Here is a 51572-nt window from a genome sequence, read left to right as displayed (position 1 = left end):
GGAGTCCGGCTCCCTGCAGTGTGTTTGGTCCGGGAAATACTGCCAACATACGGTCCGTATATCAGACCGAACACGCTCGTGTAAATCTGGCCTAAAGGTGGCAGTACACCTTAGATAGCTGTATTATAGGCATGCATGTGTTCTTAATGGGGAGAAGGGAATAAGCTCCAAGACACCTGTGGCAGCAACTTATCTCCTATGAATTCTTTCTCCCAAAAACATCTGCTGCGGTCAGTACCAACCCCCCCCCTACACATTAGATGATCATTCCCCCCAGAGTTCATCTAATGTCTATATTGGGGCACCTTAGCTATATGTTCATATGTGCGATATGGCTACCATTGATGATTGATTGATATGACAATAGACATTCTGCAGACTTTCAAATCTGCAGAAGAAAATCAGCTATGTCTGAATGGGGTTTTGAAAACCCTGATCCAATGTATTGTACTGAAAATTCCTAACAAATCCACTATATCTGAACGCGACCACAGGACCGGTGTAGAATTGTTATTCAAAGGTCTCCATGACAACTGTGCACCAGACAGAAATGAGAACCGGAAACGTGATCTCGAGAATTCCTCAGTGATGCAGCTTCAGTCTTCGGGCCTGTATCTTCAAGCATAGATGTAGGACATGTCTTTTGTACCCTTCTTTTGGTAGGTTTGCTTCAAAGTTAAAAAAAAATAAAAAAATAGATCTGACGTTTTCAAATTATGTAACTTAAATAAAACATTATCACTCTAAATAGGTCATTCCAGTACAGACTACACAATATTTGATTCAACGACTTACAGAAGGAGAAAATCAGAGACCGTGAATAACGTTAGAAATTGAAGCATGGTCGAACATCCCCATACACTGTAACTATAGGTTCCTAGAAAGTGTGACTGCTGAAGGGAGTAGCGAAGGCCTAATACCCTTAGTCATTGGAGACATACTGGCAGTCAACATGATTCATGATTATCCACCGAAAGCAACCAAGAACTGCAGATGACTTCATTTTAAAAAAAATATATGACTTGTTCCAAAGACAAATTTACATATGGTGAAAAAAAATAAAGTGCTCCAGTACCCTGAAAATTGGTGGAGGTTATAGCAAAAGACTGTTCGTGAGCAACACAGTGTCCCACCAAATTGATTATATATATATATATATATAAAATGCAGATCGTCATACAGTTAAGGTCCTGGACAAAGTAATTAGAACTAACATATATATTTTTTAAATTTTATAGTCAAATTTCCACTACCAATGCTATAGAATATCGCCATCTAGTGGTGGGAATATAAGACACAATAGCTGCTGCTGACCTAATTCTGCACACAAACAAGATAACGTTTTGTATGCCGGTATAGATCAGCACATATGTTTGGCAGGTAAAGAGTTACCAACCAGTTCAAGCTCCGGCGGACTAGTGCTAATAAGGTAAGGCACATGGGTGACAACCACTTCTCCAGGGATGTTGGTTTTGGCGGCAGCAGAGATGAGCTGACGGAAAAGGCCCAGACATGGTAATGGTGTGTTTATTACTAGATCCAAGGTGGGGTTGATGAAGCGCTGGGAAATCTTATGACAAGGCATGAGCTCCTGGCTGACAGGTCTAATAAAGGAATGAGGAGAGGTTCATGATTTACCGAAAACTGGAAACCTTCTTAGTTGGGGCTTTTTCTTGAAAAGCTACGTCTGAAATGCACTTCTGCCCGTGCAATGAATATATTTCTATGTCCTTTCGAGAATTAGACGATCAGGCTTGTTGGATTAAATAGAAAGTTCTGGTATAGCGGATCAGGACATGGTGGCGGCGCAGACATGCCGTCTAGAAGTCCAGCAGCTGGAAGGACAGAGATATGATGACAAACTGGTAAAAAAACAACAACAACCTGCTAAGCGTCACACAAGGGTCCGTGACTTCTTACCAACTGAGGCAGGATCTTCTCTACATGTTCTATGTTCACAATGGGCACATCCTCAGACAGGGCCTGACGTGCTGCTCGGGAAGCTGCCTCTAGAAAACCAATGCAGAGCCGGGCATGTCATTCATTGCAGAGAGGCTAGACTCTTCACATAGGCAGATAGCCCTTCTTAATCCGGCATCTGAGCGGATAGCAGCACTTGTGGGGGCACTGTGGCGTTACACGCTCTTATGTTGTGAGCATGGCAGCGCTTATTTCATAACACGGGGCAAGGGAACATATCAACACCCGGTACACGGCGACTGCCAAGACCTGAGGAGGAGGGTGTATATTGGAAAGTTGCATTCTGGCCACAGCACAGCCTCTGTACCCCATTTTCAAGTAGTATGGGACCCCTTCAATTTCAGTACAACTACAGCACATGAAAAGGAGAACGCCTGCGAGTTCAAGTCATGATATTTTCCTCAAGACACTGTAGCCTACAATCAGATGAACGTCCTATACATGCAGTTGTTAAAGACATTACAAAAGAGGGGTCTGCTTTTTTTCCACCCCCCAAGAAACAGCGCCACTCTTATCCATGGGTTGTGTCTGGAACTACAGCTCAGCCGTATACAAGTGAATGGTCCTACTTTAGAGCAACTATCTAGTCAGACAGTTAGACCCTGTTCACACAGAAGAATGTTTGCAGCGGAACCCGCCACAAAATTCAGCCTCCCATTCATTTCAACGGGCGCTCTTTCCCCGCTAGATGAAAAAGCGGTCTTCTCGGTCTTCGGGGGATTCTGGCCGAATCTCCTATTGAACTCAATGGGAGGAAGAATAATTCTGCAGCAGATTTTGTGGCGGGACCCACCAAGCAAAATCTGCCGTGTGAACCGTTCCTTACTTAGCATTGGATGTCAGGGCTGGATGTAATCCAGACTTTACTTCCTTCTCTCAATAGGATTGTGGGAGTGAATTTTAGCTACTACCAATATTCCAACAGGGTGATGTCATCGAGACTTCAGCTGATGTAACGTGGGGGAATCGGTAGTCTGAGATGTGACCTGTAATCGGACTTCAGAACAGTGAAAGTGAATGAACCAGGCGCGCACACCTGGTAATGATAGCCCGTCCGCTCCCGTCTGAAACCTGGACCGGGAAGAGGCGCATGGATGGAATGGAGGAAAGTATTTATTTGTTATTTTTATGCTTCCACCACAAATTAAAGGGGTTGTTTAGTCCCTAAAACTTCCTCAGGATAGAGCATCAATGTGTGATCGCTCGGGGTCAGACTGCCGGGACCCCCGCTGAGCAGCTGTTTTGAAGGGAACTCAGCGCTCATACGAGTGCTGCTCTCCCTTCATTCCGGTCACTGCACACAATGAATTGCCGACACAGCAGTTTTACAACCTTCTCCTATTGAAGGGAATGGGAGAAGGCTGTAATACTGTGAACTGCCGCTACTGCTGTGTCGGCGATTCACAGCGCGATTGGTACAACTTTCTAAATTTTTATAAAAAATTATTTTGACTTTTTGAGATACAGCTGCTTTGTGTCCTGTATACAGAGCAGCTGTATCTAGCGAGGAGACCTGAATCCGTCAGGTCAGTGGGACTGATCACATCTAAGTTATGAACTCAGATGTGATCGGTAACCGCTCAATCCTGCGGATCTGGCGGATACAGGTTTCAGCGCTAGATACAGCTGCTCTATATACAGGATACAAAGCAGCTCTATCTCAAAAAGTAAAAATCATTTTAATAAAAAGTATTTAGAAAGTTGCACCAGACATTTTTATGTGTCCCTCTACAACCCCCTGGATGGAAGTCCCAGGAGCCATTCAGTGGGTGTAGAATCACAGTACCTTCGTTTTATTACGGTATCTAATAAAAAGAGGTCTGTCTCCATGATAGATTGTCTTTATCAAAGGCCACATGCTGCCCCCTGCTGGAGGGTGAATATTATTAATGCCACATTCACAATTATGTTGGTTTCCAATGTTCTTTTCTGACATGGTCACTCAGCTATGACCATTTGGTAATAAGATTGGTGTCTGGAGTGAAGACCAGTCCATGATACAGGAGACGCTCCAGCTCCATAAGAAGAAACGGTCGTAGTACTTACCATAGACAAACACTTTAAGTAGCTCGGCTAGAAGTAGTAAGGAGTCACCAGAGACTGAAACACAAGAAAGACAATCCATTATGTAACGCATATTATCAATCTGATGTGCCCACATAATGCCCAACTAGACCCTACAGTGGAAGAAGGAGCTCAGACAGTAAGACCGAGTCCACACGTAGCGGAAACACTGCCGATTTTATTCAACAGATTTAATTGCGGGAAATTCGCAGCATAAGGGTATGTGCACACAACTTAGGGCTTATTCTGAGGAACGTATAATACGTGCGTGATTTTCACGCGCCTCGCACGGACCTATGCTAGTCTATGGGGCCGTGCAGACTGTCAGTGATTTTCCCTCAGCGTGTGTCCGCTGCGTAAAACTCACGACATGTCCGATATTTGGCCGTGTTTCGCACTGCACGCACCCATTGAAGTCAATGGGTGCGTGAAAACCGCGGACGGCACACGGACGCACTTCCGGGTGCCGCGCGTGATGCGCGCTACAGGAGTCAAAACTATGAATGAAAACAGAAAAGCACCACGTGCAACAAACATACAAACAGAGTGTCATAATGATGGCGGCTGCGCGAAAATCAGGCATCATACGCTGCTGTCACATGGTGCTGTTATGGATCTTTTGCGCGCGCAAAACGGCGCGTTTTTTGCTCGTGTGAATCCGGCCTTACTAAAAAACGTCTGAAAATACGGAGCTGTTTTCAAGAGAAAACAGCTCCTGATTTTCAGCAGTTTTCTTTAGCAACTCGCGTTTTTTGCGGCTTTTTTTACGGTTGTTTTTTTTATAGAGTCAATGAAAAATGGCTCGAAAAACGGCTCAAGAAGTGACGTGCACTTTTTCGCGGGCGCTTTTTTTTTACGCGGCTGTTTTGAAAAACGGCCGCATAAAAAAAATTCCCCCGAAAAACGGACGAAAATAAGCCGTGTAAACATACCCTCGCACAGCAGCAGCAGAGTGGGTGAGATTTGCACAAATCTCATCCACACGCTGCGTAAATAAGTGGAAAAACGCTTAGAAATTGACCTGCGGTCTGGTTTTTAATCCGCAGCATGTCAATTGTATTTGCGTAATCGCTTTTTTGTGGCAGGTTTTCCGCACTGAATTCAGTGGGGAGGTAAAACCCACAACAAATAGCAGATCTTGCGATTTTTGCAGCAGTCCGGCTGCGATTCCACTGCAAAAATCGCAACTCAGAGAAAAAAAATAATAATAATAATCTTATACTTACCCAGAATTCTGTGTTTCTTCGTCCAGGCCGGACACCTGGGATGACGTTTCATCCCATGTGTCCGCTGCAGCCAATCACAGGCTGCAGCAGTCACATGGGATGAAACGTCATCCCGGGACGTGTCACCATGGCTACGTAATTATAACATTTTTATTTTTTTGTATGTGTCGTTTTTCGAAGCAGACAATCCGGCCAAAAAAACTGCACCACAATTCGGTGCGGTTTATCGGCTGGAATTCCCTGCGACCGCCAGGACGGATACGCGGTGTATTTTTACGCAGTGTATCCCCCCTGTGTGAACGTAGTGTATGACGTCTGGTATACATGGAATAACTGGCCCGCACCTTTGGTTTTGTCGGCTTCCAGGTGCATATTCAGCAGTTTAGCGACCAAGTTCTGTAAGAAAAAAAGTGAAGAAAGAAATGGAAATGATTCGTTTTTAGGGGGAGTTCACACAGAGTTTTTTTACGCGAAAACTGCACCGCAAAATGCGACAAAAAACGGCCGAAGATTTTTTTTTATTTTTTTTTACCCGCAAGTGTATAAAAGCCGCTGCGGAAAAACACCTCCACCTCCCATTGAAATCAACGGGAAGCAGTTCCTACATTAAAAAAATCAGTGTAAACAGGGCCTTATTAGGCTCTATTACATCATAAGGGGAAGCCACAACAGGGATGTGACGTCACGATGATGTGCTGAATCGGTCACACGACGGACCCCCCACTGACTCAGGGAGGAGGGGTCCAGTGTTTTGATATTCCAGGGAAGACGGGAAGGTAAAAGCATTTCTACACCTGACGCAAACGGCCCAAAAGTCCAGTTCCAGGTGATTAATATGCAGGGCACGATTTATAGACTGGGCACCATGGCAGTCGTTATTACGGATGACTGTCACTACGAGGGGCTGGCACGGTTATGGCGGCTGTGTCTGCCACAATTAGGAGTAGATGTCACTGCTCCAGGAGGCATTGTAAAGATCACTGTTCTAAGTGTCTGTGGCCTTCAATGTCATGGGGGCACTGTGACTGTCATCATCGTGAGGGGCTGTCATATGGGGGCACTGTGACTCATCATCGTGAGGGGCTGTCACTGTCATATGGGGGCACTGTGACTGTCATCATCATGAGGGGCTGTCACTGTCATATGGGGGCACTGCGACTGTCATCATGAGGGGCTGTCACTGTCATATGGGGGCACTGCGACTGTCATCATCATGAGGGGCTGTCACTGTCATATGGGGACACTGTGACATTCATCATTGTGAGGGGCTGTCACTGTCATATGGGGGCACTGTGACTCATCATTGTGAGGGGCTGTCACTGTCATATGGGGGCACTGTGACTGTCATCATCATGAGCGGCTGTCACTGTCATATGGGGGCACTGTGACTGTCATCATAATGAGGGGCTGTCACTGTCATATGGGGGCACTGTGACTCATCATTGTGAGGGGCTGTCACTGTCATATGGGGGCACTGTGACTCATCATTGTGAGGGGCTGTCACTGTCATATGGGGGCACTGTGGCTCATCATTGTGAGGGGCTGTCACTGTCATATGGGGGCACTGTGACTCATCATTGTGAGGGGCTGTCACTGTCATTGTGAGGGGCTGCCACTGTTGTATGGGGGCACTGTGACAGTGATTGTGAGGGGCTGTCACTGTTGTATGGGGGCACTGTGACAGTGATTGTGAGGGGCTGTCACTGTTGTATGGGGGCACTGTGACTGTGATTGTGAGGGGCTGTCACTGTTGTATGGGGGCACTGTGAGGGGCTGTCACTGTTGTATGGGGGCACTGTGACTCATCATTGTGAGGGGCTGCCACTGTTGTATAGGAGCACTGTGACAGTGATTGCGAGGGGCTGTCACTGTTGTATGGGGGCACTGTAACAGTCATTGTGAGGGGCTGCCACTGTTGTATGGGGGCACTGTAACAGTCATTGTGAGGGGCTGCCACTGTTGTATGGGGGGCACTGTGACGGTCATTGTGAGGGGCTGCCACTGCTTTATGGGGGCTGTCACAGTTACATGGGGGCACTGTGACTGCCATTATTGTGAGGGGCTGCCACTGTTGTATGGGGGCATTGTGACGGTCATTGTGAGGGGCTGCCACTGTTGTATGGGGGCACTGTGACAGTGATTGTGAGGGGCTGCCACTGTCGTATGGGGGCACTGTGACTGCCATTATTGTGGGGGCTGTGGCTGTTATACGGGGGCACTGTGACTGCCATTATTGTGGGGGCTGTGGCTGTTATACGGGGGCACTGTGACTGCCATTATTGTGGGAGCTGTGGCTGTCGTTACTCCATGAGTAAATGTTCTAAACTCAAAGCAAATTTGGTTGACATATACAGTGTTCAGACGTGCACCCCTCCAGTTTCATAATACATGAAGACACGCATAATCCCCGCCATGCACTCCACCTCTCCAGAGAACTTCATATCCAGTAATCACATCCCCGAGGAATAAAGCCGGAGGACACTCGCCTTAGAAAACTCCACCGCCTCCTCTTCCCGCTCCATCCTTCCTATCTGCCGCTCACCACTACTCCCGCCTATAATCTATAAACGGCGCGGAGCAGACAGCTGATTGGTGGATAGAACTGTCAATCACCGAATTCTCTGACACGCAAAGGCCTGTTGTGCATTCTAAACACAAGAGGATAAAGTCAAACCCTGTAGTTTGTCTCTAGTGACATCACTGAGGGCGGCCATGTTTTTGGCGATAAACGGCTTGTCAGTTTCATGATGCGGCGTTGCCAAAATGGCGCCTCTAATAAGCTTGTAGTTTTTCAGTGACATTCCTTGGGGTATTGCAGGTTCTTCCTGGTTACATGTTGTGTGTACATGGAGAGACTGAGAGTTGGTAGAGGTAAGTGGCTGCAGGGACTGACTAGTGGTTTATATCCCCTCATTGTATAACTCAGGCTCTCTGTGCAGTGCATTATTACTTCTCTGTAGTGTTATTTCTGTCTTTTCTAAGGTCAGGGCTCGGTGACCACTCTTGACGTACGTGGTCGCGACGTGAAAGGCGAAGCAGCGTCCAAGTTATGCGATGCCCATAGGCGCGTTGTGATGCCCGTCAGGCGTAAATTCCAATAGTAGTTAATGGGGACCAAGGCAGTCCGGTAAAAGTGGCTCCGCTGGAACCGGTCCCTGTCGCGTCATGTGATCTGAGCCCGGCAATCACGTAAATGGTGTCGCAGTGTAGCCCTGGCCTTACATAATATTCCTATTTTGGCCATGACGAAGCTTTCTACAAACTGGAAGGATTTCTTTAGTCGACACCAACAAAAATCCTGGCAGTGCAGAATATAATTTCAGAAGAGAGCGACCCCAAGACTTTGGGTATTGGGGCTGTAATGAATAACGGCAAAAATATGCATCTTTTTGTTTAAAGACCACGTCTATCTATGTTACGGGTCCCTCAAGAATGAGATTATTGCCGCCAGGCCCCCTGCAAAAGGCTTTTATTACCAGGGGGAGCGCCCGGCGAGTTTTACACCACGCAGCGCCCTTTGATATTAATAGACTCCCCTCTATGTCATCAACTTGCCTCAACGGGGCAGAAGGAAGGGGATTTATCAGTGGTAATGGAAAGCCCCATCTTATATATAAGGAAATAATAATAATCCCCCTATAAAATATCGTTCTCATAATCTATCCGTTTAGCCATGGATTTGCACTGAATGTATTCTACAGGGTTGGTAAATTCAGACATGACAGAATTCAGTGCAGATTTTTGCACTGAAAATGTAATTTAAGTTAAAGAAGACCTCCAGCGGACACACAACCTTCCATGTCTGCACCCCACACCTGACTGTATACCACGCTACACTTCTTTTATGTATACCGTACTTACTTTTTGAACTGTCCGTGCTTTAAAAAAGCCTCCATCTTGATTCTTAGATTTCCCCAGCTTTCTCTTCTTCTCTGCTTTGCTATCAATCCCATGATGCTTCAGCACAGCATCACATGACCAGCTAAAGACCATACCATTTCAGCATGCTGGGGGACACTGTCATTATCCTTCTCTCTATATTCTCCTAAAGAAGCTGAGAAACCATAAACCATATCAAAGGGGAAGTGAGGAATATTATTTGCCTATCCCGGGTACCATCCTGGTTCTTATCGTTGCTCTAGTACCAATGACGCAGGGCGACTTAACATATCGGTACTAAAGCGACAGAAGGACCAGGGTGATGCCCAGGAAATATATGTAACTTTGCCATGAGGAACCGCAGATGTGACCTACGGGTAACAACACTGGCTCTACGTGCTCTTGAGAAGCTCCATTGTTGTTACTCACATAGACATTACGTTCTGGAGGTTTATATTTCTAGTTCAAGTTGTGGTCCAGGCATCCTGGGAAAGATGGCGGCCAGGGCCAAGGAGCGCTGTGTACCCCGGCCGCAGCATGTCAGGTTCCGTTCTCATAAGTCATTTTCTTTAAATATTGGTATCTCTTTGGAGGAGCTGTCTGAGGTGGTTAAGAGCCTTCTGAGTGGCAAATCTCCAGGATCCGACCGGCTTCCTTATTTTGAATACAAAATTTATGACATTTTAGTCCCAGACATATTACCTTTGTTTCGTTTTTTCCCTAAAGGTGAACCGCTACCATCCCGAAGCCAGGGTAAGACCCCATGGATTGCTCCAACTACAGACCGTTTACGATCCTAAACTCGACATAGTTACGTTTCAAGCCCCGCCCCTTTTCCGCTAAGCCCTTCCCCTATCAAATAAAATATGCCAAAATGCTCCAGATTGTGGTGCATTTTTCGACACATTCTAGGCACATTGGTAAATCTGCCCTGATTAGCCTGGTAGCTGAAGCTTCGCCTTTTGTATCGAACCATTGGCCATGGAGATTAGTTTGTCCCCTGGTGTGGAGGTTTGGGATAGATAATTTGGGATCACTTTGTATTCCGATGACTTCTCACAATCCCCCAAACTTTGATCTCTCCCCCCTAACCTCCAGACCCAAATTCACTAAATTGCTAGATTGTCATGGCATAAAATGAACTCTACCCGTCAATTTGCCCACTCCACTTTTGAATACTCTAACGAAACTTCCATTACACTTGACAACCTATGTATATTATATATATTTTTTGGGTTCACCTCTCTGACTCATGTACTAGTCACTTGATCGGCTAAATTTTCCTCCCAGATTTCCGCCTCCCCTTCATTCCAATGGGAGTTGGACGCTTCTTTTCCCGCTGTCTGATTTGGGACGGAAGGACGCTTATCCAGGCTTATCATAGGTTCTTACTTTCCGAGTTAACTGCTCATATTGATTGTAATGTATACACTTACCTTGAAGTCTACCCTTTCCCCCCTATATACCTCTTTACATTACTAACTATTCTCCTTTGGTGAAAAACCTAATACAAATGACAATTTTCTTTAAAAAAAACAAACCATTTTCGGGGTGACCCCTTTAATAATAATCTATCTTTTTCAGGTTCCACTGACCTCTGCTGGGTTTTTCCGTGGGAGGTAGCACCGGAAGTTTTCCATTAACGCTCAAATGATGGATGAGCTGAAACGGTTATATATCAGGTTGTGTCAAGAGAAGGGATCAGACCCCCAGGATGGAGTGTTAAAGGAGCTGCAGGGAATGAGAGAGTCGTCCGGAAAAGAGAAACTGGATTTATCCACCCAAAATATTTCCATCGAGTCCTGTCAGGTCCTGGGTCTTCTCTTGCAGAACGATGTTACTTTCTCCCACGTGGTCCTGAGTGACTGCATGCTCAGTGAGGACGGTACGTGCCACGTAGTGCCACTAATGTATGCCCTTATATCTCTGAAGTGATAGGTTGGTGATTACGGATCGTCCTTTTCTATGTTCACAGGTTTAAAACATATTTTGCACGGCCTCCGCGGTAATGCTGTAACAAAGTACTTGGACTTGAAGGTCAGTGTGGACTTTGTAGGATGTCCTCGGGTTGTTGGCGGACTCTTGAAGTAAGACGGTCTTTATTCTTGTAGGGTAATAATCTGCGTGGTGAAGGTGCAGAAGCGTTGGGGAAGCTCTTAAGACACAACACTTCTGTAATCAGGTCTGTGATGTCCCCCCTACTATCATCAAGTGGACGTGTCATTGTGGTCCTAACGTTATATCAAAATATATGATGTCATTCTCATTGTATATTACATGTGGTGTAGTCAAAAATGTTGCAGTCCTTTTTTCTTTCCTCTACTAGTTTCTGCAAATTCTCATTTTCTTTCTCCATGCTTGATGAATGGGCGGGCTCAGAACTGTAAGAACTGGGGGTAAAACTGCAGCTGCATCCCCCTCCCCTCCTCTCTGACTTCTATTTTATTTCATTTCTCTAGATGGCTTTTTTTGGGGACTGAGGTGGTTTGTGAACTTTTACAGAGAAAGGGGGAACTACAGACATCTGGAAAGTGAAGACGATGCCCCTTTCCTGTAAATTAAAAAAATTACAGTTTTCATATTTTTATATTTACTACTGATTTATGGGGGAAGAAAAATGTCAAGCTAGTTATTCTTTACAGAGTTGGTGTGCCGAACTGGGGGCAAGGACTGTTAGAAAATTATTTACACAATGCTGCAGATTATATCATGATATGTAAAAACTAGATGTACCGCAGGAATGTTTAATCCATGCCGTTTTTTGTTTTCCGCGTGGCAGTCTGACTTTGGAGTGGAACAACCTGGGCATGTGGGAAGATGGATTCTCCCTGCTCTGCGATGGCCTTAGCTGTAATCAGACTCTTCAAAGATTGGATCTCCGCAATAACCAGATCAACCATAAAGGGGCAGAAGAACTTTCCACATCCCTGAAACAGAACCTCACACTACGAGAATTAGGTATGGATTTTAATATGGTTTAAAGGGTAAATAAACTTTCCACAAACTTCTGACATGTCAGAAGTTTTGATTGGTGGGGGTCCGAGCACTGAGACCCCCACCAATCGCTAAAACGAAGCGGCAGAAGCGCTCGTGTGAGCGCTAAGATGCTTCGTTTCTGTTCGTTTTTTTCCGGAAAGCCAATGTATCGGAGTACGGGCTCTTAGACTTTCTATTGAGTCTGTACACTGCTACATTGATTTCCGGAAAAAGCCGAACAGAAACTAAGCAGCTGAGCGCTCACACGAGCACTTCTGCCGCTTCGTTTTAGCAATCGGTGGGCGTCTCAGTGCTCGGACCCCCACCAATCAAAACTTCTGACATGTCAGAAGTTTATTGAACGTTTAGTTACACTTTAAAGAGACTCTGTCACCACATTCTAAGTGCCCGATCTCCTATATAAGGAGATCGGCGCTGTAATGTAGGTGACAGTAATGCTTTTTATTTTTTAAAAACGATCTATTTTCACCACTTTATTCGCGATTTTAGATTTATGCTAATGAGTTGCTGAATGCCCAAGTGGGCGTGTTTTTACTTTAGACCAAGTGGGCGTTGTACAGAGGAGTGTATGACGCTGACCAATCAGCATCATGCACTCCTCTCCATTCATTTACTCCTGCTAGATCCTTATGTGCTGTCTTATACTAACACATTAACAATACTGAAGTGTTTAGACAGTGAATAGACATTCCACAGGATGTCTATTCACAATCTCTGGAATTCGTTACTCTGTCTGTGGTAGTTACAGCAGAGGAAGCGTACTCTCGCGAGATCTCGCTGTAAATGACAGGTTACAAGATCCTAACGTATATGTTAAATGTAGGCTGTGACGGATGCCTAGCAGTGACATCTATCACCATAGAGTTTAAAGGTATAGGTTAAACGTATATGTCCTGAACTCTCATGACCCTGTTTATGACATATACGTTAAGTGGATACTATTATGGTCTATGAGTTACGGATGTCACTGTCCATACAGTGGCTCCTATGTTTCGAAGACATATAATGTGCAGTATACACCTTTAGGCTGGATCCCTCGGGATGGAAAAGCTTAGTATACTAAGATATTCCATGCTCAAACAAAATATATATTCACATATACCAGCCCCATGGAACGGAGCTAAAGGAGCCCTATGGACATGGTTAACGTGTATGTCGGGAGCTTTTCCGATTTACACGCTAAACAGGGCTAAAATGTAGTGTGCACAGAATCTTAGAAATTCATGGTGGTGCTATATGATCCCATAATGTAGATCAATATTGCCGGTGTGTGGAGGTGACCGATACATATATACAAAAACACAAGTTTCTTCTTAGTCCTGTTATTCACTCATTGTGCAGCCAAGTTCTAAGGGACAACTATTGGTATCGCTTTCCACAGACCTGCGATGGAATAACATTGGTCTACTAGGAGGTCGAGCACTTCATGATTGTCTTCAGAGCAATAAGACCATAATGAAGATGGAGCTGTCAGGAAACAACATCCCTAGTGACATCTTAAAGGCTATTGGTAAGTAAAGAGCGTCATGTCATATGTTTGGGAATAAATAAAGTCTTCACAGCAATAAGAAATTGATCAACACTATATTAATAAAGTCTATCCGCTTATCAGACTCCTCATCCTCTTCACTGATCACACACTCTGAATTTACTTCTAAAATCTGTACACGGGTGTCTGCAAACTATGTTACGGCTGCTGCCCATTGAAGTGTATGGAGAGGGGAGGGGGAGTAGTTCGTGTGTGTTTACATACATGTGTGTTCTTTGGGTTTTTCTATCTCAACCCTGCTGCTAATGAGCTTAATTCTGGTTATAACCGTATATGAGAATATTGATCTTTGTGTATTTTATTAATATTTTCTCCAAAGTGGCCTCAAAGGTGGAGGTACACTTTACAAACCTTGTAAATCTTAAATGGTTCTTGAGTGATGACATGATGAGGCTGCCTTACATAGCGTTTGTCCCCAGAGTCTCAGGGGTTTGTCACATGATACTATATGTAGTATGTTTCATCGTCTACCAATGTCGCATACGTTTTGGAGTCTGTAGAAGATCCCTTGAGCATTCAGGCAAAGAGATCCCACAGGTGACACTTGTCTCTGAAGCAAATGGGAGAAAATTGTATTTTTAGTATATATATGTAAAATATATGTGTCCATTTTACCATGTCATTAACATTGCATTACGTGGTATTTCTATTTGTTTAAGCCTTTTCTCTCCACTTGTGCATGCCCTAAACACCTTGTTAAGGAGAACTAGAAGAAGAAATGTATAACAACTTTTTACTGTATATTAAAATATCAGTTATTTTTTGTTTTTAGTCTTTTTTGCCGATATATATAATTGAATTGAAATTACAGGCCCAAAGCCTGAGACTGCACTACTGAGAGACTGTCTGATAACATGTCCCCTTTTGATTTGTCAGGTGCAGTGTTGTCATAAAGACCTCGTGTGGATACAAATCACCATCTACAGCAAGGGTCAGCAACCTTCGGCATTTCTCATCATGCCCTGACCGTTTTGCATCATAAAGCCTTTGGCTGTCAGGGCATGATGGGAATTGTAGTTTCACAACAGCTAGAGTGCCAAAGGTTGCTGACCCCTGATCTATATCAATATCTACATCTTAGGCTTCGTTCACATCTGCGTCAGGTCTCCGTCGTGTGTTCCGTCTGAGCTTTCCATCAGGGGAACCCATGAACGGAGCCCTGACTGAAACCAACGCAAACCATAGGTTACTATTTGCATCACCATTGATTTCAATGGTGACGGATCCGGTGCAAATGGTTTCCGTTTGTCACCGTTGTGCAAGGGTTCCGTCGTTTTAACGGAATCAATAGCGTAGTTCATTCCTTCAAAACGCCAGAACCCTTACACAACAAAGACAAACGGAAACCATTTGCACCGGATCCGTCGCCATAGAAATCAATGGTGATGCAAACGAAAACCTATGGATTCCGTTTATTTCATTCAGGGTCCCGTTCATGGGTTCCCCTGATGGAAAGCTCAGACGGAACACATGACGGAGCCCTGACGCAGATGTGAACGAAGCCTTACCTGTTGGCAGTTCTGTCTGAATGTATGTAGACGCTGATGTGTTTTGTGATTTGGATCAACACAATGGGAGGCACTTGTGACAAATTTTTTTCAACTTTTTCAAAGTTAAGAACTTGGTCTCAAAATGCAAATGTGAATAGACCGCAATCTCATGTAGAGTTATTCCAGACAGGGGCAATTATTATGTATCAGATGTCATCTCTAAAGACCTCATTGCACATAAACGTCTTAATTGGTGAAAGACATCACATGGTCTTGCTTACTTTTTTTTTTTTTTGCTTTATATTGAAACCAGTTGGACAGATGATGACAGTTTGCATCAATTTTCGATGCATTTGGGAAAAAAAAAATATTAGAACATCAACTATCTGTCATATTAAAATGGGGGACGGGGGGGACACCGATAAGAGTTGGGACCATATACCTGTTCTAGTGATATAACCTGAGTATTAGTATCTCTGTATTACAGAACAGGCCATAGATTATAACCTTGAGAGACAGACGGTAAAGAAGGACACCGTGAATCAGAGGCAGGTTCTGACCAAGGAAGTCCATCATTTGAAGCAGGAGAAGAACAAGCAGGTGGGTGACGTGCTCTTCTCCAGCCTTTTTCCTGTTGATCTTCCAGGTTCTTGTAAACTTTGTGTTTTCTCCTATAGTTCCTGGACTTGATGGGAACCATTGATAAACAGAGGGAGGAGATGAGCCGCACCACAAGGTTGGTCTTCCCACAGGATGTCTTCATCTAGAAAATAGATTTTTCTGTTCTATTTCTTATTTTTTTTCTTCTGTTCCTTCTTCAGGACTACGACTTTGCAAGTCAGCAAACTTCAAGAGACGCTGGACGACAGGAAATCAGTAGTTAATTCAATGACGGCCAAGTAAGGACTACTGTGAGTCATTTTATTCTAGGGCAAATCAGAGCTAAGTCACTCTTCGGCTATGACTCATTTTTACTATGTGCGGTGCAGATAGAAAAATTTGTGTTGCTGTTTGGACACCGTCAACAAGCTGCTGTTGACAGACCTGTCGCTCTTAGTATGTGTCTCTGTTTAATTATTTTAGTTTAATTTGCTCATTAACCACTTGCTACGACTATATACAGTGCCACAGCAAGAGCTGGAGAGAGGAGAGCGCGTGCGCGCACGCTCTCACTCACTCTTCAGCTCTCGGCAACAGAGGACTCCAAGACTGTGTGATCTCTCACGAGAGATCACACAGTCTTGTCCTTGTCTGCCGAGAGCTGAAGAGTATATATATATATATATATATATAATATATATATATATATATACACACCCTAAAAGGACATATAGACAGAGGTTGTCCTGATGGAACTTCAAGTAGGTGGCTGGCACTTTTTACACAGATGTCTAGACCCCCTTTACTTAGACATATGTTGTTGTATAGCCAATCTTCTAAAATGTGTCCTCTCTCTCTGCAGGTTACACATGAATGATGCAGCCTTGGCTTTATCACAGCAGAAAGTGCAAGACCTTGGGGTGATCCTGACTCAAACAAAGCGGGATAGCTCCAGCATGAGAGAACTACATGCCAAGGAACTGAGGAAGGAGAAGGAGGTCAGGAGAGGTGTGAGGGGAGGGGAGGGGTGCAGGGGATTAGATGCATTTAACACTTGGGCTATGATACATGGTCGATTCTTAGTAGTTTATTCACACACTACAGATATTTTTACATTATAATGCTCACAATCCCTAACCGCAACCAAAATTGATCAGTAGAGTAGATCTTCTGACATGGCAGTGCGTGCCTGTGAGCATCGAACGCCACAAATTGATAAAAAGAAGGGGCTACTCTTTGTGTCCCAAGACTCGATTTTGCTATTTTTGTAAATGCTTCTTACCCACTGTAGTTTTCTAGCCATCAGCTCATGCATGTCCACAGATAACATGGGGCTAAGTGGTTGCAATTTGTAGCCCAGATTTTTTTAGCACATGGCTACGTGAATTATTGGATATAGAAACCGGATAAATTATTAAACTCCGAAAGCGGGTTCCGCATGTCTCTGACACAAGGGATCCACCTGTTGTCGATCACATCTAAGTTATGATGTGATCGATAACTGCTCGATCATGAGGATCCGCTATCAGTCCTGCTGACCTGATGGATTAAGGTCTTCGCACACGATATAGCTGCTCAGTATACAGGATACAAAGCAGCTGTATCTCATAAAGTAAAAATCATTTTTAATAAAAAGTAATTAGAAAGTTGCATCAATCATAGTGATAACTTTTTTTTTATAAAAATGTCTTTCAAAGGTGTACCTTTAAGTCCGATTACAATGAGGAGGAAGGCCGGCTTTGTGTGTGATTAGACCCATAGGATTCATGTTGTGTAATAATACTGGTAGCAGGAAACCGCTTAGCTGATTTCCTTTATTGCCTAATCTAATGGTGCAATGTCTTTTGTCTTTAGGAATCTGCAATGCGGGAAGCAAAACTCAGACAAGAACTGGCCGCTAATAATGAGAAAGCTCTGCTCTACCGGAATAAGGTATTACTATGTCCGTACTCAGGACTACTAGTATATTACGGCTCAGACATTACCATTACACAGTAAAACTGGACCGTCCTGTACTGTATTTAAATTGCTTGGCATTCAAAGTAGTGTACTCCCTGTACAAAAAAAATTTAATGTCAGTGGCAGTTGCCACTCCTGCTGGCGATCCCCGCTGCCAAGTCTGATACCTGCCTTGCCGGCAGCCTGGTCCTGCTGCCTTGCGTGGCTGCTGGCGTCTTCTACCTGCCTCTCCCCCTGCTCTCCTGCTTGCTGGCCCTTTAAGAGGCAGCCAGAGAGTGCGCAATTCAAAATCCTCTATCCCTGTTTCTCCTGGACTATATAATGCACCTCCTCAGATCACCTGGTGCCTGAGCAACTTTGGTGCAACCTAGTTGTGTCCTGAAATGGTTGCTGTTTGCATCCTGATTCCAGTCCACGCCAGCTCTCTGTTATCAGCCTGTATCCAGCTATCCGCTTTCAGTCTGTATCCAGCTATCCGCTTCCAGTCTGTATCCAGCTATCCCCTACCAGTCTGTATCCAGCTATCCGCTTCCAGTCTGTATCCAGCTATCCGCTTCCAGTCTGTATCCAGCTACCCGCTACCAGCCTGTATCCAGCTACCCGCCTGTATCCAGCTATCCGCTACCCGCCTGTATCCAGCTACCCGCTACCATCCTGTATCCAGCTACCCGCTACCAGCCTGTATCCAGCTACCCGCTACCAGCCTGTATCCAGCTACCCGCTACCAGCCTGTATCCAGCTACCCGCTACCAGCCTGTATCCAGCTACCCGCTACCAGCCTGTATCCAGCTACCCGCTACCAGCCTGTATCCAGCTACCTGCTACCAGCCTGTATCCAGCTACCCGCTACCAGCCTGTATCCAGCTACCAGCCTGTATCCAGCTACCCGCTACCAGCCTGTCTCCAGCTATCCGCTACCAGCCTGTCTCCAGCTATCCGCTACCAGCCTGTCTCCAGCTATCCGCTACCAGCCTGTCTCCAGCTATCCGCTACCAGCCTGTCTCCAGCTATCCGCTACCAGCCTGTCTCCAGCTATCCGCTACCAGCCTGTCTCCAGCTATCCGCTACCAGCCTGTCTCCAGCTATCCGCTACCAGCCTGTCTCCAGCTATCCGCTACCAGCCTGTCTCCAGCTATCCGCTACCAGCCTGTGTCCAGCTATCCGCTACCAGCCTGTGTCCAGCTATCCGCTACCAGCCTGTCTCCAGCTACCCGCTACCAGCCTGTATCCAGCTACCCGCTACCAGCCTGTGTCCAGCTACCCGCTACCAGCCTGTGTCCAGCTACCCGCTACCAGCCTGTGTCCAGCTACCCGCTACCAGCCTGTCTCCAGCTACCCGCTACCAGCCTGTCTCCAGCTACCCGCTACCAGCCTGTGTCCAGCTACCCGCTACCAGCCTGTGTCCAGCTACCCGCTACCAGCCTGTGTCCAGCTACCCGCTACCAGCCTGTGTCCAGCTACCCGCTACCAGCCTGTGTCCAGCTACCCGCTACCAGCCTGTGTCCAGCTACCCGCTACCAGCCTGTGTCCAGCTACCCGCTACCAGCCTGTCTCCAGCTATCCGCTACCAGCCTGTCTCCAGCTATCCGCTACCAGCCTGTCTCCAGCTATCCGCTACCAGCCTGTGTCCAGCTATCCGCTACCAGCCTGTCTCCAGCTATCCGCTACCAGCCTGTCTCCAGCTACCCGCTACCAGCCTGTGTCCAGCTACCCGCTACCAGCCTGTGTCCAGCTACCCGCTACCAGCCTGTGTCCAGCTACCCGCTACCAGCCTGTGTCCAGCTACCCGCTACCAGCCTGTGTCCAGCTACCCGCTACCAGCCTGTGTCCAGCTACCCGCTACCAGCCTGTGTCCAGCTACCCGCTACCAGCCTGTGTCCAGCTACCCGCTACCAGCCTGTGTCCAGCTACCCGCTACCAGCCTGTGTCCAGCTACCCGCTACCAGCCTGTGTCCAGCTACCCGCTACCAGCCTGTGTCCAGCTACCCGCTACCAGCCTGTGTCCAGCTACCCGCTACCAGCCTGTGTCCAGCTACCCGCTACCAGCCTGTGTCCAGCTACCCGCTACCAGCCTGTGTCCAGCTACCCGCTACCAGCCTGTGTCCAGCTACCCGCTACCAGCCTGTGTCCAGCTACCCGCTACCAGCCTGTGTCCAGCTACCCGCTACCAGCCTGTGTCCAGCTACCCGCTACCAGCCTGTGTCCAGCTACCCGCTACCAGCCTGTGTCCAGCTACCCGCTACTTAGATAACGCCCTTAGAGGTGGCCCTAAGCCAAACCAGTGGAGTAGCACAGCGGGACCACAACCCGCTGGTCATAATAGAAATACTTCTGGACATTGATCTTATCTGTAATAAGCACTTGAGCAAGTTCTGAACTCAAGACTATAAGCGCTGTATTAATATTAAATCTGTGCTTGCTTTCTCCTAGAAGAATTGGGCCCTAATGTTCTGTATACAAAGCAGATCAAAAGTAGTAAGGAATCTCACAAGCCTTCAAGCGGCAGATCGCATGGAGATCATGTATTTGTAGTAGCATATTTTATATTACAGTTGTTAAAAGTAATTTATCAACTGCAAATAATTCTGTACACAGTAAAATCCCTTTAAATCAGCATCTGATATCCGAACGTCTCGTAATGCTGGAGGTGTCTTTAGCGCAGGAGTATAATATAATCTGGAATCGCAGAAGTCGAAGAAGAAAAAAACAACATGGACTTTCCATTGATAGTGCAAACATCATAGCTGTTGACTGGTTTAGTCTCTCTGTGACTTAATGTGTAGTATGAGAGACCAACAGAGGGTATTTATTTATTGTTCTTTAGGGTTAAAGGGCAACTTAACTTTCAAAAAACTTTTGACATGTCAGAAGTTTTGATTGGCGGGGGTCCGAGCACGGAGACCCCCACCGATCGCTAAAACGAAGCGGCAGAAGCGCGCGGGTGAGCGCTGATCCACTTAGTTTCTGAACGGCTTTTCTTGGAAAGCCGAGCAATTGATGTAGGGGGCTCGTAGATGGTCTATTGAGCCTGTACACCAATTCTTGAGCTTTCCGAGAAAAGCCGATCACAAACGGAGGGGCTAAGCGCTCATGCTGCTTCGTTTTAGCGATCGGTGGGGGTCTCAGTGCTCGGACCCCCACCGATCAAAACTAAGACGTCAGTTTTTTTAAAGTTTTTACTTACCTCACTGTACTTAAAAGTGCTCTTAATTTTACATTGTTAGAACTTTGTGCCACGCCTGCAGGTAAAGTCAGTGAATAGGTCTCTGTATATGCACCACATTCATATACTTAGCTTTATGACGGTGCATGTGTAAAAACTCTGGCATCTGGGCTTTTCAAAGGGTCCCCCCCCCCCCCAGATACATTTATGACATATCAATAGAACAGTCAATGGGCCTTTATGTCTTCCATAAGCGAGGATGACAGCAGCCGATGGGGCATGGTGCTCAGAAGAGTGTTGTAGCCCTATCGTTTTAGTGTTTGGTGGGGTCCCAGTGTTCAGGGTCCCTTACAGCTCAGACATAAGTGAATCTGTTAAAATAATGGGAATTGGATAACTTAGATGTGATCGATAACAGGTGGATCCTGCATGTGCTGCTGACCTGACGGATTCAGGTTTCACCGCACAATACAACATCTATGTATCCAGGATACATAGGAGCTGTGTCTGAAAAAGTAAAAAAAATTTTGAATAAAAATAAATTACAAAGGTCCACAACGCACTAAAAAACATTGTTTTAGTAAAAAATAAAAAAAAAAGTTTACATATCCTTTAAAACAGCGGTCCCCAACTTTTTTTTAACCAAGGACCAGTTTCATGCAAAACAAATTTTCCACGGAAAGGTGGGGGGGTGACGGAATTCGTTGCGGAAAATTCACAGCATAAGGCCCTGTTCACACTGAGTTTTTTGGCGCTGATTTTTACGTGGAAACCACGTAGGAATCTGCGCCAGAAAACGCCTCCCATTGAAAAATAGTGACATGCTCTTTCTTCCCGCGGTTCCGTCAATGGGAGGCAGAGATACCCTTTTTCTCTGTGTTTTTCGCCCGCATCGCTCAATGGCCACTGCCGGAAAATGACACTAAAACAGTGGCAAGAAAATGCAGGCAGGTCAAAATCAGCTTTTTTTTTTTTTCTGCCTGCAAAATGGTCAGTGTGAACAGGGTCTAATACAGTAGCAGCAAAGTGGATGAAATAGAACAAATCTCATCCATTCACTGCGTAAATACTTAGCGGAAAAAACACTCAGGGATTGACATGCGCTGCAGACTTTTATTCCGCAGCATGTCAATTGTATTTACAAATAGCAGATGTTGCATTTATTGCTGCAGAATAGCAGCGATTCCGCTGCAAAAAAACACCAAAATGCAACAAAAATCTTCTGCTTACTCAGTAGTCTGTTACTTCTTCCAAGCCGGCCTCCTGGGATGACGATTCATCCCATGGGACTGCTCCAGGCTGCTGCGGTCTCCTAGGATAAAACGCCATCCACTCAGTAGTTATCCGCAGCGGACACTCCGGGCGAAAAACTGCACCATAATTTGGTGCGATTTTTCGCCCGCAATTCCCTGCGGCCACCGAGGCGAATACCAGATACCGCGGCCCGGTACCAAATGATCCACGGCCCGGTATTGGTCCGTGGCCCGGTGGTTGGGGATCACTGCTTTAACAGGTCTCTTGTATTGGAGCACTCATTGCTTGTAGCAGTTTGTTTTGGTAGTTGCATTTATTTTTATCTTTTTTTTTTTTATTTTATCCGCTTTTATAACCTAAAGGTGAATGAGCTGGAGAGAAAGTGCAAGATGCAGCAGGACCAATTGTTTGATATGAAGCAAGAACTGACGAACACGAGTGCAGAGCTGAAGCTGCGGGCTGTGCAGGCGGAAGGCAAGGACGGAGCGATCTAGCTCAGACCGGATGAAACGCAGGTATTCATTTATTTTATTTATTTCAATTGTGTCTTGTTCACAGAACGCTTGGAAACAGAGAAGAGAAGATTCCGACAGTCACAAGATGAAGCCAGTACGCTGCGTCAGAAAGAAGTAAGGAGATAGATTAATTCCATTGATATTGTTGGCTCTTACCATCTCAGTGACCATCTCTAACCTCTTATGTGATCACAGGTAGAGCACATGACGCGTCACATGGAGGACGGTGAGCGGGCGACGCAAGAACGGATGCAGCGTCTTGAAGCTACAAAACTGGCACTTGACGAGGTGAGGTGACACATTTTTAGTGCCTTTTAAAATATACACACATCACCGGTACCAAAAGAGATCCGGAAATCCGGCATTTGTATTAAAATAGCTTCTTAGTCTTAAGGGCTCTAGGCTAAAAACATCGCTTGGGGATATTTGGCTTCTATGTCTAAATATTTAGGAGAAAAATTATATTTTTTGGTCACCAAATTAAAAATGAACATTACAAATAAAGGAAGCATTTACGCTAGACTGTGGAGTGACCGGCGGCACCGCTTACACTAGACTGTGGAGTGACCGGCGGCAGCGCGTATATGAGACTGTGGAGTGACCGGCGGCAGCACGTACACTACACTGTGGAGTGACCGGCGCCAGCGCTTACACTAGACTGTGGAGTGACCGGCGGCAGCGCGTATATGAGACTGTGGAGTGACCGGCGGCAGCACGTACACTACACTGTGGAGTGACCGGCGCCAGCGCTTACACTAGACTGTGGAGTGACCGGCGCCAGCGCTTACACTAGACTGTGGAGTGACCGGCGCCAGCGCTTACACTAGACTGTGGAGTGACCGGCGCCAGCGCTTACACTAGACTGTGGAGTGACCGGCGCCAGCGCTTACACTAGACTGTGGAGTGACCGGCGCCAGCGCTTACACTAGACTGTGGAGTGACCGGCGCCAGCGCTTACACTAGACTGTGGAGTGACCGGCGCCAGCGCTTACACTAGACTGTGGAGTGACCGGCGCCAGCGCTTACACTAGACTGTGGAGTGACCGGCGCCAGCGCTTACACTAGACTGTGGAGTGACCTGCAGCAGCGCTTACACTAGACTGTGGAGTGACCTGCAGCAGCGCTTACACTAGACTGTGGAGTGACCTGCAGCAGCGCTTACACTAGACTGTGGAGTGACCTGCAGCAGCGCTTACACTAGACTGTGGAGTGACCTGCAGCAGCGCTTACACTAGACTGTGGAGTGACCTGCAGCAGCGCTTACACTAGACTGTGGAGTGACCTGCAGCAGCGCTTACACTAAACTGTGGAGTGACCGGCGGCAGCGCTTACACTAGACTGTGGAGTGACCGGCGGCAGCGCGTATACGAGACTGTGGAGTAACCAGAAGCAGCGCTTACACTAGACTGTAGAATGACCTGCGGCAGCGCTTACACTAGACTGTGGATTGACTGGCGGTAGCGCGTATACGAGACTGTGGAGTGACCGAAGGCAGCGCTTACACTAGACTGTGGAGTGACCAGCGCCAGCGCTTACACTAGACTGTGGAGTGACCAGCGCCAGCGCTTACACTAGACTGTGGAGTGACCTGCGGCAGCGCTTACACTAGACTGTGGATGGACTGGCGGTAGCGCGTATACGAGTCTGTGGAGTGACCGGCGGCAGCGCTTACACTAGACTGTGGAGTGACCGGCGGCAGTGCTTACACTAGACTGTGGAGTGACCGGCGGAAGTGCTTACACTAGACTGTGGAGTGACCTGCGGCAGCGCTTACACTAGACTGTGGAGTGACCTGTGGCAACGCTTACACTAGACTGTGGAGTGACCGGCGGCAGCGCGTATATGAGACTGCGGAGTGACCGGCGGCAGCGCGTACACTACACTGTGGAGTGACCGGCGGCAGCGCGTACACTAGACTGTGGAGTGACCGGCGGCAGCGCATATATGAGACTGTGGAGTGACCGGCGCCAGCGCTTACACTAGACTGTGGAGTGACCTGCAGCAGCGCTTACACTAGACTGTGGAGTGACCGGCGGCAGCGCGTATATGAGACTATGGAGTGACCGGAGGCAGCGCTTACACTAAACTGTGGAGTGACCGGCGGCAGCGCTTACACTAGACTGTGGAGTGACCGGCGGCAGCGCGTATATGAGACTGTGGAGTGACCGGCGGCAGCGCTTACACTAGACTGTGGAGTGACCGGCGGCAGCGCTTACACTAGACTGGAGTGACTGACCACAGTGTTTACAAGAAATGATCTGCTCTTCTTTCTGGCTACCTGATGCCGCCACTAGAGGAAAAATAACCCAGTACACAGTAAGCTCCCATGCTCCCTCTGGTGGCAGCTGCAGGCTGTTATAAATCTATGTTTATGAAGCACCGCTCCAAGCTAAAACAGATTTTAAAAAAACAAACACAAAGGTTAATTTGGAGCCACATAATATTTTTTGGTCACATTTTAGTCGCCATCTGGAGCCCTGGCATACTTGCAGTAAAGAAAACATACACAAAAGTTTATATACACACCAAATATTAGACATTGTGGTGTATAGTGTAGAAAAAGTACAAATCGGCCCCTGGAAAAAACAAGGCAATTGAGACATAAGAATGAAAAAGTTATGTCTGCTGGAATACAGAAGCAAAATTGAAAAAAATCTTCAGGTCCTCAAGGCCAAAATCGGCGACGTTTAATTGTAAATCTTTACATTCTCACACGTTCAATGACACTAAAGCCGTAATAAAATCTGCACCAGTGTCAGGCGTGAGAAGGTAGCCATGCTCCCTAGGCCCATGTTTCTTGGGAAGCTCCTACACTAATGTGGGACATCAGTCAATGTTAGAGGTTTATCATAATCTACAAGCCGCTCCATTAATAACATGAACCAATCATATAACTTGTTTCCTTTTAAAAGCTTCTTTGCGTTAAAAACCTATTAATAATATGTCGTTTAGGGATCCTAAACCTAGCAGTCTCTGACATTAAAAGGCCTACTTGGAATATGTCAATTGCCTTATTGTATTCTTATTTTATCACATCTACATCATAAGTGGAGCACTTCCGGAATTCTGTCCTTTTTATCCGGAGAAAAACGTTTGCGCCCTAAGGCATCGGGGGCCTGGGTGAGACTGGAGCCTCGAATCACCCTAAAATTCAGATATAACTGCAGTCAACCTTAAAGAGGACCTGTTACCTCTCCTGACATGTCTATGTTCGTAAATACTTCTATTCCCCATGAAATAACAATTGTGGAACACATTTTCTTAGAACTCTGCATTGTGCCCTTCCTCTGTTCTACCTCCTAGAAATGTATGGGTGTTACTAGTCCTCTTATCAAATAAGTGTGTCACTACAGTCTCCTTCTGTCAGCACTGATTGGACAGTGTCAGTCTGTGTAGGGACACGCCCCCAACTGGTAACACCCAGTTGTTTAATTTATTCATACATTTCTAGGAGGAACAACAGAGGAATGGCACAACATAGACTTCTAAGAAAAGATTGTTCAACATTATTTCATGGGGAATATGCAATTATTTCCTAAAACAGACAGAGATGACAGGTCCTCTTTAATCTCTTACTCCCCCACGTCACACTGACAGGCGTTCAGGGTAGTTTTAAAGCGATCCTTACACTACAGAGCTGCTTTTTGTCTACCTGTGGCCTGGAGGGAACCCTGTGCTAAGATCATTTTCATCGTTCTGGACCCCTATCAATGTCTATATGGAGAGAGTAGGATATCGGGATTAAATGCAGTTAGGTTTAGACAGCTGTTTCTGTATCCCATAGGCTTCAATGCAGAGGAACTGCTCGTATGTGGCCAACTATGTCATCATTGGGGGAACAGGCAGTCTTGTTCTTGGGGTCACTGTGGTCCTAGCGGTCAGACCCATTATACCTTAAATGGTGTTCGTGTAATAGAACCCCTTTAAATAATAATGTGACTGTATATTGTGTCTGAATATGATCCAGAACATGCGTATGACATAAATATTATCGGGAACATCATTGATGTGACAGATTTGCAGTTCTTTATATTTGGTTAATATATAAGCCCTCTACTATTAAATCTACTTCGACTAAAACCGCCCCAGGTCGGCCGCTCTCCACTTTCATCAATGATGGTATTGATCTTTCTCGGCAGGAACTGAGCAGGATGAAGTTAACGTTGGCCAATGAACGCGCCCAGGCCGAAGGAGAGGTTCAGAAAGCAAGGAGCACGGCCCTTCAGGAAGAGGTGAGGATTATCTAGATCTCTACCATCTGGTCAGTCGTAACCACAGGATCGGCATAATCTTTAGCTTTCAATATCGGTCTGCAGCGTCCGAAAAAAAGCTTGACTTAAAATCAAAGAACTGCTGACCGTGTAGGAAGTAATGCATTGATGTCAGTCATATTAAAATGTTCATCCTTGTAGAAATCAGAAGAAACAAGAACAGCGATATTGTTTACATTTATCATCTACCTGTTACTGTTTTATATGTGATTGAGTTCCATACATGGGGAAATTGTCCTTTTCTTTAGTCGTTATGGAGATTTTATTAATATCATTTTTTGTATTATTATATCATTTTATTCATTGATTTATTTATGTTTGTTGTCATTTGTATCTTCTACCTTTTTATGGTTTTATATGTCATTAATTGTTGCAAGGAAAGTGGTCATTTCCGGCACCGCACTGGATGCATTCAGTAAATGGGACAGGGCTGCAGTACCTTGAGCTGCCGCTATGAAAGTGACGGCGTGTCCAAGTACGAACAAATATGAAATCAATGTAAACAATGAAGGGACTGCAGCGCCCGTACTAGCACCACGGCCCCTTCAAATAGCTGATCGACAGGTGTGACGTGAGTCAAACCCCCACCAATCTAACACTGATGGCCTATCTCAAGGATAGGTCATCAATTTTTTAAAATCCCAGATAACCCATTTAACATTTTTATGTACCTGAGGAAGTGGTCAGATCAACCTTGAAACGCGTTGTGTGCTCAATAAATGTTCATTCTATGTATACATTCCTATACGATGGTGGCTTTGCCCGACGTATTCCTGCTTTTTATCTTCTGTTGAATAATATTAACGTTAAAGGGACACTCCGGCCAAAACAAAACTTTCCCCTGTGTACCATTCTGGTATTCCATGTGTCCTGTTATATTTCTTGCTGCTTCTCTCTCTATATATCAGACCGGGGCGGTTGCTTAGCAGCAGTGTGAATCCGGCTCGGTGACTACTTTCTCTACTTGGGTCTATAGAGATCTATGTGTCACCCATCACAGGCTTCTGCAGTTCCTGTACCCCAATAGTATTACACAGGGGAGGACAGAAACTTCTATCATCAGCCCCCACCGATACTTACACAGGTTCCTGTCACACAGGTATAATGTAGAAGAATATAGCGCAGCCTCCCTGTCTGTATACTTATGGTTTCTCAGCTTATTTAGGAGAATGATAATCAGTGTCCCCCAGCATGCAGAAATGGTGTGGTCTTTAGCTGGTCATGTGATTCTGTGCTAAATTATCATGGGATAGATAGCAAAGCAGAGAGGAAGAGAAAGCTGGGGAATCTAAGAATCAAGATGGAGGCTTTTTTTAAAGCACCGACAAGGCAGCAGTTCTAAAGTAAGTAGAGTATATATAAAAGAAGTGTAGAGAGTGGTATACAGTCAGGTGCAGACATGGAAAGTTTGGTTTCCACTGGGGGTATTGTCTAAGGAATTGTTACTTATGCTGTTCCTTAATATAATCTATATGGCTCCATACTAAAACTTTAGGTATTTACCACATTATATTTGGTCTTCAGGAACTTAATCAAATGTAAATGTTTCTCTGAGCAGCAGCAACATGCCGCCATTCTGCAGGACAAGATACGAACCTTAACTCAGTCCCGTGATCAGACTCTGAGTCAAGTTTTACAACAGAAGCAACTAGTTGGGGAACTACAATCTCAAAACAACCAACTGAGCCTGGAAATAGAGGGTCTAAAAAGGCGAATTGATGGCTTGCAACAGGTGGGTATGACTGGAAAAAATATCCAGAATCACAGATAATGGTCAGTGGCACGGGAGCTTATATTCCGGTGTTGGCACATTGAAACAACACTTCCCCACAGTGTCCATAATCTTAACAGTTGTACCCTTCTCTAAACTGGCAAGTTGTAGTCGAACCAAGGTTCTCACAGTCCTACATCACGCACAGCACCCGGAACAGTAGTGATGTTTTTGCTTAAAGGAATTATGTGGGGACCAACAATTATTATCAGTGTAGTCCCTGCAGTATGTGATACACTCACTAATATACATTCCGGTCCCTGTCACGCTGATTCTGAGATTTTCTTAGATTTTGATAGCGCTGCCGGGTCACCGGAAGTCTAGTGGCACAGCCTTTTTTGAGGACAATACTACTCTTCGTCGTCATGTGACCGACCCCGCTGTACTCTATGTACAAGCAGTCACATGACTAATTCGTATGTCATATAAGAAGACTGTGCAACTAGACTTCCGGTCCCTCGGCAGCGCCATAAAAATCTATGGAAATCTCAGAATCCGCACGACGGGGGACCGGAATGTATATTAGCGAGTGTATCACATACTGCAGGGAAGAGTGAAAATTCACTTTAAAGTACAGGAGACAACGTGTTGCCATATGAAATGGGCTTAGATTTTTTGAGTAGAATCTCCTGATAGTAGATAAGGTGTTGGTACATTTTATGGAACATGGGGGACTTGCTTTACTATCAAGGACTTGAACACCTTTTACACCTGCATGTTTGGCTTAGCGCAGCTGTGATGGTCTGCATTTTCTCTGCAGGAATTGTCAAAGAAGGACCAGGAGAGGGTGTCCGAAGTAACAAAGGTCCGAGTTGAGCTGCAAGAGCAGATGGGGCACCTTGAAGCTGAGTTGACAGCACAGGAAGGGCTGAAGGAGAAGATCTCTGCATTAGAGAGACAGCAGAAAGGTACGGCCCAGGAGCAGGGGCATAACTAGGAAAGACTGGGCCCCATAGCAAAAGTTTAACTGACCCCCCGACCCCAGGTATCACATGCAGGCCCCTTATAGATAGTGCCCCTGTAGATTGTGCAATACAGCCCCCTGTAGACAGTGCTGTACAACCCCCCACTGTAGACAGTGTCACAACCCACTTGTAGATAGTGTCCCCCCACCTCTCCCTTGTAGATGGTGCCATAAAGCCCCCCTGTAGATATCGCCATAAAGCCCCCCTGTAGATATCGCCATAAATCCCCCCTGTAGCTATCGCCATAAAGCCCCCCTGTAAATAGTGTCACACAGACTTCCCTCCATTGTATATAGTGCCACACAGCCCTCCTTAGTAGATAGTGCCACACACAGACCCCTATAATTTGCGCCACACACAGATTGCTGTAGATAGCCACACACAAACCCTGTAGATTGCGCCACATCCCTCCCCTTGTATATAGTGCCACACGGCTCCCCCCTTGTATATAGTGCCACACGGCTCCCCCCTTGTATATAGTGCCACAAGGCTCCCCCCTTGTATATAGTGCCACACCGCTCCCCCCTTGTATATAGTGCCACACCGCTCCCCCCTTGTATATAGTGCCACACCGCTCCCCCCTTGTATATAGTGCCACACCGCTCCCCCCTTGTATATAGTGCCACACCGCTCCCCCCTTGTATATAGTGCCACACAGCTCCCCCCTTTTGCATAGTGCCACAGAGCTCCCAGCTGTGTGAGACTTCCCAGCGTCTTATAGGCTGCAGGCCTAATGTGGCCTGCAGCCTATAGTGATCAATTGTATCTGCATCCTGAGGACGCAGATACAAGTGAATGTGGCTGTCGCTAGCATTGGGGCCCCTCCGGTGCTAGCGACGCCACCGGGCATGATGGGGCCTGTGCTGCCTGGCCCTAAATGTCAGGGGCCAGATGGCCCGGGCCCCGTAGTGGTATCGCTACCGCTGTAGCAGCCATATTGGCTTGTAGCGGCGCCAGTGGGCATGGGGGGGGCCATGTCGGCGGGCATCACGGGCCCCCTCATGCCGTGGACCCCGTAGCAGCTGCTATGTCTGCTACAGCGGTAGTTACGCCTCTGCCTAGGAGAAAGTAAAGAGAGGATGAGAAAGCTAGGAAAATCTAAGAATCAAGCTTTGTTAGAGCACAGACAAGGCAGCAGTTCAAAAAGTAAGTACAGTATACATAAGAGAAGTGTAGAGAGTGGTATACAGTCAGGGGGGGGGGTGCAGACATGGAAAGTTGTGTTTCCACTGGAGGTCTTCTTTAATAGAGGAGATTGATGTAACAATGCATCCCGTCATTGTAGATTGTATTATGAGTCTAGTTTTGTTCTGTCATCATAGTGCAGGCCAATACCCACCGTGAGATGTTGCTGGATAAAGAAAGTGAGATCTCTTCCCTTTTGGAGAAGCTGAGACTGAAGGATGCTGAGAATCTAAGGATGCGAGAGGAAGAAGCACAGAGAGCCAGCCTTCTACAAAGCGCCATCCTAAACTACATTAGTACACCGCTTGGCTCCACCAGTGGAAGGAAATGAGCCAAATTGTCCTTGCTCTTTATGTTCAATAAGCCATAAACGGTTCAAATCTAGAACCAGAGTCCGTAAGTGCCTTCAATGAGTCACATACATATAAAGCTGTATGAGACCTGAGGGGCACTTCTCAATACTGTCTGCACATTCCCTGATCACGATATAGTCATTTATTTTTTACGTAATGCATTTTGTATGTTTTGTAATTATTTTTAAATAAAGATTTTTTTTTATGTATTCTACATTGTGGTTGATTTTTTTTCTGTACTTATACAGCGTCTCACCCGTAGTCGAGGTCCATGCCAATTCATCTCTCATTTGCTTCTGAACTACGTATGGCATTACATGGACCCCCACCAATCATCCTGTGGATATGTCATCAGTTGTCTGTGCCTGGACAACCCCTGTAAGTCTTGTCAGCCGTAGTTCCCAAATGTAGTGCCAACCATACTGTCCGTCATAAATATAGTTCCAGCATTCTTTTTACCCTGTTGTCTTATTTGGGAAGGAATGACTTACAGGATTACACGCCTGGAGATTCCCTACATCGATATCACGTCAAGTCCACCACCGATCCCCTAAGTCTGCTGCCATTATAGCCCTAATTTTACCTCCGCCTTGTTCACATACACTGTTCTTCACAATATCTTCACTTTATATAAAAAAAATATATAACACTACGTCCAGGGCCGGCCTTGGTTGGTGGCCTCTTGGTTACGTTCTATTGATGCCCCCTTTCTATATGATTTACCATTTGGTGCCCCAATATTACAATCATACAGTACCCAAACAAGATCTAATAAACTAGGGAATGTAGCGTGCGTCTGCCTTTACATAACTTCGGACACCAAGTGTAGGTGTCCGAAGATCGGGAATGCAAGCTGCGGGTGCCCAGACTATTGGGACCAATGGCGCCCCCTTCAGTAGTGACAGGTGATGCACTCACACCCCTAAGACTCTGACTACATCACCCAAGTGGTAACTAACAACAATTCTTGTATTGGGCCATCCCCATCTCAAATATTTATATGTACAGGGGTTAGAAGAAGGGGCGGCTAAATTAGAGGTCCATGTAACAGACTTCAAATGGTCTTCATCTGCAACCAAGTACAAGCGGTCCTCACACATAGGGGCAGCTACCACTTGGTACCACTGCTGTTGGCCAACCTGCCAGTTCTTTCTTGCCATTCCACCGACGGCCGACAGAACTAATTTACTTTAATGGGTTCTGTCGGTTTTTCGTCGGGGTGGCCGTAGTTTTACCAGAGCGCATGCTGCACTATTGTCTCCGGTAATCTTGGCCGGTTCTGCGACGGAGGCCCCTAACGGTGCCTTCAATGTAGATGTGAACGAGGCCTAACTGGGGTGAAGTGTTGTCCAAAATAATATGGTATTCTGCTGTCGTCTGTAGCCAAATGTATAAATGTTCACGGTTTCTGTTGCTCTGCTGTGTCATAGGAGCAGAGCAACGAAAATACCTGACACCGGTTCAGTTGCAGCACCCATTGACTTCAATAGGTTCAGTCGCGGTGTCCGTGGCTTTACCGGAAAAACAATAGCGCTGCGTGCTGCGTTGTCTGGTAGTTTCGACCGCATCTGCAATGAAGGCCCTCACGTTGCCTCAAAAGCAAATGTGAACAAGGCCTAATTGAGAAAAATGTGCTTCATATTCTTAATTTGTTGCTGGTAATAACATATATTATCTGAGACTACAAGAAACAAGTCTCCTCAGCTGCAGTACGGTCATTTATTTCTGTATCCTCATAGCGCAGGTATTTCCGTATTTTATGGCTTTCGTGTCTCGCCTGTCAGCATTCGGCAATTTCCGTCTCCCTGCTCTTCCCTATGCTCCACGTCTCGTCTCTTTCCGCCAGCATTCGGCTATTTCCGTCTTCCTGCTCTTCCCTATGCTCCACGTCTCGTCTCTTTCCGCCAGCATTCGGCTATTTCCGTCTTCCTGCTCTTCCCTATGGTCCACGTCTCGTCTCTTTCCGCCAGCATTCGGACTGACATTCGGCTATTTCCGTCGACATTCGGATGTGTCATCTCTCGTCACTTCGGCTCCTCCAGGCTTCTCAGCTCCCGGTATCTCCGGTGTTTTGCCTTCAACCGGTTCACATTCGCCCGCGAAATGCAGGCCATCAAATGCGTGGTAGTGGGAGATGGGTGAGTGCTTATAGGACAGCTGTGCTGTGACCCGGCGGGTGTCTGGTGATGCAGAGGCGGAGTCCGGGTGTATTTATCATCCTGGCTGCACCCACTATAATTGTCAGTTCATCATGTATGTCCATCCTATGTGGTCACTCACATGTGCTGCAGCTGTATCATGTCCTCATCTACACGGTGCACATGTACCTCACCCTATATACTGCCATTACATCACCCTATACTATATACTGCCATTACATCACCCTGTACTATATACTGCCATCACATCACCCTATATACTGCCATCACATCACCCTGTACTATATACTACCATCACATCACCCTATATACTGCCATCACATCACCCTATATACTGCCATCACATCACCCTGTACTATATACTGCCATCACATCACCCTATATACTGCCATCACCTCACCCTATATACCGCCATCACCTCACCCTATATACTGCCATCACATCACCCTATATACTGCCATCACATCACCCTATATACTGCCATCACATCACCCTGTACTATATACTACCATCACATCACCCTATATACTGCCATCACATCACCCTATATACTGCCATCACATCACCCTATATACTGCCATCACATCACCCTGTACTATATACTGCCATCACATCACCCTATATACTGCCATCACCTCACCCTATATACCGCCATCACCTCACCCTATATACTGCCATCAGATCACCCTGTATACTGCCATCACATCACCCTATATACTGCCATCACATCACCCTATATACTGCCATCACATCACCCTATATACTGCCATTACATCACCCTGTACTATATACTGCCATCACATCACCCTATATACTGCCATCACATCACCCTATATACCGCCATCACCTCACCCTATATACCGCCATCACATCACCCTATATACTGCCATCACATCACCCTATATACTGCCATCACATCACCCTATATACTGCCATCACATCACCCTATATACTGCCATCACATCACCCTATATACTGCCATCACATCACCCTGTATACTGCCATCACATCACCCTATATACTGCCATCACATCACCCTGTACTATATACTGCCATCACATCACCCTATATACTGCCATCACATCACCCTATATACTGCCATTACATCACCCTGTACTATATACTGCCATCACATCACCCTATATACTGCCATCACATCACCCTATATACTGCCATTACATCACCCTATATACTGCCATCACATCACCCTATATACTGCCATCACATCACCCTGTATACTGCCATCACATCACCCTATATACTGCCATCACATCACCCTATATACTGCCATCACATCACCCTGTATACTGCCATCACATCACCCTATATACTGCCATCACATCACCCTATATACTGCCATTACATCACCCTATATACTGCCATCACATCACCCTATATACTGCCATCACATCACCCTATATACTGCCATCACATCACCCTATATACTGCCATTACATCACCCTATATACTGCCATCACATCACCCTATATACTGCCATTACATCACCCTATATACTGCCATCACATCACCCTATATACTGCCATTACATCACCCTGTACTATATACTGCCATCACATCACCCTATATACTGCCATCACATCACCCTATATACTGCCATCACATCACCCTATATACTGCCATCACATCACCCTATATACTGCCATCACATCACCCTATATACTGCCATCACATCACCCTGTACTATATACTGCCATCACATCACCCTATATACTGCCATCACATCACCCTATATACTGCCATCACATCACCCTGTATACTGCCATCACATCACCCTATATACTGCCATCACATCACCCTGTATACTGCCATCACATCACCCTATATACTGCCATCACATCACCCTATATACTGCCATTACATCACCCTATATACTGCCATCACATCACCCTATATACTGCCATCACATCACCCTGTACTATATACTACCATCACATCACCCTATATACTGCCATCACATCACCCTATATACTGCCATTACATCACCCTATATACTGCCATTACATCACCCTATATACTGCCATCACATCACCCTATATACTGCCATTACATCACCCTATATACTGCCATCACATCACCCTATATACTGCCATTACATCACCCTGTACTATATACTGCCATCACATCACCCTATATACTGCCATCACATCACCCTATATACTGCCATCACATCACCCTATATACTGCCATCACATCACCCTATATACTGCCATCACATCACCCTATATACTGCCATCACATCACCCTATATACTGCCATCACATCACCCTATATACTGCCATCACATCACCCTGTACTATATACTGCCATCACATCACCCTATATACTGCCATCACATCACCCTATATACTGCCATTACATCACCCTATATACTGCCATCACATCACCCTATATACTGCCATCACATCACCCTATATACTGCCATCACATCACACTATATACTGCCATCACATCACCCTATATACTGCCATCACATCACCCTATATACTGCCATCACATCACCCTATATACTGCCATCACATCACCCTATATACTGCCATCACATCACCCTATATACTGCCATCACATCACCCTATATACTGCCATCACATCACCCTATATACTGCCATCACATCACCCTATATACTGCCATCACATCACACTATATACTGCCATCACATCACCCTATATACTGCCATCACATCACCCGCTACACCCATTCAACCCTATGCAGACATTACCTGCTAGCAGCTCACCATACAATCTGCATATCCTCCACATCTACACAGTGGTACATACATATAACAGGACAGGAATTGAGATCAATGGGGTAGATACATTTCTGGATCAGCTGTATACTTGTTATTTTGCGCATATATTATATATGATTCCATTATACGATATATATTCCTGCCGACGCCGGTCGTTATCCGTGACAATTATAGATGATTTTGCATGTATTCCATATATTTTATAGTATTGAACAATTGGGATATATGATTTGTGAGTATAACGGGTGTCCACGTATATTTGGTGGCCATTCCGTAACCAGAACTTGTTATGATAGCGTTTGCGGTCAGCACATATACTCCTCTCAGGCTGGGTTCACACTGTGCGGTTTTTGTTGCATTTTTAACATGCATTATTTTTCATTTTGGTTGATTTGAGAGACATGGGAGTTTATCTGCCCAAAACAACAAAATGCGTGTTAAAAACGCAACCATAACGTACAGTCTGAACCCAGGCTTGTGGTGAGGCGAAGCGCGTTCACTGTGCCCACTGCCAGTTTTAAAGAGTCCCACTACCTTTTGCGGTTCTGTGGGTTCATCAGCGGTATCTGATGCTGCCATGCGAGATGGGCGACCCACCATTGCTTCAGGTGGTCTCCAGCATGCAGGGAATTGCGCAGTGTCAGAGGCGTATGTACCATTATGCGATTATTTTATTATTATCTATTGGCGACAAGGGTGCACGATGAACATCTCACAGCCGGAGCCCCCGCCTTGTAATGGTTAATGGTCCTTCTTCGTTCCATGTATACAGGGATTTCGCCTTAATGTTACAATCCCGATGGAGCCATGACCCCATAAAATCATTAGGGTCTTCCCTTATAGATTATATGCTGCTTTGTATTTTATGTAGCATGGTGTGCATAATAAGGCCCAGTTCACATGGCGTGTATTTGGCGCCTTTTTCAGGACACGTAAAAACGTGTCAAACGCATGATGTAAGTTTCCTATTGACATCAATGGGAAAGCGCGTTGTTAGTGCATACGACGCGCTTTTTACGCGAGTGTATTTAAAAACGTGTCGTGTAAGTAAAGAAGCGGCAGGTCAATACTTTGGCGCCCAAATTAGTTCTAATTAAGCTTAAGAAAAAACGCGGCAAATACAACGAAACGCGTCAAAAACACCTGTTTTTTAAAAAGCACTACTTAGCATTTTTGGCACATTTACATTGTTGTTTTTGAGTGCTGTGTGAACAAGGCCTATATATATATATATATATATATATATATATATATATGTCACTGAAATTTGTGTAAAACATGCAGTTCTTGCAGAGGATTTGCTGCAGGTTTTAAGACCATAACTGAGCCAGAATTTGGCGCCTGTCGCAGATCCTCATGGATCTGAAAGAAACGTTGTAAATTGCTGATATAAGTTCACCTCTGATTACCATTTTACATTTACGAATTTATCGACATAAAACCTGACTGATTTGGTAAATACGTTACATTACTTGTATTTACTTGTACTGATCCTGAGTTACAGCCTGTATTATACTCCAGAGCTGCATTCACAATTCTGCTGGTTGTTATTGGAAACCGTCAAAAAGTTAGTTGTCTGACACCAGCTTAGGCAATGTTCACATCACGTTAGCCTTCCATTAGACCTTACCGCCGGAAGGTCTCCCGTCGTATACCTCCAACAGAGGGCTGAAACGTATCCCACTGTATAGGTATACAGTGGAATGTGTTGCCTGAACCCCCTAGGTCAGAGCGCTACCTGAAGCGCTGTTCCTGGGGACTCCAGCGCCCTAGCCGGGGACTCCAGTCTTGAGGAAGTCCCTGACGTCACTGTCCATAATTTGACCGTGAAGTTAAGAGGTTTGTAATGCTGGATTCCCCAGCCAAAGCATCGGCAACGCTCTGGCTGGACATTCCACCCCTGGAGGAGCCCCTGACGTCACTGTCCTTATATGGACATTAACGTCAGGGTCTTTCCCATGGATGGAATCCCTGGGCTGAGCGTTTCCTGACTCTCTTCCCTGGGACTTCGGCCCTGAGGATGCCCCCCGAGATATAAGTTTATCGTATACCTATGACGGATGTCATACAGTGGCATCCGTCACACATAGGCTCCCATGTTTTTGCGGGATTCCTCATGATGGAATAGCGTAACATACTACCATATTCCATCCTTTAATAAAAAAAGGTTTACCACGTATACCAGAACACTCTTTTGGTGTCCATCAGCCCTATGGAGCTTTCCCGATGTACACGCTAACCGTAGGGCTAAAACGTTATGTGAACTAGGCCTTAGCTGAGCTCCCATAATGCAGCGGGGCGGTTAGTTTTTTCCTACATCAGATATTTGTACTGTGCTTAGTATAAAGACTACAGTTCCCAGAATACAAACCTCCAAAGCAAGCCGTGTGCAGGCTCTGAAGCCTCCCGATTTGTTAACGCAGCACAGGAATATAATACAGGCTGTTACTCAGGAGTACTACAAGATAAGTCATGTAATGTGTAGATCATATACTACATTTTTATGGTAATTCTATATGTAAGATGGTGATCAAAGGTAGACGTACACTTAAAGGGGTTGTCACTCTCTTCTGTCAGCAACGCTCGGCCTCACAACGTTGACCTATTTCTCTTTAATGGGGTTACCTGGCGTCCCAGTAATGGCCGAAGGGGCACTCTCACCTTCAATGGGGCCAATCCAAAAAGAGGGATTCCGAGAGGATTTACTTTGGATTTCTGCACAACTTTCGCGCCGAAATCCACGTCAAATCTAGAACATCTGACGATAAATGTAGCGATGTGACAATGCACGGTCTGTCTTTTTTAAAATATATATATATTGTGCCTTCAGGACACCTGATAACCCTCATTTATTATTATTATATATTTGCTGTTCCAATGCTCGTGTTTTATGTCACTCCTCAGAGCCGTGGGGAAAACCTGTCTTCTGATTAGCTATACAACAAATGCATTCCCTGGTGAATACATCCCGACTGTGTGAGTACTCAGACATTGTGTGTCAGAGGGTTAATGAGTTTGTGAAGTAGAAGTGTGGCATAGGTGGCAGATATGTAGGTGGCAAGATGGGCAGGGATGTGCTGAGATGAAATGTCTCCTAAGAATTTATTAAAGAGAACCTGTGACCTCTCCGGACATGTCTATTTTAGTAAATACCTGTATTCGCCATGAAGTGACAATCCTGGAGCATTTTTTTTCTTGGATTCTGCGTTGTAAAGTTCCTCTGTTATTCCTCCTAGAAATTTATGAATAAATTGACAACTGGGTGTTACTATTCCCCTAGTCAAAGGGGCGTGTCCCTACACAGTCTGAGACTGCGAGCACTGATTGGACAGTGTCAGTTTGTGTATGGCACACCGCCATCTGGTAACACCCAGTTGTCAAGTAAGGGTAAGGCCACATGGAGCGGCCCTGAAACGGTCGCGACGCGGCCAACAACCGCGCCGGCAGCATGTTTGGCGCGGCTATGAAATACCCTGATAATGGCCGGGCATTATTGCAGGTAAAGCGTCCCTTTACCGTCAAAATTGTGCGGCCATTAAATAATGGCCGCACGATTATCCAGGTAAAGGGACGGTTTACCCACAATAACGTACGGCCATTAACAGGCTGTTTGACAGCCGCGCCAAACATGCTGCCAGCGCGGATGTTGGCCACGTCGCAGGGCCGCTCCGTGTGGCCTTACACTAAAGATGCTCCAGAATTGTTATTTTATGGGAACTACCTAGGAAGGGTGCCCCCAGGCAGGTTAGACCCCATAACATGGCCGCCATTACAATTTTTCTTCCCCTTTCAATAGTGGAAATGTTTCCTTTTCAACAACCATTAAAAATGAAATGTTTACTAACTGTTCTCACGCAGTTTTGACAACTACTCCGCAAACGTGATGGTGGATGGAAAACCAGTCAATCTCGGTCTTTGGGACACAGCAGGTCAAGAGGATTATGACAGACTGCGGCCATTATCCTACCCTCAAACGGTGAGTGGGGCATTGACGCCATCGTAGACGCTTAGCTGGCGGCAAGAAACATTTGGTGGTTGCCAAAGTGCAGTGTACTGACCAACAGGAGGCCCAAACTTTGCAATGGCAAATAAGGAGCAACGGTGGAATGAAATTTGAAGAACATTGTTCTATTTAAAGGGGCTGTGTCATGAAGACAACCCCAGTCCTTATGACTTATTAGGGCATATGGACTTCACTGCGGGAGTCCCCCGCTCAGCAAACCTGCCTATGAGGCCTCCGAGTATTTCATTTGAATGGCCACCATTTAATGCTACATTTACCCTACAGTGGCCCCGTTTACTGGGAGTGGCAGGAGCCAGACCCGCAGCGATTATCTGATCCCTTCTGGGTGCTCCATTCTGAAAGAGTCTTTTGCTATTTTTTCTAATTGTTTTAATGCATCTAAAATGAAAAACAAAGTCATTTTGTAAGTAGTCGCTCCTATCTTTTTATGTCTACAGGTCCTATGCAGACTTATGTGTCTCCATGGTAACAGGCTACAAACAAACCCTGTGTAGTCTGATCCTGCAGTCCTATTGACCTCTATCTGTATCTTACTTCTGGATAAGCCACCAAATATATGTTGGTTAGAAGTAGGGGACAGATGGAAGGGAGTGTGACGGCAGAGGTTGTGTTCATTTCTTCAACAGAACGTGTCATTTGATAAGAGGTGCCCAACGCTTATTCCCAATCACTGACCCGCGTAAACATGGAAACGATCAGCCGACGAACAAGCAATTATTGGTTTGTTGGCTGATCTCCTCTTTTATGCCGCCATAAAAATGGTCGTTTGTCGGCAGCACATCTCCCCGTGTATACAGGGGATGTGCTGCCGACAAGATATAACTGTATGAGGACAAACGATCATATTAACCATCGTTCATCGCTATATAGACCCGATCATTGCTTCTTGTAACTGGAGCAAACGAGCGCCGAACAACATGTTGTTATTGTCGATCACCGCTCATTACCTGCCCATGTAAAACCGCCATTGGACTGTGCAAGACCTTATCTCAGTTGTCACAGTGAACAAAAGAAACATGTAAACCATAAATTTACTAAGGCTTCGTTCACATCTGCGTTGGGGCCTCTGTCGTAGATCCGGCAGAGATTACCGGAGAAAATAGCGCTATTCTCTCCGGTTAAACGATGGACACCCAGACGGAAAGCCGACGGAACCCATTAAAGTCAATGAATTCTGTTGGGAGCCGGTGGTATCCGTCATGTAATGGAACCGTTGCCTCCATTATTTCCTCGTTCTGCTCCTATGACGAAGCAGAACACACCGGCGCAGGTGTGAACGAAGCCTAAGCTGTAGATATTACACTGGAGACGCCTGATAGTATCAATCATTACCAATAGACTCTCACTCTTGTCTCCTCCAGGACGTCTTCTTGATTTGCTTCTCTCTTGTCAGTCCGGCTTCTTTTGAGAACGTAAGAGCAAAGGTAACAAGCAGTCGATTTATTTGTGTAAATACTGTATTTTTATTGACAGTCAATCCTCAGATACATACAGTGTAGTGCGAATACACAATAAATAAATACATTCATCGTACATAGCGTGACAGTATAACATACGGCACAGGTTTTCCTACACTATACATCACACCACATGCAACACAAAAATGTTTGCAGTCAGACAAAAGTATTTCAGACAGTGATTTGGGATGGGGAGCGGTAAGAAGGGGATAGGGAGGGGGAAATCACAGGCCCGGAGCTTCATGGAGAGCCTGGGGGAGAGAGAGAGGGGTGTAAATCCTCTTCTTCGTCGACATCTGGACCACCCAAAATGGAATAGTCTCTTAGCAGGTTGTGGATCAGCCTGCGGCAGCCCAGGACAGACATGCTCTCTCTACCTAAAATGAGGCAATTTCTGGCGAGCCATATAGCGTTCTTAAAGGGGTTTTCCCATCTTGGACATTTATGGCATTTCCACAGGATATGCCATAAATGTCCGATCGATGCGGGTCCCATCTCTGGGACCCTCACCTATCTCTAGAACGGGGCCCCGTTCCACCTTGCTCGGCTCCCGCTGCCTCCCAGACACTTCCTGGTTAGGTGGTCGGGAGTTATGGAAACAGCCGAGTGCTCGCTGAGCTTTGCTGTTTCCGGAACTCCCATAGAAGTGAATGGTAGTTACGGAAACAGCCTAGCTATGCCGTTTCCGGAATTCAGGAGCTATGGAAACAGTAGTGTAGTTACCCTTTAATCGTTTGCTTTTCATCTTTGTATTTCTTTAAATGAACCGAACAATTTGTGTGCCAGGCTGGAGGACTGGACAAATCACAGATTGGGTCGGCTGTTTATCTCTAAATACTGACGATAGTGATGTCCGATCCAATGAGTGTACAGTATAACTTGTATTATGTATTTCTTCATGTATATATGTCAGTGAACCACTTTACCGTACTTTAATCATACAACATATGTGAAGTAAGATAATAAACATCCATATATATTTATTTATTTGTAGTGGTATCCAGAAGTGCGACACCATTGTCCTAACACCCCTATAATTTTGGTGGGCACCAAACTAGATCTTAGGGATGACAAAGACACCATTGAACGGCTGAGGGACAAAAGACTATCTCCGATCACATACCCCCAGGGTCTAGCCATGGCACGGGAAATAGGTAAGACCTATGAAGGAAACTTAATGCGCTCTAGAGAAGGGAGACGGATAAACTTAAGTAAACATGCTTTGTTCCGTTTATCTTAATGCCCCCTTTATCACGTTCACAGTTGTTGGGTTGTGTCCTCACACTGAAGAGCTGGTAGTCACCCGTGGGTATTTACATCAAAATGGTGACTCCGCTGGGTAAAGGAAACCACCAGTTCCCCAGTGTGAGGACCCTGCCAAACTACTGTCTGTATCTCAGCCTCCTGGTCCTGTGAGTGCGACATGTTAAAGGGGTTTATACGGATGACCTATCCACAGAATAGGTCATCAGTATATGATCGGTGGGGGTCACTCGAAACCCGCACCAATCAGCAGTTCCTGCTGCCTCAAGACGCGGGAAGCTATGCCGTGGCCGGTGCCGGAAGGAGAAGACTCCGTACAATGCTAGGTTACTGCCTATTTGTGAATAGAAGCACAGCTGCAGCATGGCCGCTATACATTGTACGGAGTTTTCTGCTTCCGGCACTGGCCACGGCAAAGCTTCCCGCGTCTTGAGGTAGTGGGAAAAGGTGGTCGGTGCGGGGTCCGATCATATACTGATGACCTATAATGTGGATAGGTCATCAGTATGAAAAGCCACCCCATGACCAGAAAACCCCTTTAGGATGACATAGCTGTTGTAAGACGTGTGATGATGGAGCTGTTACAGCCCTGAAACCAAATTAAAAAATATATATATAATTCTTCCACTTACATGGACTGGACTTCCTTGGGTATCAAGTCCATCTTCCTCAATGTTGAGAGTATATTGGCGTTAACTTCATTGAATATACAAAAGAAACCAGCACTCCATCCCCTATAAAAACATTCTTTATTTACACATTAAAAGCCAATTGGTGGGGTTCAGCTGCGGATACTGGTTCTAGTCATGGCCACTGGTGGTGAGCAAGTCGTACAGTGAATAATTGTCAAAAGTTACACAAACCTGAGCAGGGACCCCTAAAATATTTGGACCGGCTTATCTTGTTCTTTAGATACTGGAATTCAGTCGATACACGCCTCATGTCATAAAGTGACAACCAACCAAGGTCTTCAAAATTCGAGAAGTAACAAATACCTAATACAACCTGCCTGAGCGTTTGTTTGTCACCCAGCTCTTTATGGTGGGTAGATTGAAATGTATCTAGTTATGCGACCGTATGGCGTATGTATCCCGGAATAATTCGGCCGATCTACCAATCAGAAGAGTCTGGGTGATAAGCCACGTGGGAGGTTTTGTTCTGGCCATATTGGTGGTCACCAAAACTAAGAAACGGCAGAATATAATGTGTCACGCCATAACAGAATACCAGCCGCAGGATTTTCTTGTATATCTGGAGTTATTCTTGTCCTTAAACATCTAGCGTTGGTTTGCATAACTGGGAACCAGTTGGTAACTCTGATTGTTCTGTGTATAAGGTTCAGTCAAGTACTTAGAGTGCTCGGCCCTCACCCAGCGTGGCCTGAAGACTGTGTTCGATGAAGCTATCCGTGCCGTCCTCTGTCCTCCCCCCGTCAAGCGGCCTGGCAAGAAATGTACCGTTTTCTGAGCACCGATAGACTGGAAGCTGGACCAAACTGATACCATCTCTTTCCAAAGACGTGAAACCCCACCAGAGCGGAACGTGGGGTGGACGGAGACCTGAAGATGTTTTCCGTGGTTTAGTGTTTTGTGAATGTATGGAGCATGGGGTGGGAGGGGGATGGGTGACACAGCGAACCACTCAGAGGAGGGTGACTTCTACTATACTTCCTACGCGAAGTGGTGGGTCTAGACTTGTGTGACCCCCTCCGCATAATTATGCGAAGCCCGACACTGTGTATACGACACGGCAGTAGGATTCTATGGACCAGTTCACCACCTGCAATTGAACTTTATTGGGAATGGAGGAGGGTGGTCGGCCTGTGTCATGGTGCATTAATAATCACTGACCATCTACTATTTCTATTGCATGGGGATAATGTCTGGTTTTCTTGTTGTGTCCTGGAATCATGGAATCTGTGAATCATGTAGTTAATGTTAAGTATTAGGTATTAACTTGTAAGTATATAAACATCTTGTCGAGTCCTGGTGCTTAATGGACAAGCGGCGACAATGCGGCAAAGCAGCCGATGAACTAAAGGGTAAAACCGGTATCGCAAATGTTCAAGTTGTTTCTATAAAGAGCCACAGTTTAATATCCATGGGTGTTCTTCAAATAACATTTTGTTTAAAAAAAAAAAAAAAATGACTTTATTGAATCTTATTGTGTATGACTTCTGATAAGCCCCGTAGAAGAAAATGGTGTCCAGTATGGTGGGTTTTGGTGCTCTACGAATTGAAAAACACTACAAGTCCAGATCAATGCGACCACCACAACACGAGCACATAGTGGACTGCGATTCCAGATGAAAACCTTTGCAGCGCCAGATGCGTCACAAATAATTGCGGCAAATGTGACTTCCCTCAAGTCTGAGGGATCCGTAAAAACAGGTGCGACTCGAAGGTGAAAAACGGCAGTTTTTTTACGTCCGAGTTTACACTCGTTCGTCTGAATAAGCCCTTACTTTGAAATGTGGTTTTCATAAAATCCCAGTTTTCTACCCACAGCTCATGAAAGTAGAGGACTACATCGCACGCTAAATAGTCTTCAACATTCATGGGCTGCGGCTCGCCCCACCAGCTCACCCTTGATTGGCAGCTTTCTCCCTTTGCAGAGTATGGGGAGAAAACTGACAATTATCGGCAGGAGGCCGGGCCTAGCCGCAACTCATGAATGCGGGAGAAAACCAATTTTTAGAAAAATACAAAGTATTTCAAAGTAAGTAACACGGCACAAAAATCCGGGTCTCTGTCACTAATTTATGCGGCCCTCAGATAGCGCAGCATAAACCTGGTGACAGATTCCCTTTAAGAAAATAAACTAGAAATAGTAAGTATACTAGGGATCATTACGTAATATTACGAAGCGGTTTTTATGCAGCCTTGTCGAAAAGTAAACCTTAAAGCGACCCTCCGGTCTCAGGACAAAATCATAAATGTGATGGGGTATATGGAGCAACATTAACTGCTGCCCTCCAGTTGTGCCCCTCTTTTGTGGATCTCTACTAAGACACTCCCTCTGTTCACGGATTGGACAGAACGTGAGCAGCACTGGCCAATACAAGAACAGTGGGTGTGTCACAGACTCGTAGTCTAAGAAGAGCGGCAGCCATTTTGGGACAGCACAGAGGGGACCCTAAAACGGCGGATTCATGACAGAGGGGGACAACTGAAGGACACCAGGTAATGTTACTCCATATACATCATCATATTTAAAATGTTTCCCCATATGTAATCTGCAAGGGAACCAGGAGCATGTGTTTAATTCCTCTGCAGCGCCACCACAGGGGAAATAAAACATTACAGTGTGCAAATTGAAATCAATTGGTGGTCCATAAAAATGCACAGACGTTCCGGGTCCTACAGAGAGAGAATGGTTCTTTGTACTCCTCTATGGCCAATTGATGGAGGTCCCAAACAGGAGACCCCCTCTATACACTCAGAATGACCTATTTTGGAATTGCTAACCATACAATGAATCACAGTCTAGTCTCGAAGGCTATTGACCTAGGTCTCAGTTTGAAGAGTCACCATCTTATGCTGGTGGGCAGGCTGTGGTTATAACCAATGTTATAGAAGACCATCAGGAGCATAAAGTGTAACTAAACTGTCCAAAAACTTCTGACATGTCATAGTGGCGTCAGTTTTGATCGGTGGGAGTCCGAGCACTGAGATCCCCACCGATCGCTAAAACGAAGCGGCAGAAGAGATCGGGTGAGCGCTGAACCACTTGGTTTCTGATCGGCTTTACTCGGGAAGCCGAGCCATTGGTGTACGGGCTCAATAGAAAGTCTATAAGCCCGTACACCAACTCCTCGCCTTTCCGAGAAAAAGCCATTCAGAGCTCACCCGATCGCTTCTGCCGCTTCATTTTAGCGATCGGTGGGGGTCTCAGTTCTCGGATTCCCACGATCAAAACTGATCAGAAAATTTAGTTACCCTTTAAAGAGAATAACACGGCATTTGGTGTTTTTTTTTTCTTGCACAAGCAGGATATTGGGGCGGCAGCGCAAACCTACACTTTACAGGACACCCATTGAAATCCTTGTGTAACCAGTGCTGGTATAGGGCTCACAGCAATTAAGCCCCAAGCAGAAGACACCCCTGCCCTACGAGGGCATATGCCAACTCTTTAAGTGGAATTAGCATTTAAAGTAGATTTACTGTTTAAAATCTGAGCCATCCTGGCAGGACATCACACTTACAAGTAAATCTACCTTGACATGGTTTTACATTCCTAAATAACCGGCCTGAACTGCCAGGAATATTTACCAATTCAGCAAAGCTCCGAGCAAAGTCCATGAACATCCATGTAAAAGAAGGTCTACAGAAAAACTCTATGGACGAAGGTCATATATAAAAAGTAGTGCAAGCGGATTATACACCGCTGTAAAAAATATTTCCCCCTCTCCAGATGTCTATTTGCAGCTGTTACTTTTTAGTGCATATCACCCATGTGCTCAAGTAACTTCTCCCTTAGGCCCTGTTCACACAGAGTTTTTTTACAGTCGGAAAAAAGGAAACTTGAGGCAGATTTTGACCTGCCTGCACTCTCTTTGCTGCGTTTTTCAGCCGCAGCCATGAGCGCTTTGGGCAAAAAACGCAGTGAAAACAGCTAACTCTGCCTCCAATTGATGGTCAGAGACGGAAACGCCCAAAGAAAATACCATTTCGCTTCTTTTTCCCGTGACTAATTTTTACTGCTCGCGGGGAACAAAACGCCTCAATGGGAGGCTATTTCGGGCGCGGTTTCTGCGTCAAAAACAGCGCCAAAATACTCTGTGTGAACCCTTAAAGGTGTTTTTTTGCACCACAGCCATTTATGCCATTTTACATGAATGTCTGATAGGTGGGAGTTGCAACTCTGGGAAGAATGGGTGTATCTTGACCCCAATCCTGCCACGTGTGGCAGCCACCGACCACTGAATCCAGGTGGAGAATGACCGGTGAGGTGTCCACACACACGTGTACAACTTGCTCAGCCGTTTCCCTAACTCTCAGACTTGAATGGAGAGAGATGCACACAAAAATGTTCTGTACTGCTCATCCCAGGTCACACAGCGCCAGTCTAAAACTAAATTGGATGTTACTCTTTCCACTTTATCAATTCTATTTTTGCTCAGTGGAGTTATAAGCGGAGATCCGAGGCTTGAGAGGACCGCAGTTCTTTTTGGATTTTCTTCTAGAATATTTGGTGACTTTCTGGATTTGTTCTTGCTGCATCCTTGAAGTCATTTTGAACCACGCCTGGGCCACGTCACTGATCACCATTTCCAGATAATGGCCCTCACTGAGGTTCAATGGAGTCTCGATGCCTTACAAGTGGCTTTCTAACAGCCCCTTTTCATGAGTCAATGATCGGGTGAACGAGCGTTTGTACAAACGCTTGTTCCCGATTATTGGCCCGTGTAAACAGGGCAGAGATCAGCTGACAAATAAGAAAATGCCCGTTTGTCGGCTGATCGGATGTTTTAGGATACTAGAAAATGTGTCGCTTGTTGGCAGTACATCTCCCCGTCTAAATAGACAAACACATGAGGATGAATGATTGTTGCTCCGTTTGAATTGAGCAATCGAGCGCTGATCGACATGCCGTATTGTCGATCAGCGACCGTTTACAGGGCAGTAGATCTAGCCCGTGTAAAAGGGCCTTTACCCTTTCCATATTGATAGACCTTATTTTTTTTCACTTCTGGAATGGTCTTTGATCGTGAACTAGTGTTGTAGAAAGGTTTTGGTTACTACTTTCCCTCTTATGGTAAGTACAATATAATGAGGTTTGGATTTAACAGAGATGTATAATGCGGATATAGAATTGTAGGTGTAAGGGACCTCTTACACTGCCCGACTTAGGCCGCGTAAACGAGCGCCGATCAACGAGACGGCTGGTTGATCGGCGCTCGTTTGCTCCTTTCACAAGGAGCTATGTATGGGGACGAGCGCTCATTACTATTTGGTTGTAAATACAGCCGCTAGAGTTGGTGCAGTCAACCATGTGGAAAAGCCATAACGGTGCTAGACTTGTACGGATATAGTCTTACCTGATGAGGATATCAAGTGGTCCTGGGAACATAGAATGACAATTTATAGTGTTCATATGTTTGCGCCACCATCTTCTAACAAGGGTCCATCATTTGACACTTATAGTGGGTGTCTCACCACAAAACCCCCCGTGCTTATGCCCTATTAGATTATATGGGTGTCAGAGGAGGGCCCTGCTCTGGTGGACCCAACGCATCCATGCACTACATGGATGGCCATTCATTTCAATAGTCATCATATAATGCTACATTTCCACAATACCAGCTTATCGCGGGAGGTAGAGAAGCCAAACCTGTGGTGGCGATCAGTTGATCGCCACGCTGGCTTCTTTATAACAAGGGGTTGTTTTCATTAGCTATCTTCTTATAAGTATCTGTCTCCCCTCCGCCCCCCTAGAAGGAGGAAGAATGAATGGTTCGTAGGCTACCATATTGGCGCTTTTAGAAATGATATCGTTTGGAGAGAAGGGACTATACATAAAATAATTCTAACCACGTTGGTCTGGGGTTCTCCACCTCCACTTTGATCTTTGCTGTTCCTCCCTGAGCCGGGGGAAAAATTACACAATTATCCAGGCTCCAGACTGTTTCCAGTAATGGTTTATTGATTCGCTTGTAAGGAGGCCGAGCAGTGATCCGCACGCCGATGCTTCAGATATATGTTTTCATTACACAAGCGTGTCCTAGCTATAATCACATTTCCTCTCGCCAGGAAAGCTTAAAGGACAAACAAATCTATCCAACCTGAGGAATCCGTTTTCTGGCGGTCAGGTTACCAGGTACCCTCCGTCCACAGGGAGGCAGGAGCCGGTGATCATGGCACTTTTATCACTGAGCAGGAAGAGAATGCTGTGAACCACATCATCCACCTCTGAAAAACAGCAGGTCACATGAGATAAGCTCCCCATACACGGGCCAGTGTGCCCCAATCCAACCAGCGTGCCCCTATTTATGTAATATAAATCTACATTATCTAACAGCTTCTACAGTACATTTTATGTTTCTTCATAGGGTCTCTATGACAAGGGCAGGACAATCCCTCTAGAACATTGTGTTGCATTGAGCAGATCATCTGATGGTCCATGTGGGTGCCCCCAAAAATTGTTTCAATCATTGCAAATATAATTTAATTTCCATACATGTATTTTCTCACTTGATAGCTGTCCAGGTAGGACAATCCCCTTTCTGGTGGCAGCAACCATGACGGGAGATCTGCTCATCAAGGTTCTGGCTGCCAATGTGCCTACTGAAGTCCATGGGCCGCCATATAATACAAGGTGGCGCCAATTCCTTCTCTAGGTGATACAGGGGGGAACCCCTCTAAGAAGTCAATATGTCGGGGTAGGTGGATCGTACTCCTCAAGGGGGTGTAAGAGAGCAGGCGCCGGCACAGTGCACCGCCCTCCGCTATAGTTGGTCACTAGATTCCATTAACAAGCCCCAAGGGTTTTGGGGAATTTACAGAATTTTTCATCATGTGATGAGAAACTACTCACCAGCAAAGCGACCTAACGGGATTCGATTCAGCATTGAAGCAGCTTTGTTTGCGTCGCTCCAGTTAGCACGTCCCATGTCAGTCATGACTACGGTGGGGTTCACACAATTTACACGGATCTGCGAAGAAATATTGTATAATAAAGAAGACGGTTGCACTGTAGGCCTTTTCTGCAGCGATACGTGAAGACTTTACTTTCCTAGAGTTGTTTGGGCAATTTAAGCTACTCAATGTCAGATACACCCTAACTGAGGATGTATCTAATGGCTGGACTATGCAGTTTATTATTGCAAGGGAAACACCTCTATTTTAAAGGGGGACTCTGCAGTTTACCGTTGTAATTCTTCATTAAATAAGAGTGCCTTATGTTCCAGAACATATACATTTTGCAAGTCCTGTGCTTGTTAGACAGAGGTAGAAGAAGTTCAGATGGCGGGAGGCGTCACTTATCATACAGAAGCTCTGGTGGCATGTAGTGATATGCACAGGTCACGTGTGGTCACGTTAATTTGGTGTTAAAAACACATATATTCACCTTTTTGGGCCCCAGTTCCAGAGCCATCACCTTAGTTAACATGTCAAGAGCTCCTTTAGTGGCACCTGTGGACAATATGAAGGAAGTTATTGCTTATTGCTTTATTCTGATTAAAAGTCTTAGACCAGATTCACACGAACGAGTGCAAATTCGGACGTGAAAAACGTCCGTTCTTCACGTCCGAGTTGCACCCGTGCGGGTCCCGTTTTCACGGATCCCCATAGACTTGAGTCTATGGAGGGATCCGTGAAAACGGAAGAAAATAGGACATGTTCTATTTTTCAATTGACCCTTCACACGGTCCATGTGAACGGCCCCATTGACATACATGCGTCCGTGTGACGGCCGTACATGTGACCAAGCCCTTAGACCGTGCTTTCTTCCACCCCAAATCACATAAAAGTGCACTAGGATGACGTCTATGACGAGCCCACTCAACACTGAAATCCGAAATACTGTTTTTTGTTTACCCACTTCTATAGTAAGCCTTCGTTAAAGGGGTTTTCCAATCTTCTATTTGTAGTGATAGGAAATAACATGGTGGGGTTCAGACCTCTGGTACCCCGCCAATCCCATAGACAAAGGAATCGGCCGGGCTGTGTAGCTGGTG

At 45.7% G+C, this 51572-nt stretch overlaps 4 protein-coding genes across 8 annotated transcripts in view; 2 read left to right on the top strand and 2 right to left on the bottom strand.

Annotated features, from left to right (window-relative positions):
- Positions 1-493: 493 nt before the first annotated feature.
- CENPX (centromere protein X) lies at positions 494-7851 on the bottom strand. Of its 3 annotated transcripts, none has more exons than XM_075846989.1 (5): positions 7757-7851; positions 5615-5666; positions 4027-4080; positions 1921-2009; positions 1512-1835 (listed from the first exon to the last, which is right to left on the bottom strand). In XM_075846989.1, the coding sequence occupies exons 1-5, from the start codon at positions 7790-7792 to the stop codon at positions 1821-1823; spliced, it is 246 nt and encodes an 81-aa protein (XP_075703104.1). In that variant the 5' UTR covers positions 7793-7851; the 3' UTR covers positions 1512-1820. The 3 variants fall into 3 exon arrangements, with proteins under 3 accessions (XP_075703106.1, XP_075703104.1, XP_075703105.1); XM_075846990.1 differs by having other exon boundaries at positions 7694-7779; XM_075846991.1 differs by lacking the exons at positions 1512-1835; positions 1921-2009 and adding an exon at positions 494-668.
- Positions 7852-8036: 185 nt separating this feature from the next.
- On the top strand, positions 8037-31400 carry LRRC45 (leucine rich repeat containing 45). 3 transcript variants are annotated; one of them, XM_075846803.1, is made up of 19 exons: positions 8037-8141; positions 9876-9902; positions 10734-11034; positions 11125-11186; positions 11261-11331; positions 11929-12107; positions 13528-13656; positions 15673-15785; positions 15863-15921; positions 16007-16084; positions 16648-16783; positions 17640-17717; positions 22524-22635; positions 22720-22790; positions 22872-22964; positions 26816-26908; positions 28506-28679; positions 29479-29626; positions 31006-31400. In XM_075846803.1, the coding sequence occupies exons 3-19, from the start codon at positions 10800-10802 to the stop codon at positions 31197-31199; spliced, it is 2025 nt and encodes a 674-aa protein (XP_075702918.1). In that variant the 5' UTR covers positions 8037-8141; positions 9876-9902; positions 10734-10799; the 3' UTR covers positions 31200-31400. The 3 variants fall into 3 exon arrangements, 2 of the variants coding, with proteins under 2 accessions (XP_075702918.1, XP_075702917.1); XM_075846802.1 differs by lacking the exon at positions 9876-9902; XR_012851713.1 differs by lacking the exons at positions 9876-9902; positions 29479-29626; positions 31006-31400 and adding an exon at positions 27325-27518 and having other exon boundaries at positions 28506-28585.
- A 1804-nt stretch (positions 31401-33204) lies between these two features.
- RAC3 (Rac family small GTPase 3) lies at positions 33205-45040 on the top strand. Its single transcript, XM_075846126.1, has 6 exons — positions 33205-33359; positions 39053-39124; positions 40007-40124; positions 41534-41596; positions 42624-42783; positions 44229-45040. The coding sequence occupies exons 1-6, from the start codon at positions 33325-33327 to the stop codon at positions 44357-44359; spliced, it is 579 nt and encodes a 192-aa protein (XP_075702241.1). The 5' UTR covers positions 33205-33324; the 3' UTR covers positions 44360-45040.
- Positions 45041-49516: 4476 nt separating this feature from the next.
- The window catches only part of DCXR (dicarbonyl and L-xylulose reductase), a 7957-nt gene continuing 5901 nt past the window's right edge, over positions 49517-51572 (bottom strand). The window contains exons 6-8 of the mRNA XM_075846468.1: positions 50963-51027; positions 50429-50546; positions 49517-49803 (exon numbers count right to left, since the gene is read on the bottom strand). Coding sequence (XP_075702583.1) covers positions 49700-49803; positions 50429-50546; positions 50963-51027 — 287 coding nt within the window. The 3' untranslated portion in view covers positions 49517-49699. The remainder of the gene's footprint in view (positions 49804-50428; positions 50547-50962; positions 51028-51572) is intronic.

This window comes from Rhinoderma darwinii, chromosome 13 (genome assembly GCF_050947455.1).
Source record: "Rhinoderma darwinii isolate aRhiDar2 chromosome 13, aRhiDar2.hap1, whole genome shotgun sequence".
Taxonomy (NCBI): Eukaryota; Metazoa; Chordata; class Amphibia; order Anura; family Rhinodermatidae; genus Rhinoderma; species Rhinoderma darwinii.
This window is presented reverse-complemented; position numbering and strand designations above follow the sequence as displayed.

Excerpts from the sequence above, each read along its gene's own strand:
- CENPX (XM_075846989.1), bottom strand. The coding sequence starts at position 7,792 with ATGGAGCGGGAAGAGGAGGCGGTGGAGTTTTCTAAG. Across the intron at positions 4,081-5,614 it reads GGAAGCCGACAAAACCAAAG|TCTCTGGTGACTCCTTACTA; the intron begins GTGCGGGCCAGT and ends CTTGTGTTTCAG. Across the intron at positions 2,010-4,026 it reads ACTTAAAGTGTTTGTCTATG|AGGCAGCTTCCCGAGCAGCA; the intron begins GTAAGTACTACG and ends TTGGTTTTCTAG.
- LRRC45 (XM_075846802.1), top strand. The coding sequence starts at position 10,800 with ATGATGGATGAGCTGAAACGGTTATATATCAGGTTGTGTCAAGAGAAG. Across the intron at positions 11,187-11,260 it reads CAAAGTACTTGGACTTGAAG|GGTAATAATCTGCGTGGTGA; the intron begins GTCAGTGTGGAC and ends TTATTCTTGTAG. Across the intron at positions 16,784-17,639 it reads AACTGAGGAAGGAGAAGGAG|GAATCTGCAATGCGGGAAGC; the intron begins GTCAGGAGAGGT and ends TTTTGTCTTTAG.
- RAC3 (XM_075846126.1), top strand. The coding sequence starts at position 33,325 with ATGCAGGCCATCAAATGCGTGGTAGTGGGAGATGG. Across the intron at positions 33,360-39,052 it reads TGCGTGGTAGTGGGAGATGG|AGCCGTGGGGAAAACCTGTC; the intron begins GTGAGTGCTTAT and ends GTCACTCCTCAG. Across the intron at positions 39,125-40,006 it reads GGTGAATACATCCCGACTGT|TTTTGACAACTACTCCGCAA; the intron begins GTGAGTACTCAG and ends GTTCTCACGCAG.